Source organism: Lonchura striata, chromosome 3 (genome assembly GCF_050655825.1).
Source record: "Lonchura striata isolate lonStrDom1 chromosome 3, ASM5065582v1, whole genome shotgun sequence".
Classification (NCBI taxonomy): Eukaryota; Metazoa; Chordata; class Aves; order Passeriformes; family Estrildidae; genus Lonchura; species Lonchura striata.
In genome coordinates, this window is record NC_140705.1 from 5,286,793 (window position 1) to 5,337,619 (window position 50,827).

Genomic DNA, 50,827 nt, shown 5'->3' on the forward strand with positions numbered 1-50,827 from the left:
TGTGTTATATTCCCCTTGTTCCATTACTGCCAAAACTGAAATTCCTCAGCGCATGCAGTGGTCAGGAAGCCTGCTTGCTATTTAAAACAAAACAAAGTATTTTAGCTGTCCAACTTTAATATTATTTTCCCAAAGGTTTTTAATTACTAGTTCCTTCCTGTAGAAACATGACCAGGACAATGATGTTATTAATTTTTGTATGATCTGGATTTGAATGTGAAAGTCACATCACACTGACCTGACCAACACACTGAACATGAGTTTGCCCCTCTTTTGATGGAGAATATTGTAGGTACCTGTAAAGCTTTTCTGTGTTCTCTGAAGCACTCTGTGGACTCTAAAAGAATAATTTTTCCCAGATGCTGAAAAGGATGTCTGGGGCAGTGGGGTGAGTAAAAGTATAAGTATTGCAAAAGCACCCACAATGCCACAAAAATAAGACAAATACTTAAACTCTTCTGTTTTATGTCCAAATCTTCACTTGCCCAAAAGCTATAATATCTTTTCAAGTTACTTAATTATTAATTAATGAAGTTTCAATCTTCAGTTATACAACTCAATAATGAATTTTCTCTTAATAGTTTTCCTTCAAATAAACAACATCTCTGTCTGCCTGGCAGAAAGGAAGAACATCCAGTTTTTACCCCAAATTTTTCTGTATACCTTGAATTCTTATCAAAGGTACTTTCAGCCCCTCTTTATCAGAGGTAATTTGGTTAATCCACCAGACATGCTACTGAGATGCAGCTTCACAGTGGTCAAAGGCTGAAAGGACAGAGATCACATGTCAGGGAATGGGGATTAGATGGGGAGGCTGTTCTTTGTAAACCACAGACCACTGACAGCCTTGGAGGAGATGGACAAAGGGATTAAATATGGATTTCGATGATGATGAAGACTATGGACTAGATAAACCAAAGCAGAGGAGACTCAGGTACCAAGGGAAGGAATATTCTGTTAGGAGTAGCACATGCAGAGCCTTCATGACCAAGTGAACTGCTGTATTAGTCTGTGGCTAGCTTTGGTCTGCCAGCTCTGCTGTGAGAGTGCTGACCTTTGGCAAAACATTGATAATAAACCCCAGGAGGAATGATGTTATCTTAAATTGTGGCACCCAGCTGCTAAATTAATGAATGCTAAAACTGGGGTTTGCAGAGCCCATTGAAGCCAGTGCAAAGATTCCTGTTAACTCAGTGAATCATTCTCAAATGGAGATGGAGCTCCAGTTCCAGTGGCTGGTATCATCTCCATGCAGACTTGTCCTGGGAGAGATTCCATATCAGTCATGGCATTTGCTGGGTGATAAAGCTATTGCTGATAAGGCCAAATGTTTACCCTGAAGTAAGGATGGGATGAGTTCCTCCAATCCCATCAGTCACCTGCATCTAAACTAATCCCCCTCTGGCCCTCTAGTACTCAACGGGGAGAAATCAGCATTTCATCTGCAACTCATCACTCCAAAATGGACATCTAAAATAGGTCAGATGACTCACACTCTAAATTACTGCTTCTTCCCATCAATAAAGGGAATAATGCCTGAAGTAATTTTCCCAGATTCAAACATGTGGTTGAAGAATATCACTCTAAGTATCTTCATTAGACTGGCTTTGAAAATGTTGTCCTTTATAGCTGATTGCTAAATCTAACAGAAAAGCCAACACAAGATCCTAATGGAGACAGGTTCAGATGAACCCACTTGGCTTTGAGTTGTCTTGCATGAACTACAGAACTTTGCTTCAATAGAATTTTACATTATCAACTAAAAAATATTCCAGTGACAAGAGAGACTTTGATGTACCCTGCTCTGATTACATATTTTGGATCACAAGCCCCAAATTATAAAGACAAAAACAATAAGTGGACAATTGGCTTCAAGTTATTGCCACTTATTAGTTCTCAGAAAGCTCTCATCCCACTGGTGAACAGAACAGAGGGAAATTCAGCACCAACTTCAAACCTAAGTGGACATGGTTACAACAGTCTAGACTCCCATTATGATTATTGAAGAATGACTCAATATAGGCAATGGAGACAGGAAATCACTTGTTTAAGTAGAGGTATCTAATTTAAGGCTGACTTGGACTGCACATTTTTGGCTGTAGAAAATCCCTCTCCAAATCAGAAATTTGGCCACCAAGCTCCAATGCAGTCATGACACAAAAATAAAGCCACCTAAAATTAGGTAATTGCTGATGAATCTCATCCACTAGAAACTGCCCACGTGGTTGCCCAGTAATAGCATCCCTACCTGGTTCTTATCCTGACAGGATGCAGTGTGATGAGCTGGGCCATGTCCTGTGCCATTAGAACTGTTGTGTCAGGAGAGAATCATTGAATCACAGAATTGTTTAGGGTAGAAAAAACCTCTAAGATCATTGAATGCAATCATTAAGTCACCACTGCCAAGCCTGTCACTAAACTACGTCCCCACGAGCCACAGTTACGTGTTTTTTAAATTCCTCCAGGGACTCTACCACCAGCCTAGGCAGCCTGTTCCAGTAATTGATAACCCATTTTATAAAGAATTTTTTTCTTATAACCAATCTAAACCTCCCCTAGTGCAACTTGAGGCTGTTTCCTTTCCTCTTGTCCTATCACTTGTTCCTTGGGAGCAGAGCCTGACCCCCACCTGGCTGCACCCTCCTGTCAGGGAGTTGTAGAGGGTGAAAAGGTCCCCCTGAGCCTTCTCTTCTCCAGTCTGAGCCCCCCCAGCTCCCTCAGCTGCTCCTCCTCAGACCTGAGCTCCAGACCCTTCCCCAGCTCTGTTGTTTTTCAGACACACACCAACACCTCATCCTAAGATTAGGAAAAAAACCAAAATAAGCTTTGAACTAGTAATTTAATTTTAATGTGAAGTTTCTCTATATATATTTAGTGTTTAAAACAACACTTTTCTAAATGGGTAGGAAAGGTTTTTTACTTGGGGTATGTTCACACTGAGAGTAAAAACATACTGGGAAACTTCAACGTTTGCCATGAAATGGAAATGCTGAGTTTCAGACAGCTCAAGAAAATTCAGTAATGCCTTGCAAAGTGTTCAAAATCTTTAGCACAACAAAACCCATAATGTGGCTCCACAAGAGGATGTGTGAGTACCACTGCCAGTCTTTGTTGTGCCAGTCTGATCCCCTTCCACCAGATGTTTCTGGGATGACAGTCCAGACAAATTACCTCAAACATAACAGACCCCTTGAGTATTTGAAAAACTCTATTCAGAAACACAGCTTCTAACTTGTCACTTACCTCAAAATATTTCTGACTATCAGCAGCTATTAAAACCAAGAATAATAATGGCCATTTCCATAATAGCTGGATTTTGAAATCTTAGAGCACTTGGTGAACTTAACAGACATATCTGAGATGTATGGATTCATAGCATCTCTCAGGGAATGCAGACCTGTTTGGGCAAGATCTTGATTTCTGTTTCTTAAATATTCCATAAAGAAATACATATAAGGAATGAATACTGATAAGGAATGAGATTCCTGAAGGTAGGAACACCTTCCACTAGCCCAGGTTGCTCCATGCCCCATCCAACCTGGCCTTGGACACTTCCAGGGATGGCGCAGCCACAGCTTCTCTGGCAACCTGTGCCAGGGCCTCCACCACCCTCACCAGGAAAAATATAAATATAATGCCTTTAGACTGCTCAGTCACCCTAGTAATGATCCTACTTTAATGAGAAATCCATACTGCTTGGTGAATGTCTCAATCACTTCCAATGTGCTGCGTAACTGCCACTTATGCAAGGCAGAATTACAGGAAAAAACCCAATATTTTGCACTTGCTAAAAGTGCAAAAAATACCTAAAATATTTTAAAATGGAATAGCCTAAGCTGGAAGGAAAATACAAAAATAAGCTAGGAGGGACCTGACATGTTTAGTTGAGGAAAAGGTTGCAAACACAAAAAGCTTTGGCTTCTCCTTTCCCATAATTTTTCATCATTTTCAATCTTGTCAGCATGAATAATATTGTTGATTTTTGCTGTGATTTAGAAGGAGTTGCAGAATACAAAACAAAGTTAAAAATCAGTTGAAAGACCATGCATCTATTTTGCTTTTAGATTAAAGACTCCTTCCAGCTGCAGACAAGTAACCACACTGACTATAATTCCATAAACTACATCTGATCACCATATAGTTCAGGTCTGGGGGGACTTTATAAGAAATCTTTTGAAACACACAAACAAAAAATTACTTGCATGTTATAGCAAGCATCTTTCTAGATGGCATCATGAGTACCAGGGGTTCTCACCTGATTTTGTATAGCCATTCATCTTCTCTGCTCATTCCTTCTGTTTATTTCTGTTCTGGGAAATTATCCCAGGCCCACGCTAACTCCTAAACTGAACCTGGACATTTTTGTTTGCCTGGATCCAAGTCAGAGTCACCTGGCAAGTGGAAGGTTTCCCTAATCACCCACTTTAGGAGGCTAACAGGAATTCACAATAGGACATGACCAGATCACACCAAAAGACCTCCAACCTGCAGAAAAGCCCTGCCACACAAAATCATAGAGTCATAAATGGTTTGGGTGGAAGGGACTTGAAAGCTCATCTCATTTCAGCCCCCACCATGGGCAGGGACACCTTCCAGATATCTTCAAGCCCTGTCTAACCTGGCCTTGGACACTACCAGGGATGGGGCAGCCACAGCTTCTTTGGGCAATCTGTGCCAGGGCCTCACCACCCTCATAGAGAAGAATTTAATGCAAAAACCATATGAAAAAACAGCCAATTAACATCCAGTTAAAAGAAAATAGAATGTTCTCTCTTTGAAGTGAGGCACCTTTGCCTTGCTCTGTTAAAAAAAAATGTTTATCATGTTTTCAGGTTGGTCTCAAACCTTGTGCCTAAGAAGCACCTTTTCCACAAACTAACTATGTTATTTTATCTTATCTAGTGTCGATGTGTAATTTTAAGTTAAGTCCATTAGGGATGCAGAAAAACTAGTAAGAGAACTTTTATAGTTATTCATATTCAGACAACTGAACTAAGCTTTCAGCCAGTATTATCAGTGGAGTCTAGAGGCAGATTAGCTGGTCAAATGGAGCAGGTAGCAATGCATTGTCTAAATAAAAATATTACACACTTCACTGAAGAAAACTTCATCCAGATGGTGAATCATTAAATTCCTGCCACTAAGCAAATGCCCTTCCCTTCACCTGTGGGTCACCCAGCAACTGGCAATTGGGCAGCAATACACTTATTTTTATGATCAACCTTGTCAATCCAGAGGCACTTGCTTTCCCAAAGAGCTGACCTTTTCCTACATATTATTTTTCACAAGCAATGGCTCATTACCCTCTGTTCCTGTCAGTATTTTATTGTTCACTTTTCAAATTATTATAGAAGGCAGAGGCACTAACACCTACTATTAATATTTCCTCACACTTTCCACAATGAGTGGAAAGTCAGGAAATGAGGTCTTGCTATGCTGGAAATTCCAAGCTGAAATTTCCTTTGCCACATTTGTGTCTCTCTCAAAAGGCAACAAACTCCATAACTCAGTTTTGGGCTAACTTTGTTCAGATCAATGTGGCCTTCTAAAAAACAATAATTTTTGATTCAGAAGTTCTCTGTCTTTCACATCAGAAAGGCACAAGAGAACTGCCCCAGCCCTGGAAGTGTTCAAGGCCCAGGATGGAAAGCACTTGGAGCAACCTGGTCTAGTGGAAAGTGTCCCTGTCCATGGCAATGGAGTTGGATTCAATGACCTTTAAAAGGTCCTTCCATCTTAAACTATTCCATGATTCTATGAAGAGAAAAAGAGCAAAATCAGTGGAATGGACTATGCTCAGTTTCCTAGAGAAAACCCTGTATTTTCATGTTTGCCTGAGTTCTACCTTAGATATATTTGTCTCCATATTAAGGGAAATTCTGTGTATGGCAATAAATCAAACCCAGCTTCCAACACTGAGAGCTGAAAACGTGTAAGAGCGCTGCTCTGTTCTCTTATAGCAATGTGAAGAGTTTGAAACACTCTGCAAACAATAGGAATTTTCACAAACCTGCATAAAAAATGGAAATTGAAATAAAATTCCTGGCTTCTGTGTCCTAACCATAAGACTGAATTTTTTTTCCTAGTCTTGCAGGTTCCACAAGTTCAAGGTGAATTTAGTGATAAGGAGATCTGCTTCAGTCAGAAGGTATTGGAAAGCAGAGTGTGGTGGGATTTTGTGTGACTCTCAATCCTCAGCTGAAGCTCTCTGTGGGCATTTGGTGTGAGAAGACTCTGTGTCTAAGTGCTGCTCAGCTCTTTGTCCTCACTGATGTGTTTTCTTCTCTTCCCTCTGGAACAGACTACAGTGGAGCTGTTTCCAAACAGAGACAAAAAAATCGTAAGAGTCAATGGCAATGTGAGAAAGAGAAAAACAAACCAGCAGGTTTTACAGTAAAAGAATCCATTTAGTTACTAAGCCTTGATTTGTTACTGCAACATCTGGGCTGTTAAAATCTCCCAGTCCCTGTAGTTCACAGTCCTAATACAGCTGACACTGGGCTGAGCAATCCTTCTGGAGATATTTCCCTCTTTATATTAGCTGATATTGAGCAATAACTTCATTTGCAACTTATCCAGACCATTTTCTATGCTTTTCCAGCTGGATTTGTATTCAGCTACCACTTCTCTTACTGCCAGATCACATGCACTTACAGTATGCAGCTACACAATATAAGTTTCCCAGGAACAATTCTCTGACTCTCCCTGGTCTAAAAGTGACACTACCTTTTATCCCTCAACTTTCAGGCTTTTTGTTCAATATTTCCAGCTTGACTTTTTGTTATGTGCCTTGGCACATAAAGTGAAGGATATTGATTCAAGATCTTACAAAATTAGTGGCACAGGCCCTTCCAACCTATAGGATTAAATGCAAGAGGATAAAAGCCACTTGCAGCCTAACATGACTACAGTCTCAAGTTACACTTTTTAGGTCAATAGCTTATGTTAGTTGAGGTAACTCTCTGACACCATTTTGGCCATAAAGATGCCAAAAATCCACACTTCAAATAATCCAAATTTATTGAAGTTGCTTCAATTTTTCATAGTATCTAATATTTCACATAATCACAGAATATTTTGGGTTGGAAGAAACCTTAAGTATCATCTCATTCCCATGGGCAGCGACTCCTTCTACTAGACCAGGTTGCTCCAAGCCATGTCCAGCCTGGTCTGGAACACTTCCAGAGATGGGGCTTTTCTGAGCAACCTCTGCCAGGGCCTCACCACCATTAGAGGGAATATTTTTTTTCCCTAATACCCATTCTAAATCCACCCTCTTTCATCTTAAAGCCATTTTCCCTCATCCTTTTCCTTACAAGATACTTTCCACAACTTTTTTTCATGTTGGAGTGTGGGCACAAGCACAGTTGCAAGCAGGTTCAGATCACTCCATTGCAAGCTGAATTTGCAAAACATAGTTTTGTGCAAAGGGCTTCTAATGAAGAAGATGAAGGCCAGACTGACAAGATTAATTCCTCAGCCATTTCATGGTCACTTTGTTCACTGCATGATGGCATCATGAAGCACTAGGCTGAGAGTATAGTCTCTTCCCTTAAGAAAAAGAGTAGAAAGAGCCACTTTTGAGAAAAAATACTTGGATTAACATCTTTGTAAAGTTTTCACAGAATTTTGCAGCTTTTCTAGTGAGGGAGATATCTTTCAAAAGAGATTAATTTAAAGTTAATGCTTTAATAAAAGAGAAATAACAGTATTTCCAGGTTCTTCCCTTGCAGAGCCTATGGCTGCAGAGCCATCTTGTGGGGGAGACTCAGACAGCTCCACCAGGAGGAGAATTTCTTAATTTTGTTTTTTCACCTGCTGTGGCTTGCTCAGGCAGTCAAAAGTCCATGCAAGACATGCTGCTCACCCCAGCATCTGTTTCACTCACCTTGGAGTGTCAACAAGTCTTCTCACTCTGTAGAGATTCCCAAACTCCCTCAATGCTGAAACACAGAAGCCAATATTCCTCTCACATATTCCTAATTTAATACTCCCAGTTAGGAGGATTTTGGAAATGCTCCTCCCTCAAGGTTTCATCAGTTCTACTTGAAAATAAAAAGATACCACCTGCATTTCACAAACTGAACAAATGTTCCTACATATGGGTGCAGCTCCATATACAAGAAGTGCAAGGCTCTGAAATTAAGGCAGATAATTGGTTCCATGATTTTTATTGGGGGAAGAAGACAGGGAATAGGGAAAATACCTCTCATTGGAGTGGCTAAACATTCCATCCTCTCCTGGAGACACCACTACAGAATGCTGAGCCTGGAAAATGAAAACTGGGAATCCTCTAGCAGTGCAGAATGTGGGATCACAGCTGGGGGTGGGGATAAAATAATGTCAGGGTGCTGGGAGCTGGGGAGAACCCTGGGATGGCAGGACAAGGAGCTACTGGAAATGTCACCGAGCTTATGAGGTCTCTGGAGCATCTCTCATGAGGAGAGACTGCAGCAACTGGGGCTGGTTAATCTGAAGAAGAGAAGATTGAGAGGGGATCTCAATGATCTGTGCATCTCCAAGACAGGTGCCAGGAGGATGGTGCCAGGCTCTTTACAGTGGTGCCCTGCAACAGGACAAAGAGAAGTGGCCATAAAATTAAACACAAGTTCCACCTAGACATGAGGAAGAGCTTCTTGATGTTGAGGGTGACAGAGCAATGGAGCAGGCTGCCCAAGGATTTTGTGGATTGTCCTTCTCTGGAGACATTCCAGACCCACCTGGACACATTCCTGTGTCAGCTGCTCCAGGTGACTCTGCCTTGCCAGGGGGCTTGGACTTGGACTGGATGATCTCCAGATCTCCCTTCCAGCCCCAACTCACAGAATTACAGAATGGTTTTTATTGGAAGGGACCCCATAGACCATCTCATTCCAACCACCCTGTAACAGGCAGGGACACTCTGCATGTATATAACTTTACATATGTATATAAAGACCTACATCTTTATAATGTATGCACACAGATTCATGTATTTTCCACTTTCAGTCTGAACAGCCAAGGAGAACAGGATGAAACCAAAGGTGCTGTTTTATGTTTCCATGAATTTTGCAACTCCTGCCTGCAATTATTTTGTGGTCCTTTCTGTATCCAGCAAGGGAGCGCCTTGTATGTGTTGTATGTGTTGTTTTTCTTTTTTTTTAAAGAATGAGATACTCACTTCAATATAACAGTCCCAGAACACCTAAATCTTCCAGAGAAGAGGAATTTATGGTTCTCTTATCAGAAGAAGCTAATTTCTTCAGGCCTTGCTCAGACTTGAAGACCCCGTAGGGATTAAAGAAGGAATTGACATACTCCAGTGTCTTATTTTAAATAGAATGTATGCATAACCATGAAGTATGTATGAATATGCAACAGTGTATAGTTTATTAAGGGTTATTCCTTTGTTCACAAAACATGCTTTTCGTGACCTAGTGTCCACGAGCATCTGGACATCCGTAATTCTTTGCTTTTTATTGTCTTGTAATTGTCCTAACTCTAAATTTTATTCCTCTAATCGTATTACTATTTTATAATCATTTAATTATTATTAAACTTTTAAAATTTTAAAAACCAAGTGATTGACGTTTTTCACATCTGAGATATTAGCTGAGATCTAATTTCACAGGAAAAGAAGTAACAACCGATCAAAATTGCTTAAACCGGGAATAGGTTTCGCGGATCATTCGAATAATTCTGCCCAGGGCTGGGGGCTCCCTGGCCCAGGTGGGTGATCAAACGGAGTCTCTAAACCACTTATGAGCACATTAAAACTGAAATTTAAGGCATATTTGAAAGCTCGGATCCCACCCATTCCTCAGGCCGCGCCCCCGCCTCTCCCCCGAACCAGGAGGCGCCGGCGGCCCCGCCCCCGCCGCGCTGCGCAGGCGCGCCAGGCCGCGGGTGGGAGCCCCGGCCGCGGGTGGGAGCCCCGGCCGGAGATGGCGATGGAGCCGGCGGCGGCGCAGGCGGGCGCGGGGGGGATCCCGCAGCCGGGCGCACACAGCGGTGAGTGCCCGCCGGGCCCGGCCGCAGCCAGCGCGGCTCTGGGAGCGGCGGGGCCCGAGAGGCCGCGGCAGGCGGGGACGAGGCGAATCGGCGAGCCCGCCGAGGCGCGCGCATGCGCGCCGGCGTGCGCCTGGGTTATGGCGGGCGCGGTGCCGTCAGGTGTTTGGGGTTTTTTGGGAATTGCGGTAATTGTGTCTCTTTCTCCTCGCAGAGCCCGAGGTGTTTGAGACTGTGCTGCCAATCACTGTCCTGGTGCTGAGCGATGAGGATTTTCTCCAGGACGATGATAAGGATCAGGAAGTGTCGGTTCCCGAGGTGGAGCAGGAGTTTAAATTAAATAACAGCCTTTGCCTAAAAAATGAAGTGGAGCCTTCAAACGACAGCAGCAGTGTAGGCAATTGGGATGCAGACAAGACTGTTTCAAATGAAGATAATTGTATTAAGTACTCTGAGGAGAAGAGGTTTGCTGAGAGTGTGTGTAACACATCAAAATTATCTGTAAGTGATGATTGTGATGCAGACACAGATAAATATGGTCAAAATTGCATGTTACCTACATCGTCTTGCAAAACAGAGCTTCCAGAGATAGTGAAATACAGTGATGGAGAAGATTGTGGTGATAATGATGGCTTTCAGAAGATTCCTCCTCTCCTCTCCTCTGCTGACAGTTGCAGAGCTGACATTTTGGAGACATTGGTGGTGGTACCCAAACATGAAGAAGAACCTGTCAGTATTTCAAGCGTTGTTTTTGATAGCAGTCCACAGGAACAACCAGAAATCTACAAGGAATTTGAGATAATTGTTAAAATGGAAGGTAATATGTTAATAAAATTATTGCAAGAGTTTAAGAAATACAGTAAACCTTAAGCTTTTGAAATAAAAAAATGTATAGAAATGCTATGAAACTAATTTATTTTAGAGTAAACATTTCAAATTTGATTTATAAATTCAACAGAAGGAAAATATTGCCTGGAGTATGTTCAGTTCTTTAACAGACTCCTGAGAAAGGCAGTGAAAGTACAAAATGTTGGTACTTTGTCATTCTCCTCAAATGAGCAAAAGGGTGGCCTTTTGTCAGGGAAATGTTCTCAAAATAAAAATGCGGAAAAAGCGTGATATTTGTGAGAATGGAGCATTAGAAAATCTTGATGTTAGTACTTTGATAGACATTCTGGCATAAAGGTGTTCTGTTAAAAACTGGATGTGGTGTTGTCCTGTGAAATTCAGAGTCCTGAGTGAAAATAGAAAGTAGGAGGGAAGGTGGCTTCTAATTAGGAACAACATTTCAATGTTGGGGGCAGAAGGGAACATGAAGAGAGGCATTAATGAAAAAAATGAAGAGAGGGAAATAATAAGGGAGCAGAAGTAATGAAGAGCAAGCAAGTCATTAGGCAATTTGGGATTATTACTATTAATTAATCATTAATATTTGTGATTGTATGAAATGTGACTTTTTGTATCTCCTTGTAGATCCTGATTCTTCAAAGAATGGAGATAATGAGATTGATTACAGGAAAATAAGCAAATTTGAAGATGAAACTCTGAATTCTCTTTTGGAACATGGCTTGAAAGAAGAAGAGAAATTTACCAATAATTGTTCTGATCCATATCTTAATGGATGTTCTCCTACTTTTAACGAACATATAGAAGATGTAGGGAAACCAGACATGAATGCTTCTACTTCTGCTGAATCAAATACGACTGGAAAGCATATTTACAAGATGTTAACACCATTCTCTAAGAAAAGATACCAGCAACATAAAGCTGTTTCTTCTCATGCAAGCCCAAAAGAGTTCCAGAGCCAGCAAGAAGGTTTAACATTGCTGAATGATAGCGTGACCATCACACCTCTTCCTAAAAGATCTTGTTTTATAAAGGAGAACGAAAGATCGAGTTTCAAGTGCAGATTTTGTAGTTCTGTGTTTAAGTACAGCGCGCAACTAAAGAAACATATTTCTTCAGCTCATAAAGATAAGAAAATACATAAATGCTGCTTTTGTAAAAAAACATTTTTCTTTTCTTTCAATCTTAAAAATCACCTTAAATTTCATAAGAAGATTGCTAGGTTGCAAAAGGCAAGAAAAAATAGAATAAGTGCAAGAAAAGGGAGGCAGAAAGGATCTGAAGGAGAATCTGAGACCAAGAAAAAAGAAAGTAAATACAATAAATTTTTCATTAAAATTAAAAGGGACTTTACACCTCTGGATGTGCCAGTTAGCTTTTCCTGCAGAATTTGTTTCTTTGTTTCATCTAATCCTAGGAGTTTTATTTATCACATGAAGGGACACAAGGAGAGACCACCTTACCAGTGTCCTCAGTGTGATTACTCCTGCAGCAGCTTCTCCTACCTGTTGAATCACATGTACTGGCATGCTGGCTATAAGCTCTACCAGTGCAGGTTCTGCACCTTTTTTTCACTGTATTTTGCAAGCATGGTGAGGCACAGCCACGTCCACACAGAGGATAAACCATATTGCTGTGAGCTCTGCCAGGTGGCATTCACCAGCACTTCAGGGTTGGAGAGACACAGGAGGACACATGCAAGGACAGAAAAGTACCAAGCACAGCAACCTGACTGCCTGAGTAGGAGAAAGAGAACTGAAATTCCTCCAAAGACCTACCCATGTAATGAATGTAACCTGGTGTTCTACACTGAAGGACATCTCAGCTTTCACAAGAAATTTCATGAACGGTGTAAGGCTAATGGTTACACAAATCGGAGCAAGAAATACTGTAAAAACAAAACAGGCAAAGCTGATGGTGGTTCTCAGGGCCATGCTTCTCACTCTCTTTTTGATACAGAAAATGATTGTCTGGGTGGGGGAATCCTGGCTTCAGAAGTGGAGTTTGAGCAAGCAGATAATGTGTGGGACAATAAGAAAATATACCTTGGAAAGAAATTCCTTGAAAACAGCCAAGGAAGCAACAGCCTGGCTGTTACTGGAAGTAAATCAGAAGTTCCTCGGACCTCTTACCGAACGGACACTGTCACTTACAAAGAGGAGCCTTTCTTCAAATCAGAGACCTCTCATTCACAAGTGCAAGATGATGCTTCATTTCATAACTTTGTGGAAAACTTGGAGAATACATATCCTTCTAATTTAAATACATTCCAAACATACAGATGCCAGCACTGCAGTTACACTACTGCTGTTCCTAACAACTTCAGGCTGCACCTGAAGATACATACAAATGAAAGACCATTCGTGTGTAAAGAGTGCAATGAGACATTTAAAACATCAAACCATTTGCAGAAGCACAGCCTTCTTCATGTGAAAAACGGACAGGAGTTTGGAAGTTGCCTCTTTGTAGAGAGGTGTTTAGAGAATCTTGAATTGCATCGTGAAATCCAGAGAGGCACATATGCAGAAAGGGATTTTGATTCCTGCAAAGGCTCAAACAGCTCCTTGCTTGGTTCAAAGATTTGGGGAGTTCAGCAAGGTGTTCAGAGGGGCGCAGCAAATGATGTGCGAACGCGAAGTCAGCCACTATTATATCAGTGTGCAGAGTGCAACTACGCTACTGGTATTTTAAGCAACCTGGAGCTCCACATCAGAACTCACACAGGTGAGAAGCCCTACAGCTGTCCCGTTTGTCAGAAGAAGTTCCGTACCTCCAGTCACCTCAAAAGGCACAGACTCACACATTTGAACTTGGGGCATTTCAAGTGCATGAGCTGTGACTACTCAACCAACAAATGGCTGTCCTTGAAGCAGCACCTGGCTTCGCACACCGGGGAGGGAACCTCCTCTCCTGGCTGCCTCTACGAGCACAAGGAGCTGCCTGTCAAGACATACAGGTGTGAGGAGTGTGGCTATTGCACAGCCCACAATGGGAACCTGAAGCTCCACCTGAGGATCCACACGGGGGAGAAGCCGTTCCAGTGCGGGCAGTGCTCCCTGGCTTTCCGCACCTCCAGCCACCTCAGGCGCCACTTCCTGACCCACCTCAGGCTGCACTGCAGGAGATGCAGGTATTCCACGGTGGATAAACACGCTTTCCAAAAGCACATAAAAACACACAAAAAGAAGTACAGGTGTGCAGAGTGTAATGTGGTGCTGCCCACCAAAAAACTGCTGGAGAAGCATAAGCAGCAGCACAAGGTTGGGATGTCAGGTTGAGAATTGGAAGTTGATGCTTGGTTTTGGCCAGGTTTGCATGGCCTGAATTTCTTCATTGTTTTATGTTCCTTTGCTGTGCCCAGAACAGTGGTTGGTAATGGATGCATCCAGCATTTTGGTCAAGAGAGTGAAACTTGGGGTACTGGTTTGCTGCAGGTGTTTGTGGGAACATCAATTCTAGCACAGGCTGTGCTGGAGATCTTGGAGACACTTTTTCATCCCTGAGTAACTGCTTCAGTAGAGGTCAGTTATTTTGGCCAGTGTTCATTTTTGTTTAAGGAGTTATTCTGCACCACTTATTTTCTTGTAAAAATTTAGTAAGAAAAACTCTTTACTAACTGAAAGAATGTGTAACGGGAGGGAAGGAAAAACATATTTTGTAGTAATAACTTTTCATGTGAAAACTATTGGTGTATCTGGAGGCTAAATGCTACCTCCCATCTGCTGAAAGTTGCCTCCTTTACTCCCAGGTGATTTTGCAATACTTGTAAGAGGAAAAAAATAGTATCTCTCCAAATTACAGAAACAAAATATGCATGTCCTCACTGGGTAATTGTGACATTAAAATGTTTTACATGTATCTGTATGTATAAGATGCTTATTAAGCTGTTGTCTGTAATTTTGATAATTTTTTGAGTAATCTGGCAGAAATGGTAATGTCCAGAAACATCTATTTTATGATACTGGGAATCTTTAAATCTTCAATTTTATTTGAATGTCCAATGTTAATCTAGTATGAAATGCCTTACCTTTTCTCAGGTTGGTAGTTACTGTGTTGGTTGTTATTGTTAAATTATATGCTTTTCAAATAACTTCAGTTAGCAGTTGCTGTTTAGTTTCATTAAAAACCTTAGCAGTATCTGAAACTAAAATTATTTTAAGAACTTTACTCTTAGTCTAAAATACCGTGTATAAGAGCTAGTACACTACACAGCAGGTGGTCCAGTGTATGGTGAACCTAGATGGATGCTGCTTCCAATTTATATTCAAATCTAGACAAATCTTTGTTTGTTTTGGAGTTACCCAGTGCTAGGAACTCTTGAGTGTGGTTAAGTGCTTTTATTAACAGTGTGTTATCCCCACGTGTGAGGAAATAAAACAGCAAAGGCCTGGTGCAAACTGTCCCAATGCTACAGCTCAGTCCATGGAGCAGCAGGACAAACCTGTGGTTTAATTTAGAGAGAATGTAAGTATGGGATTCAGTGCTTTTTTTTTTTTTTTTTTTCTGCTTCTGGATGTGTGTCTTTCTGTAGAAATACAGATAATATCTTGTAGAGGCTTTCTGGTATCATAGGAGACAGGTTGGGAAGGGCTGTCCAGAGATGCAGTGGAGTTCCCTTCTTGTCAGATATTGAAAAGCCATCTGGATGTAATCCTGGACAGCCAGCTCTGGGTGTCCGGGATTACAGAATTCTGTAGTAGAATGTGTGTATATTTCCATGCATGTCTATACATACATTGATAAACTTAGGAATTGGCATAAAAACTCAAGCTTCACAACTTGTAAAGGTTGAAAATCTGGTGGTGTTATTGCATCATGGGGATTGTTCCCCTTCAAAAGACACGTGTGCCCTTGAGAATTCTCAATCCCTTTTTATTCTTCTTTACTAGTATACATATGCATAGTTTCACCATAGGTTTATGTATATTCATTCTACTGATTTTGCATTACTCTTGCAGCTAGTTACCCTTGCAGCTTTTTTTTTAATCAGAAAGTACAGAAAGAACTCTTGGGTGAGTCTGCCTTGTCTGTTTCAAAGTTCGAGGAGCCTCTCTTATCTCTTCAGTTGGAAATTCGCATTCTTTCTCCTCAGCTGGGGCAGTTTTTACTAGTGCTGCAGAGCTACCAGACTAAACAGCATATTTTACTTATGCTAGCAAGCTACTAATAATTTCAAGTGGCACATTTTACCCGAATCCAAATGGATTTCTAGCATGTTAAATTTTTTCTCTATTTCACTTATATATTCTGAATTGCAAATATCTGTCAAGCATACTAAATATTGTAAATGAGAACAGCTACAGCATTCTTTCCAAATACATGAATAACCCTTGTAGCATAATATCTGTGAATCTTGCCTGTGTGTTAGGCTTCCCCTGTAGATTAATTTCCTGAATAGGGCATCTTCTAGGGTCTTGTCTTCCAGAACCCGTCCAGCCATTCTGCAATTTGGAAGGCAATTTTCCAATAATGAAACTCATGGACAGATTTATTTAAGGCCATATCAGCAAAGATGTTCAAGTGATCCAGTTCTTTGCAGCTTCAGTAAAGTCAGACAAGTATCTGTGCTTGAACCATGGTGGTTACAGGTAAGTGATTTAGACCTTGGAGCCACCTAATCCAGTTGTGAGAAAGAAGAATGTTATCCTGTATTAAGAAAGAAAAGCATTTCTAGGAAATCTTAATGATTACTCAAACTTGGAGATGTTTTTACCTGTGTTACATTACAATTCTGATCATTTATTTGAAAAGAGCAGTACAAAGAGAAAACAAAAATACTGAAGGAATTGTAAGCCTCTATATCAGATGAGACTAGAAGGGCTAAATACGATTGAACACTGTTTAAAAGCATAGTGTACAATGATGATCAAAAGAGCCTGGTTTAGGTGGATAACTGCAGTAAATTTTTGAAAGAGTTTGTAAATCTGAGTTACTTCAAGTTTTAAGTAATAACAAGAAGGTATTTTTAGTTAAGAGATTGATCTTATAAAAGTTAATTATTCCTAGTCACTGCCTCTAATAAAAATAAGCACTTCAATGACTCCTGATGTTGCTTTCTGTTCCTTATGCGCTGCATTGGATTTTTGGGGTTTCAAAGGTATTCTCAGTCTGCTAAGTCAATGAAATTTACAGGTTGAGGCATATTCAGTTGCAAAGAAGACATGGGCTGTTGTTGGTAGTTTTTTTTTGGTTTGGGTTTTTTTTTTTTTTTTTGGTAGCTAGAAGTGTAGTATTTTTTATTCCTGCAGTTTAAACAAAAATCAAAGCCTTTCCTAAATCATAAGTTTTCTATTTAAACCAAAAAAGTTTCATAATTTGCTCCATGAATATATCCTGAATTTGGACAAAACAGGGAAATATAACAAGACAAATTGAGTAAAAGGCTGTCATTTTACCTGCTGTGCATCTGCTAATTAAATGAATACAAGTTAAACTGGAGGTGATGTAAATGAACAATAGTGAGTCAGATCTGTATGGTGTGGTGGTGCATCCTCCTGTTTGGGCCACACTGTGGTCTCAGAAATGCTCATTAGGGCTTGACCTTGACAACCTGAGCCGAGCTCCTTTTGAGCTTATCCAAAACACTGTCTGCTCCCAGGAACTTGTGTCAGCTGAAGTGCTCCGTGGGTTTTAAGAGCCTTTGGGAACTTATTTTTCTTATCCAAATAACCACCCAGGTGGAACAACGTTTTTGGTTTTGAACTTTCAGAGAAAGTTACCAATCTGAGTTGCAGCCAGGGTGGAAAATTGCTATGAGCAAAGCCAAGTCTGTTGTGACTCTCTAAGCAGTGGTATTTGAGAGCCTCTGAGCCCTCCAGACTGCAGCAGGCTGGGAGCAGCGCCTCCCTCTGAGTGTGGCTTTCTCTGAGCCACACAGCTCCAGGCTGGAGATGCCTGGAGGGCCACAGCTGAGGGACAGTGACAGATCCTGAGCCGAGATCCCCACTCCTTGAGACTCAACCCGTCACCTGCTGAGAGTGACATGAGTACCTCGCTATGAAAATTCCCCAAATTCAGGTATGTACCTTGTATACATTTCCTTTAGTGTGTATGTGAGTGTTAACATGCAAATGCACCATCAATGTTGCTCTCTTGTAGAATCATAGAATAGTTTTGCATTGCCACCTTAAAGATTATCTCATTCCACCCCTTGCCATGGGCATGGACAACTTCCACGATCCCAGGCTGCTCCAAGCCCTGTCCAACCTGGCCTTGAACACCACCAGGGATGGGGCAGCCACAGCTTCTCTGGGCAGCCTTTGCCAAGGCCTCACCACCCTCACAACCAAGAATTTATTAATTTCAGGAAAAAGCATGGGTCTATTTCCTGAAATTAATAAAATACCTTGGGAACGCTGGGGAAATGTGATTTCCTTCCACTGTCCCTTTCCTCCCTCACCTGCGTCCCTTGACGAGGCAATTTGAAGAGTTTAATGACGGCCGGGCTCCTCCGCCGTGTGCTCCTCCGGCCGGCAGGGGGCGCTAGCGCGAAGGGCCGCCTCGGGCCACGCGGGGGCTGCGCATGCGCGGCGCGGCCGGACCCGCTTCCCTGGAGGAGTAGCGGCCTCGCTTCCCTTGGAAAATCCGCCAGTCCCGCTTCCCTGAGAAAGCCGCCCGACCCGCTCCCCGCTTTTCTGACAGAGCAGCTTTTCTGACAGCTGGCCTCGCTTCCCTCGCCCTCGGCACCCGCCGCCGCTGAGGGCGACCGTGCGCCGTCTCGGCCGGCCCCGCTGACGCCAGTGGCGCTTCCGCTCCCTCTCCATTCTCTCGCTCCAGGGGTCCGTCCCCGCCTCCCTTCGCCGCCAAGATGCCGCGGATTATGATTAAAGGCGGCGTGTGGCGGAACACCGAGGTGAGACTCGGCGGGGTTCGAGCCCTCGTCCCCCTCAGGGCCGGGCAGGTGGGGGGGTGGGGGGGGACCCTCGCTGGTGCGCAGGCGCGGGAGGGGCGGGTGTCGTGGTGCGCCTGCGCGGGGGCTCAGTGTTGGGGGTGCCGCGGCGGGGTCGGGGCTGTGCAGCGCTGTGCCCGGACATCAGCGGGTCTGGGCTCGGCGGGGGCCAGCGCAGGGAAGGGAACGGAGCACAGGGCTCACGAGGAACAGCTGAGGGAGCTGGAGGGACTCAGCTTGCAGAAAAGGAGGCTCAGAGATGGATCTTCTGCCTCTCCACCACTCCCCGACAGGAGGGCGCAGCGGGATGGGGGTCAGGCTCTGCTCCCAGGCAACAGGACAAGAGGACATGGCCTCAAAGTGCACCAGGAGAGGTTTAGGTTGGACGTTAGGAAGAATTCTTCACAGGAAAGGGTGATTAAGTATTGGAATGAGCTGCCCAGGGAGCTGATGGAGTCACTGTCTGTGAAGGTTAAGTTCTTCCAGTTTAAGGAAAGACTGGATGTGGCACTGAGTGCTGTGGTCTCGTTGACATGGTGGTGATAAGATGTTGATTAAGCTCAGTGATCTGAGAGGCCTTTTCCAACCTAACCGATTCTGTGATCCCTTGGCTCTCTGTTGGGCTGCATTCCCCAGTAACCTGTGCCTTCTTCCTGCTGCTTCAGTGGGCAAAGGTCACGAGTTCACATTGGTGCTGTTTTTCCCTCGGGCTGTTCACCAGATTGGGAAGCTCAGCAATGTGTGTGTTGTGTCCTTATGCCCCAGAGAACTGTTCCCACTGCTACTGGAGAGGAAGCAGGGGCTGTGCAGTGCTTGGAGATGTCCCGCTCGCAGGCTAGAGTGTGACTTGTGCTGCATAGGCACGTTCCTTGTGCTCTGTGGGAATGAAGCAGCAGGAATCTCTTGCCCTTAAAGATATTTAAAAATACGAAAATGGCAAAGGCAGAGCCATACAAGTTTTAGGATTGGAAAAAGCTTAAGAACACCAAGTGGCCACCATCAACCCAGCACCACCACCATGTACACCATTTAACCTGTCCTTAAATGCTACATCTACATGGGTTTTTAATCAGTTCCAGGAATGGTGACTCCAGTATTGCCCTGAGCAGCCTGTCACCATTTCCATGGGAAAAAAAAAAAACATCCTAATAACTAATCTAAACCCCTGGTGCAGCTTCAGTCTGTTTCTTGTCAATGTGTGTGGGCTCTTCATCTGCAGCCCCAGGAATCCTGTGCACAGAAATTACTGTTCCAAAAAAGAACAATCCCCTCCAATTTTGCTGTCACAAGCTTTCAGAACCACAAGTGGTCATGAAAAAGAAATCAATAACATGGGAAATCAAGGATGTCAGTTTTATTAGATGCATGTTTAAAGCAAAAGGATGTACCTAGCACTGTAAAATACAGAACTCTCACTGCATAGTGTGAGCACCAGGCATGTACGTGGTTCCAGGAAGCAGTGAGGAAAAAGTAATAGAAGATAAAATGTGCTGTATGTGCTTTTAAACACCTGTGCTATATCAGTGATGTGCCAGGAAGCAGCTAAATTTGGGATCAGTAGAGGACAGGAAAATTCATGTCTTTACCCCATTCTTCCATACTTGATACATTTTGGTGAAGAGTGGTGCATTAAATGGAATCACAGAATATCCTGGGTGGGAAGGGACCCACGAGGACCATCAGGTCTGGCTCCTGCACACAACATCCCCAGTAATCCCACCCTGTGCCTGAGAGCATTGTCCAAATTCTGCTTGAACTCTGCCAGGCTTAAGGCTGTGGCTACTGCCCTGAGGAGCTGTTTCAGTGGCCAAATAGATCCTCAGTTCACCAGGCTTTGTGTACCAGAGATAAAAGAGGTGTTGGATTTTTTTTTTAACATTTTGATTATACATACAGCATTAAAGACAGAGAAAGGGAAATCAGGTGATACCAAATCATTCATAAAATGACCCATTACATGCAAAAAAAGCCTGTTAATGTCACCAGTACAGCTCCTGTGTGCCATAGAGCACCAAGTTAAAAAAAAAAACTCACAGGAGAGGATTTATTATTTATGTCAGAACAGTAGTCACATGAATTGTTGCCTGCAGCAGCTCAAGCCAGATCAAGAGCTGATCATAAACTCACAGTTAAAGCTGTTGTTCTCTGGGTGGTGTCAGTGGAGATAGTGTGAGACTCACTGAACATTCACTGGGTACAGGAGAGGGACATCTGTGGTTGACAGGGCTGTAAGAACAGCTTTCATGTATTTAAAATACCACTTCCTCTGAATAAACCAGAAATAATGAACCCATCTATCAAGGAAGGGAGAGAAAGATTGATGGATGGATGGACCGAGAATTGGCACTTCTGGCTTGTGATCAAACTCAGTGCACATTTTGTTGTATATGAACAACCTGGCTCCCAAGCCGATCTATTCCATTTTTATTCCAATTGCATTAAAATATGAAAAATAGATAATTTTATGGTATTGTTTAAACAAGGCAGCCAGAGATGCCTGCCAATTCTACTTTTTTTTTCCTATTGTGATGTCTTACCAAACACTTCCTTACCTCTGTTGCTGTCCTTCAGTGAAGACATACAGAGCCTTTAAACACCAGTGCATTAGAGAGCATTGAAAATAATAATTTGGGAAATTCTGTTAGGTATATGAAGTTTGGAACAATAATTTATGTGTCTATTTTATTTAATTTTACAGATTTCATTGACCTTTGAAATACAAATCCTTATTTTTCTTGAGAATAAAATGGAACAGAAGTAGCAGTGTTACGCTGTGTTATGCTGCTTCCTCTGGGACAGCCCATGAAATTTACCATGTTCTCCTTTGCTTGAGCTCAGACTTTCTGTTTTGCAGTTCATAAGGGTATTTATTTATGGTTTTTTCAAGGATGAAATTCTGAAAGCAGCTGTTATGAAATATGGCAAAAACCAGTGGTCTCGAATTGCCTCATTATTGCACAGGAAATCAGCAAAGCAGTGCAAAGCCAGATGGTAAGTGAGAGGTGCTGTGCATGGGAATATGACCTTCATAATTAGTGGAAATTTAGGAAAAAATGTAACCACAGACTAGCTTATGTCCACAGACCAACAACAGTTTTAACACTGTTTGATTTTATCATGGAAACTTCAAATTCTTATTGCTTGAAAGTAGTTGAATAAAAGTAGCCAGATGTTCTGTTTGACAGTGACTGCAGTGTTGGCAAATGCAGGATTACTTTAAATTATAAACATTAGTTTTTCCCTTATTTAAACATGTTTTAATCAGTGGATATTGCCAAGGAAGTAAAATTGTAAGAAACTAATCTCTCTTACATATAATTTTTTAATTTCATGTAATGGGAGTTTGGCTTGAGAGTAAATGTTAAGAAATTGCACTGTGAAATTTAATATTTTATAAAAAATAGGAGCTCTAAACTGATGCAAATACTGATGCAGCATAAATGTATTTGAGAATCAGACTTAGTTTCTCAAGTACTGAACTGCTCATATTTAATAGCATATTTCTTGTACAGATAACAGTACTGGCACAGTTGAGGATTAGTAAGATAATTGTTGAAGGCTCCAGACCAAACAATTCTACCATTTCTCTATCTCTGATAGTTGCAATTTTTACTTTTCTTTTCCAGGAGTAATTCTATGACTGCTAGAATAGAGATGGGAAAAGGAAGAAGAGGCAGTATCTGTATGAAAAGTGCTGGATAAATAATGCATTTTAAAGCTCAAATACATATGTAATGAAAACACTCTTGAGGACAAATCAGGGCATATCTTGGATCTGTCATCCTTAACTTTTGCCTCTTACTACAGGTACGAATGGCTGGACCCAAGCATCAAAAAGACAGAGTGGTCTCGGGAGGAGGAGGAGAAACTGTTGCACTTGGCCAAGCTGATGCCAACCCAGTGGAGAACCATTGCCCCCATCATTGGGAGAACTGCTGCACAGTGCTTGGAACACTATGAATTTCTTCTGTGAGTTTCTGCTTGCCTAGAGGAAAATTAGCCAGGAATACCCAAAAAAATCTGTGGAGCTGTAGCAGTGTGTCATTCCCTTCTTCCATGGTAAATTAGGGTGTTTTCAAGCTGACTGAGTCCTTTTGTAAGCAGATTTTAAAGATTGTTTTTAGTCGCTTCACTAGCTTGAAAGAAGCTCCTGGAACCTGGAGAGCAGCTTGGATAGAGATAGGTGTATCTCTTCTGCTCCTGGTTGTTCTGACTAAGGGGTCGTCAAGATTTATGCTTTTATTAGGCTGTATGGGCATTTTTTGACTGACTGATCAGCAGGAATGGGTATGTGAGAAGGAAAAGAGACATAAAACATGTGTTGAAATGGCTGAATGTGCAGATACCATCTGTGCTACAAGGAGTTCATTTTGGCCATGAGAAGAGAAAGAATGTGCTGTTTTCCCTTGTGAGCATTCTTAATTCTGGTGCAACTGGTTGAGTAGAAAAAACATAATAGAAAACTTGATTTTTAAGTTTTGTTACACTGTTTGAATTCTTGTTTTTATTGTTAAAGATTACCTGAGGGGATTTCTTTACTACTAGCTGTATCATAATTGTATTTCATATAATGTTTTATTGTTGTGATGTAATACTGCGTTGGTTTCTTCCTCTTGTCTTGTTTAAGATTATGGAACTGTACCACACTTGTGAATTGTATAACGGATTTACTGTATTGTACAGAGCATAAGGTTACTGTTGATGGTCAGTCTTTGGAGACATTTAAGGGGTGGTTGTTATGACTCTGGAGGAAAGCAAAGAGCTGGAAAACAAACACAATGTGTTTTTAGGGACAAAGCTGCTCAGAGAGACAATGAGGAAGAAACTGCTGATGATCCTCGGAAACTGAAACCTGGAGAAATCGATCCAAATCCAGAAACCAAACCTGCCAGGCCAGATCCCATTGACATGGATGAAGGTGAGTTAGGAGTGTGTTTACCTTTTTTGATAGAAATATGATCTGTTTGATTTTTCTGTTTAAACACCCATTGTACCTTCGTTTCTTCCTTTTTTTCCACCGCTGCCTGGTCATTAATTTACTGGCAAATTTTGTCTTATTTCTGTATCTGGCCAGTCAGTTATACTTTTCCAGTTTTTCTTTCCTTGGTGTGCTTTTTGCCTCCTTTATCTGTCACCTTCATCTGTTACCATGACTGGCTGTTACTTATTTTGACAACTGCTCTGCTCATTTGCATTCTGTATCTTCATCATTTTCTATCAGCTCACACCTCTCATATTAATCCATGCTGAAGCACAGGACTGCCTGACTTCCTTTCTTTTTCCTTGCACAAAGCAATGTTATAAACTGAAAAATGAACATTGTTAAAATTCCATGAATGGACCATTGGTAGTTTTGAACAGTCACAGGTTCACAAAAACAGCACTCTCAGCTCTGGAAATAAATGCAATTAACAGGTTCGCAAGATAATACTTTCATATAAGGATGCAAATGAAGTTTTACTTTCATTAATGTGATCAGTTGACCTCTCTATGTAAATATTTTGATTTGGTGTTGATACTTATTGATACTATTTTCAACAATAGGCTTTTTTTCTAAAAGTCTTCATTTCGCCTGGCCAGTGATTCAGTAAATACTTTGGGACGACTTGGAGATTAGTGATGACACAGAATGCCTGTGATTGATTAATTCATCTTTTAAAGATAGTTTTCTGATCTTAATGTCACCTTTTTTCTGACTCTCATCTTTTAAGTGCAGATTCACTACTGTATTTATCTGTACTATTGTAGATGAGCTTGAAATGCTGTCTGAGGCTCGAGCACGTCTGGCAAATACACAGGGCAAGAAGGCCAAGAGGAAAGCCAGGGAGAAGCAGCTGGAGGAAGCTCGGTAAACTTGCATTTGGTTTCATATCCTGGGACTGCTTTTCTTTACTCTACATTTTAAATCATGTGGTGTTACTTTTCTTTAGACGTCTTGCTGCTCTCCAGAAAAGACGAGAACTTCGCGCTGCAGGAATTGAGATCCAGAAGAAAAGAAAAAAGAAGAGAGGTGTGGATTACAATGCAGAAATTCCATTTGAAAAGAAGCCTGCCCCTGGTTTTTATGATACATCAGAAGAAAATTATCAGTCCCTGGATGCAGATTTTAGGAGACTGCGTCAGCAAGACCTGGATGGAGAACTAAGATCGTAAGTGTGTGTTGTTATAAGGAGGGAACCGTGTATTTGAAAAAAAAGCAACCCATATGTATGTGTGGTAAGTCTTGGAAACATAATGTGAGTGGGAAATGTATTTTCAATGGGACAGATACAAGTGCAGGTGGCCTTTGCCTTTTCAGTTTTTTGTGTTTTATCTTTCCAAAAGGTCTAGTTCACCTATTGTCTATGATCACCTTTTTTCTTTCCTCTAGTTCACCTTTTATCTATCAGAATAATGTTCCTTACGTGAATTCTTGCTCTTTAAGTAGAACTGTTTTATTTTTTTGAGGTTTTTCTTTTGCAGTTTATTTACTTGTGTATTTAGTGTCCTTTAAATAACCTTACAATGATTGCTTATAGGAGTAGATTTGTAATATTACTTTTAATTGAGTTGTTCTTAAGTTGATGTCCTTAAATGCTTAATTTCTCCCCATCCTATCCCAAAAATCCCCAAAAGTGTAGTTGAGAAGTTAAATGCCACTCTTGGGTACATATTTAATTGTACAGTTGCATTTCCCACTACTTCTGCCAAAACTGCTTTTTACTGAGAGACTTCAGTGTCATGTACAATTTGGTTTATTAACTCATGTGGTGTTACTAACTGATTTTTCTGCATGGCTCTTTGTTCAGAGGATCAGGCGGGAGCTTTAGACTGAAGGTTATGATTTCACTGACTACTTTCATTGCTGTTTGAAGGAAATGCCATTTTTATTAAAGACTGAAGAGAAATTGGTTCCCACTTTCCACAAAAGAAAATGTTAACCTTCCTTTAGCAGCTGCTGGAGAAAAAAGGACTTTTCACATTCCCTTATTTTTTACTATCCAAATTCTTGGTCTGACCTTTTTTTATTGATCCAGTGACCCTGTTGATTGTAGTTATTCAGCCTAAAAGCTAAATCTGTTGGCTAGGTCCATAATTTAAAAGCATTACATTGGCCTGTAGTAGGTTCTGCTGCAAGATCTGCAGATCACATCTAATCACCCACAAGGTGCTCCACTCTTCCTGCAGTGTTTTATTTCAGCATATCCAGTGTTTGAAAAGGGTACAGCCTTTTTGCTCTTGGCTTGTTTGTTACTTTGTAGCTGCTCTGTGTGTTCTGAAATGATCGTGTTTTCCATAATAACAGTGAGAGGGAGGGAAGAGAGCGCAAAAAGGACAAGCAACACATGAAACGGAAGAAAGAGTCAGACTTGCCCTCAGCTATTCTGCAGACCAGTGGAGTGTCAGAATTTACCAAGAAAAGGAGTAAACTGGTTCTTCCAGCTCCTCAGGTGAGGTGCTTACTGATTATAAACAACTTAAAAGGCCAATACCAAACAGTGCTTTTTGTTTTATTGAGTGGATCTCATAACTGCATTGTATCTTACTGTGGCTTGGGATTTTCTCTTTCAAAGATATCTGATACAGAACTTGAAGAAGTTGTAAAAGTTGGCCAAGCGAGTGAGATTGCACGGCAGACTGCTGAGGAATCTGGAATCACAAACTCAGCTTCCAGCACTCTTCTCTCTGAATATAATGTAACCAACAATAGCATAGCTCTGAGGACTCCCAAAACTCCAGCAGCCCAGGACAGGATCCTGCAGGTAGAGTATAAATGTACAGGATGGGTTTTAAGTTTTGGAGCAGGAGTCAACTGAATACAAGGTGTAAGTGCTGGAGAAACACTCCTTAGATTATGTGCAATTTTGGGATTTGAAACGATCCAAATCTTCAGTACACACTGAAGGGCATAGAAGCAGATCTCCTTGCATTTGATCAATTGTCACTGTGTTTCAAAACATTCTGATTCTTTTTTCTTTTAGTCATATACTGTGTGAAGCTTTTAACCATGCTCCTGGAATCTTGCATAATTTTCCCTTCTCTTGTGTGTTTCTCAGTGCAGAAGATGTATGAGTTCATCTCCTTAAAGCAGTGTATTTTACATTGTCCAACTTCTCTTTCACATAACAAGTAGTAATTAACTTCAACAATGCAAGAGCATTTTCATAGCACTTTGTTGGCTTAAAATTTAGGTTGGCCAAAACCTGCCTTTGCAACCTCTGATTGCCTGGATTTTTCAAAAACTGGCTATGTTGAGTAACATTTTGTTGAATGTGTGGAAGTGGATAAATTAAATCAGTGTAGCTAGTGTGTAAGACAAAACAAGATCCTAGAAATCCCACTCCAAAACAAAAACCCCAAAAACCATCTGAGTTGACAATGAGCTGTATTTCAGCAATTCCATGATAGGAGAAAAGAGAAAGTTCCTGGCTCTGCAGATCATAATCAAAGTCTGTACAATATTTGCAGGAATGGTCAGTCTCACCTTCAAATGGAGTTTATTATAAATGTCACAGTATTATGCATATCCATAGGTAGATTAGTGGTCTTCTGGGAATATATTTGCTATTTGCAGTAGAAAAACTTAATTCTTCACTGTCATAAGCAAAACTGAAATAAAGAAGGGGGTTATTCATAAAAGCCTCAGTTGAGTCACGGACAAAAATCTGAATAGTGACCATCGCTTTTGGAACATTGTCTTTGAAGTGCAGTTTGGACAAAGTTGATTGAATTCAGGTTTCAGAGTTCAAGTGTGCTCTTCCCTTTTAAAATCAGGATTCTTAGGATTACTTGAGTGTTCAGTCACTAACAAATTATGGAGATTTATGGAGTCTGGCAAACTGAAGGAAGCTGAAACAATAAGTAACACACTAATTTTTGCAGCTTTAGCTTATAACGTATTTTACTGGAAATGAAGTTCAAATGCCTTTCAGTGCAACAGTAGGGTTTATATATACCAGTGTATGGGTGTTAAAGCTAAGAAATTTTAAACATTTTCCACAAACTGATATTCAAATAACTCTTCAGCTGTTCTTGCTACTGAATCTGTTAAATGTGACTGTGAATATCTTGATGAAGCACTGCTTGTGTTGTCTGTTATACAGGAGGCCCAGAATCTGATGGCTCTCACAAATGTGGATACTCCCCTGAAAGGAGGTCTTAATACTCCCTTGCATGAAAGTGACTTTTCAGGGGTAACACCGCAGAAACAGGTTGTTCAGACTCCAAATACTGTGCTTTCCACACCTTTCAGGTAAACAGACTGCTTTTGGGATATGTGCCTGGGGTAGGCATGTGTCTGTTTGGAGGTGGGTGAACAGAGCAGATTTTGATATGCAGAATACTACCATGATTAGAGCTTCAAAAGAAACTTACTTTATTTAAAAGCCCTTGTGTACAAGTTTCTCCTTCTCTGCATCTTTAGAAAGCTCAGCCATGTCCTCCTCATCTGTGTTCATACAGCTAACTGGAGTTCTGATCCAAAATGTGGCCTTCTGTGGTCTGGAGCAGTGTAAACTATTCTGGGGTAGTGCAGGAGTATAAATAGTAAGCTGGAGTGTCATTCTGTATGTGGATCCTGGCCTTTCCAAAGTATTACCTTGGAGTCAAAGTTGTGGGAGGTCCCTTAGCCAAACCCACACTGAATTTTTGAAAAGCTGGAGTAAATATTTTATAAGCCATATATATCCAAAATAAAATATTTCTTATATTGCCAATCTAAATAGTACAGAATTGCTGGTTTAACTCTTACAGTGATCAAATATATATCCCACAAATGTCAAATACCATACAGCTAAAACATGTTACAATTGGTACATTTTGTGTCAGGTTTTTCCACTTAGGTTCTAATTTTACATGTATCATGTTAGTAGGAAAAGTGGAGAAGGAAATAAAAAGGACCTTTATGGCAGCTTTTCCAAAGCAGCTTTATTTTGTTCAGGAGCTGTGTGCAAAGGCCCTGATCTTTTAATTAAAAGAGCAGCTCCAGCAATGAGTGCTTTTTTTGAAGATCTTTTGGTGTCAGTGTGGTGCAAAATGAATGTAGAATTTGACCTGGAGTGATCTGACTGTTGATTTGCGTTATTTTATATTTTAAAACGTAGAGATGCTCTAATTTTGTTGTTTGGGATTTTTTGTGGTGTTTTTTTAGGTTCTGAAGTTAAGATTTGCACATGTAAATATGATACCTGTGGGTCAACTTGGCTTGCTTGTAGAGATGCTCTGTCAGTGGGAAAATCAAATCCTAGAGCAGAGGGAAAAATTAATCAATCCATGAAGTAGCCCCTTATTCATGTAGTAGGTCATTGGGATATAGAACAATATTCCTTCCCAGTCTAGAGGAGAAGCAATTAGGGCCGACAAAATCTAAGACTTCATCCATGTTGCCTAACCATAGATGCTGTAATTATTATAATCTAATTACTTCTTCAATAGTCAGTGAAAGCAAAGAGGTACTTTAGGATGATCCATTCAATTGCAACATGGCACAGGTGTTGGGCCAGATGATTTTGGCACAAATGACTTGCTCAGGTGGTGGGGAAATCAGAGCTTACAATTCAATCCTGATTACTGTATCCCAGAATAATGCCTGGTGACTGGATAAGCTCTTCTCTCAAAAGCAGCAGTGGGAGTTTGTGTTGGTGGAGTTCCTGATGCTTCTCTTAAAATGATGATGTGCCTAAATTTCAGCTTGACAGGACCTTGGTTACCTTGACAGGCTTAAACAATTTATTTTTAGTATTCTTGTAATTGCACTTTTCAGTTTCACTGCCTCCCAAGAAAAAACTCTAGATTGAATGTATAGACTGTGTTTATGTAACTTTTCCCAATATTCAGACTTCTGTAAGTAGAGATCTTTAGTAAAAAACTAATGACCAATTGCACTTCACTAGAACACCCTCTCAGGGGTCAGAGAGCTTAACTCCTCGAGGAGGACTGACTCCCAAACCTGCACTTGGCACAACTCCTGGGAGAACTCCCCTACGGGATAAACTGAACATCAACCCAGAAGAGGGAATGGCAGATTACAGTGACCCATCCTATGCTAAACAAATGGTAAGTAGTACTTAAGAAGTGGAAATCAGTGCTGTATTAATATTCAGGTTTTTAGTTCTCATCTGCTGAAAATAATTTTATTTTATAATAAATAACTGTTACTTCTTCCACCTGTCTATGGGTCTGTCCTCATCCCATAATAAAATAAAGTCTTTATTTAAAAGAACAGAAGTGTTGCCGCTTAGAATGGCTTTCAGTGTGTTCAGTAAACACACTCTAAAACTGTTTGTTGGAGAAGACATAGTTAAGTTTCCACTCTATTTCTGTCTTTGAAACTGAGCAGGAAATGCATCTTGAGCAAAGATTCATTTTCCTTGCAATCCTACACAATCCTCAAATTCCTCATCATTTTGACTTCCTGATTTACCTACAGGACCTTTTCATCAGTCTGTCGTGTTGACAACACTGAGCTAAAGGAGTTTAATTTTTGCCATTAGGACTTTGAGATGTTCAGAAATCTGAGTCCCATCCAGTCTCTTTCATTACCTTGGGCAACAGATGTTTCCATTCTTGGAGGTTCAGCCAGATGGGCCCTGCCAATTAGACATGCTATAAAAGGGCATATGCCTAATAGGTAGCACCTTGGGAACTCCTTTTATGTGGCTGATTCTGCAGCCTGGACTGTGGCTTTGAATATCTCCCACCTGAGCTATCGGCAGTTTTCTTTTTGGCCTAGCTAAGATACCCACTCCGAGTGTTTGGCATGTTCTTACAAAAATAACTCTTCAAGTTTAAAATTCCAGAGTTCCTCTTAGCTTGAGGAAAGTTTATTTGATGTACGTATACTTTGATTCTCTCTTAGCCTTTTTATAGTAAAATGAGTTTTTACTGCTAGAAGGGAAACTGAGGCTTCAAATCCCTGGTGGACTCCCCTAGTTTCCAGATCTGGTATTTTCTGGCTTTGCAGCAGACTGAGGTGGCCAGGGAATAATTGGTGTGTTGTTCCTGTCTGTTAATGCAGATGAATGGAGTCTGATGTTGCACTCAGTGTATTGCCCTGCATTCAGGGTATGAATCCAGAAACATCACGTCTCCTTGCTCTTCCCACAGGAGAGGGAGTCTCGGGAGCACCTGCGCATGGGGCTCATGGCCCTCCCTGCTCCAAAGAATGACTTTGAGATTGTTCTACCTGAAAATGCAGAAAAGGAACTTGAAGAACATGAAGTAGATGAAACCTTTGTAGAAGATGCTGCTGATATAGAAGCCCGCAAGCAGGTCAGTGTGTGAGATGTGGATGATGCTTTTTGTGTAAAATAAAATGTGTTTCTTGTGTGGTTCCCATTGTTTCACTCCTGTTCAGTGGAAGAGGTACAGCTTCTTCTACAGGATAGCAAAGTAAAATTTACTTGTTTCTTTGCTGCTATCAGAGTATACACACACAGAGGCCAAATCAGTTTTCTCTCTGAATAATTTTTTTAATTTCTTAATGTTATGTATCACATAATTTTCTACCATGAAGTCCCTAAGAGTGCTTGTGTCCTACCTGCTTGTGTTTGTCCTGCAGAAGATGAAAATTTAATTAATTTTTTTTTTTCTACAGTGGCACTTGCTTCATTTTAGGCACATAAGAGCTGTGCTTCTTTTTTCAGTTTCAGGTTATTCTCTCAAGGTTAAAAGTTGCTGTTTGTGAAAGGTTAGACAAGTGTATACAAACTCAGGCAGGCTGGTAGCACACAGATAAAAATCTGTCACTCAGGGAATTGGCACCCTTGGCCACTACCAGAGGATTACCCAGACAGCCAAGTTGTGAATGGGTCCTTGTTGTTTTGTTTTGATTTAGAATCAAAGAAGGCTGATTAAAGTAAAAGCCTAAATTCTGCCAGTTAAATGCCTGTACTGGCTAGTAACCAGAGACACTTTAAATCTTTCTAAAAACAGTTCCTTTTCTATTTATTGCTAAGCCTAAATTTTGTGTTGCAAATCTCTTTCTATTATACACCTTATATAAATATATTTTTTTTATAAAAATAAATGGGATTTTTGAGTCCAGAGAACTTTTTAACAATGGCTGTGCCTTGACAAAGGAACAAAATATTTTTAAAAATCCTATGCTTTGATCTTTAAATGGGATAACCATTTCCCAGAATTTGATACTGTGTCCTATTAGGGGAGGAACATGTTTTATGCATGTATTTGTATGTCTTGGGCATACATACCATAATAAAAAGTCTGAATAAATACAAGTAATGTATGTGTTTAGAATAGAGGAAAGAATCTGAGTTGTACCATCAGACAAGAGAAGAGCATCCCGCTTTCAAGTGAAGATGTGACGTGCTGGCATTAGAACGTGGAACATGTTGGTCATTGTTCCTGAAGTTCCTGACAACATTGGCTTTATTATTGCTTGAAGGTGCATTGTAAAGAGAACTCTCATGTTTTTCCACTTTCACAAGTAATGTTTTAGTGAAATGTCTACTTTAAGTCATTGAAGATGACAGAGTCATAGCTGCTAATTTAAAAGTCTTTCTTTTCCTGGTGGATTTCATGTCTGAAGAATTAGAGCAGCTGTCACACAGATAAATGTGTAAAGAACAAAATCTTGCTGGATTTGAGATTGAAGGAGAATTTGATGCCTGGAAATGCCTTCTGATGATCTCTTTTCTCTTAGAGTTAATCTGCTGTACTCTTCCCATTCACTTCAGAGGCAGGTGAATTATGTTATCATCACATTATTTAGCTCTGGCTTAGTAACATGAAGTCTGTATACTGGAAGGAATCTTTGCTGCAATGATCAATTAGTTTTTATATCACATACATTCCTAAGCAGCATCTGATTGAGTTCCAGTGGCTGGAGTAACACTTGGCTTGTTTGTTTAGGCTCTCCGGGAAGCAGAGCGTGCCAAGGAACTGAAGAGAATGCACAAAGCTGTGCAGAAGAATCTACCACGGCCCTCAGAAGTAAGTGGAAACAAAATTCACTGTTAAAGAACAAAAATTAAAAATAAGGATTTTTACCATTATAGGAGGAAATACAGTCTAAGGAAATAATGAGAGAGCGAAATCTTTTGACTGTGCTGATTTTCAGGAAACTAGCCCAGCAGAGTTTCATCCAGTATTTCTTCTGCACAATTGTTGAGATTGCTGCATGTGTTCCGCCACAAGGGATTTTGGCACCTGCTCTGTGGGGTTTAGCTGATACATAAAACTTGTACTTGAGTGGGGATACATTAATTTAATATTTTCTTTGGTGTATATTATATTTACAAACTTTCTTTGCTCCTGGGCAGGTTAATGAAACAATACTTAGGCCCTTAAATGTGGAACCACCTCTAACAGACTTGCAGAAAAGTGAAGAACTCATAAAGAAAGAAATGATTACCATGCTTCATTTTGATCTTTTGCATCATCCATTTGGAGAACAGTTTACTGGTAAGAAAGGCAAAGGCCCAGGATTTGGAACCAACAATGCAGAGCACATGGCTTACTTAGAACAAAATCCTTATGAGAAGTTCTCCAAAGAGGATCTCAAGAAGGTGAGAATTGTGTGGCCTAAGAAGACCTAAAGTCTCCTTGGGACATAACTCTGTAATGGGGAAAAAAAGCCTGCACAGAATTCAGTTGGGAGATCTCCAGAGGGTTGTATGAAGGGCTGTAATCATAGAGTTGTTTGGGTTGGAAAAGACCTCTAAGATAATCAGGTTTGATCATTAACCTAGCACTGTCAAGTATTAAGTAAGAATAAGTTAATAAGTAAGGATGATTAAGTGCACATTCTGCTTTCTGTGAGCTGATGTTAATCTGTGATTTCAGCAGAATGGTGAAGATGCTGTATTTGCTCATAGACATTGTCACTGAGATACAAATTTGAATGTGTTGTGGTTGCTTATAATTTTAAATAAGAGTAAGAGCAATAATACCCTAACAGTTACCAAATTCTACTTTGCTGTTTCTGTAAATTGCTGTTAAATCATTGAGGCGTTAACCAGGTGTGATACCCATCTTCTGCTGCTTCTGAATTTCATTAATGTACAATTACAAAGCATTTTAGTCAAAACAGTGCAGACTGAATAGAGCAATAGTAGTCAGCTTGTACCTTGGAGCAGCAAATCAAGTTGTTTAATTATGTCTGTCAAGCTGAATCCAGGCAAGCTGTGCTGGTGCAGAGCGTGCTGGGCTGTGGCAGCTGATCTGACAGCCATACCTGGTCCAGAAGTGCTGAACAGGCAGATTGGGCTGTGGCTGGCTGCAGTGAGTGGGCGGCCTGGGCACTGTGTCCTGTTTTGCATTGTAATCCCAAGTTAAACAGCAGCTCTGGACCAGGGTTCCAGTTCAGGGTGTTCATTTATTTAAGCAGCTACAGATGTTGCCTTTTGCTGCCAAGTGACAGATAGGCAATTCTGTGGTTTAGCTCTTTCAAAGACCTTCACCCGTGAAGCTGTGCCAATAACCTTTGACCAAATGCCTACAGGAATAAAAATGAGTGAAAAGAACAAAATCACGTGCCACCAAGTTGTCTGTCTCTTTAGACTTGTCCTCTGACAATACCTGTTGTATCTGCACCTAAATCCCCTATTCCTTTAAGGTGACTCTAAAAATACACAAGCAGATTTTAAATCCATGTCCTTGACCATATCTGACCAATGAATGTAGAGCCTAAAAGGAGAAACACTGAACAGTATGTACTTCCAATTTGCTGTGAAATGAAAAATTATACTTCAGGATCTCTTACCAGAAGACGTTAAAGATGGAAAAATACAGTTAGATCATGAATTTCATTGCCCTGCCAATGTCAGATTGTTCCCTTAGGAATGTTTTCAGAGTGCTTTCTCTGGTTGTTTTGAAGTGCAGTGAGAATCAGGTTTGCTATCACTGCCCTTAGAGACTATTTCATGGTTCAGTAGTTTTTGTCTGAAGACTTTTCTTCAAAGTCCCTGAAGTTTTGTCTCCTAACTGATGGGCAGAAGTTTTTTTGCATCCCTGCTCGTGCTTGCACTCTGACATTCAGCACAATATTCTCTCTTGTCTAAAATCCAGTTCAAACCAAAAAATTTTCCTATCTCTGTGATCTCATCTGGGGCTTGTTTATTTTGCTTTACTTAATTTGTTTTTAGAAAATCTTCGTCCTAAAACCCTTTCATAAAATACTCCTTTCTTTTCCTGATGTGCAGTTCTCTTTTGGGAAGGATTGGTAGTGGTGCTGGGCAGGGTGTGTTGAGCTCCTGGAGCTGGGAAACACTTCTGGTGCCACAAGTCAATACCTTCAAGTCGTTCCTCACAGTGTACTAATGTTAGCTAATTGAAATTTATAGCATTTAGCTTTGTCAGGTGTGGTTGTGTTACTACTATTTTATCTGTCTTGACCATCAAGAACAAGTAATTAATTTTCCCCAGTATCTGTGGAATTATCTAATCTGGTGATACCTGAATTTCTACCTGGTCAGTGTGCACTTAAAAAATGTAGCACCTGCTTGCAGTAAGATACCTACTGCTCATAGGGAAATATGGGCTGCACCTGTAAATGCTGTTAAAAGAGAGAACATGGACGTGCTCTTACAACCAATGAAGTCTAGATTGGCAAAGATACTTTATCTTTTAGTTATTAATAAAAACAGAAGGACCTGGGTTCCTGTGTATTTTGCAGGCCAGGCTCTTTGTCAGAAATATTAAGAGTTGTGAGACCAACAAGAATCTTTTCAGTTCATTGCAAACTTTGTAAACTAAACTGGAAGCAGCAGAGTGCTTGTATTGCACCAGTTCTTCAGCCACAGAATGTGTTAGTTACAGCCAGGGTTGTATTTCCTGCAGCAGAGCTTATGCAGCTCACCCGGGAATGTTTTTAGACTTGACTTTCCTGGTTGTGTGGAGAAAGGTAAGCAAAAGGAAATGAAAAGTGATTTTTGTTTCGTAGGACAGCTGCTTCTGTCTGTACAGTTCTCCCTCCCCTCAAGGTCCCTGCTTTTATCTCTGCTCTTGTGCAGCAAGATGAAGTATCTCACTGTGCCACAGCTTTCATTAGCCATGCCAGAATGATGTCAGGTTTGGCCAAATTATATAAAATGAGGGATAGTTGTGCTGTGAGGAGCCTTCTAGCCTGGGTTTCATTTGTAATCCACAGCATCTGTGTTCGATTTCATAGTTAGCTTAACCTGATGGTGAGCTTTGAGTATGAGCCCCCATGAATTACACACTGAAGGTTTGAAAAGAGCAATTTACTTGTATCATGTGTATTGTAACTGCAATTTCTCTCATCATTTCCAACAGGCACAGGATCTACTGGCACAAGAAATGGAGGTGGTAAAGCAAGGAATGGGGCATGGAGAGCTATCAAGCGAAGCCTATAACCAGGTGTGGGAAGAATGTTACAGCCAAGTGTTGTACCTGCCTGGACAGAGCCGCTACACAAGGGCTAACTTGGCCAGCAAAAAAGACAGGATAGAGTCACTTGAAAAGAGACTCGAGGTCAGTGTCACTTTTTTCTGCCTTTTGCACCTCCTCTTTTTTTGAGTTTCCTTGTGGTTTTTTGGTTTTTTTTTCCTTTGTAGGCTTTCAGTCAGGTCTTTTGAAGGGATTCATTTGAAAAGGTTGGTTGTTGAGGAATTTTCCTAGGGAGTTTATAGATGCTCTTGAGGTGCTTAAATCACCTTCTCTCATCTTCCTCCTTACAGTATTTCCACACAAAGTTTCTCTCTGCACTATTAGCTATAACACAGCTCATCCACTCCGTTCTCTACTGGAGAGAAGGTCAGGTTCTGCTGTCTCTTAATTACATGTGGATTTTTTAATGTTTTCTTAATCTCTGCTGTGAGTGGATCAGATCTTTTTCAGTTTGCACCTGACTGTGGTGAGTATGAAGAGAAACCTCAGAGAAGGATGCTTAAAAAAACCATCTCTGTCCCAAAGTTCCTCTCAAGTTCTCTTTCCAACTTAATGTTTGGTTTCTGACTGTTACATACACAAAGGTTAGATAGTCCTGAATTCTTGCCAGGCTGGCATTTTTTTTCCAGAGATTGCTCCAAAAAAGAGAACAATGGATGTTTGTGATCCCATTTCACTTTCTTTTGTCAGACCCTTTGACACTGATTTCCCTTGCCCAGTCCTTTCTAGATTTTCAGCCAAACGCTCCATACAAAAAAACAAAAATAGACAATATTCATGATACCAAGTAAGCTGGTCTGAAACAGTTTCTTCCCACAGAACATGTTTGTTCTGACTTGCAGTAAATTATTAAATGTTTTCTAAAATATCATTTTAGCTTAAAAGTGTCTCTAAATTTTGCAGGCATGAGATTATTTTTTTCCCATGGTAAAAAGAAAGTTTGCAAAAAAAGTTTTTCTGTATTTAACATAGCTACTGTTGCTAGAAGTAAACCTCCCCAAACAGCTCCTACCCCACAAATAACTATAGAGGCCAGAAAGGCTGAATTTTCACTTGATTCATGCATACGAAATACAACATGAGTGTGTTTTGTGAAGTCTGTCAGTCAAGAGTGTTGTCCAGGTGCAGATCCCGCAGTTGCTAGCCCAGCATCGGGCCAGCAGCAGTTCACCTGCACGTAGCCTGGTAGTAGGGGTGGAGTATGAGCTCCAGAGCCGTGTCGTGCTGCTGCTCACCCAGCAGAGAGCACCATTGCCCTGCCCAGCGCTGCCTGACAGACTCGCTGGCTCTGCTTTCCCAAACCCATGCGGGAGCTCGGCAGCAGCCTGGCCGTGCATGGCAGCGGGGCCTGGAGGGCAGCGCGCCAGAAGTCAGAGGGCTGCACCTAATTTGTGTACAAATCCTTTTGAAATTTAAATATCTTAGGTCCAAAACGACATTAGAAGGGCATTATTAAAGTTGCAAAGTTAAACAGTCCTAGTTAGGGAATGCAGGAAGAGCCTTAATTTGCCTATGCATATGCTTTTTGAGACAGTCTTTAATTTCATGATTGCAGCCTCGTTTTTCCACAGGCTCATTTACTGCACAGCGTGGATGGTACTTGCTTAATGAGTAGCTCTTGAATATTTTGTTTTCTCTTAATTGTTTGGTGTGTGGCCCTGTGCCTTTATCCTGTGCACTGTTTCTGCAGTCTAAATTGGTTACTTCTGTGTGGGCTTTCTTGTACTGTTGATTTCTGTCCTTCTCTTCCCAATATTTGAATGAGTAGTTGGTGGTGGAATGCATATTAAGGATATTGAAGCAAAGTAAGGTCACATTTATCATTTATCAAACTTGTGTATGTTTGTTCTAAATGGTCTTTGCTCTGCAGTCACAGAACAGTCACCCAGGAAGCAAAATACAAATCAGAACTCTTGCCAAAAAAAAAAAAAAAGTTTTATTTTCTGCCAACATTGCATGGGACTCTGTGAAAGACACTTTACAAAATCCTGTTAGCTGTGTCCCATCAGACTAAGGAAGGTGATCCCACCCCTCTGCTCTGCCCTGCTGAGGCACATCTGGGGTGCTGTGTCCAGTTCTGGGCTCCTCAGGACAAGAGAGACATGGAGCTCCTGGAGTGGGTCCAGTGGAGGGTGGCAAAGATGATGGAGGCACTGGAGCATCTCCCTGACAAGGAAAGGCTGAGGGAGCTGTGGCTGTTCAGCCTCCAGAGGAGGCACAGCTGAGAGGAGCCCTCAGCCCTGGGTGTCCCTGTGAGCAGGGAGGGTCAGAGCAGGGCCCAGGCTCTGCTCTGGGACCAGCAATGGCACCAGAGGAACGGGCAGGGACTGATCCCAGTGAGCTCCACCTGGACAGGAGGCAGAACTTTTTTCCTGTGCAGTGACTGAGCACTGAGCAGGTTGTCCAGAGAGGCTGTGGAGTCTCCTCACTGGAGTTATTCCAGAACTGTCTGGACACAATCCTGTGCCCTGTGCTCTGGGATGACCCTGCTTGAGCAGGGAGGAGGAACCAGATGAGCCACTGTGGTCCCTTCCAACCTGACCCATTCTGTGTCTGTTATCAGTCACTGCAGTCACAAGACTCTGGCTAATGTAGCTACATCCCCTAGGAGCTCAGAATGCTGCTGGATGAGCCAGATGGCTTGGTGCAATTCCACACACAATCCTGCTCTCCCATTTTGCTGTGTTCCAAAATACCACCCCAGTGGAGCCAGCAGAGCCCTGTGCCTGCAGGTGCAGTGAGCACTGTGCTGCCTCTCACAACTCACTGTTGTTGAGTGCAGGTGGACTGTGTGCAAAGTTAAATTTGACCTGAAAATGTTTCCCAAGTGTGTGCAAAATGCAGTTTAGTGCAGCTCTGTGGCTTGACCCTAAAAGGCCCTGCCTAAAAGGAAGATATACAGGTTTTTAAGCATAGCTCACCTGCTGAATCGTTTTTTAAACAATAAATAAAAAGCGTAGCAGTTTAATGAACAAATGAATATGCAATAAAAAAGCACAGATTTTTTTTCCTACCCCATTCTTAGCAATGACAAAACCTACCTTTATTTTAATGTTTTTCCAATTAAAATTGTCTGAAAGCTATATCAGTTGAAATAGATATTTTAATGGGAAGTATCAGACAAGCTTAAATGAAAAGCAGGGATATTAGCTCAGCTTTCAGTACCCCAAGACACTTGCTTGTACTCTTAGCTGTCTTTGTGAGAAGAGTAGAAACTGTAAAACAGTTTACCAGCAGCAGCAACTGATTTTGGTCAGTTTTGGGGGCTGCTTCTTCCCATTTATAGTGCACTAAGATTTTTAGGGGGAAAAAACCATGAGAGTGTAGTGATATTTGGCACAGCTGCACTTGGGGAAGTCACTGTCTAATACTTGCATATGGGGCTGCTGACACCCTGCAGATCCTGTGCAAAACCCCAATCTGTTTCTGAGTCTGTCTTTGTTGCTCAGAGATTCCTGGCTGGATTGATGGTGTGGACACACACTCATCTTCCTCTAATTGTCCTGTTCTCACTGCCTGAGTGGTTTAGTCGTGGCAGCCTATGTTGACATGACATTTATCTTTCTCAAATGGATGCTGGGATCACAAACAGATTTGTGCTGTTATTGATGAACTTGAGGAGGCAAAGTGGAGCTGTTGTGGAGAGCTTCTGTTTGGCTGGGTATCCTGTCCAGACATCATCAGTAATGCACAGCTCATCAGTACTTCTGATGTTGCAGTGTACTGCTGTGTTTTAGTAATACTTTTCATTGGTTTGTTTTGAGCATTTTGGGCTCCTTGAATGTGTTACTCAGTATGGGTTAAGAGTGTTAGAGGATTAGTATATGAACTTTCTTGTATTACAGATGGGGAGTTTCAGGTCTATGCAAGTGAATCTCTGTGACCTCAGTATGTGTCTCTGGTACACCTTAGATTTGTGGAATTTTCTGATCTTTCCATTAGCTTTAGAAATCCAGAGTATTTTTCCATGGCTAGGCTACACTGCAGAACAAGTGATTTCAGAAATTGAAGTTTTCTGATGCTTGCAGTTGTGTTGAGTAATAGCTTCAGTTCTCTGCAGTACCTTTTGCTCCCTTCTCTTCCAAACAATACATTTATACAGAAAAGCATTCCTACTAACATGTTAAACTGGGAATGTTATACAATGAAATGAGATAGTAAAGGCATCTATTTAACAAGGTAGTTATTCCCTTTGTAGTTCACAACATAGAAACTTCCTGCCATCTTTACTTTTCCTTTGAAGTCAGTTAATAAAGTTGGTTTGCAGAATACAAATACTTTAATTAAAATTGTGGTTGTTGACATTATCATTTCAGTTGATTACTAAATTATAAATACTGTTAGAAGCCTACAGAGGAAAAGTTAGCGATAGACTGTATATGCAAAATCTAGTAAATTAACTATTCTTTGCAGTATCCAAGATACATCAAGGTGATGATTTATCAAAGTGTTGATGTTTGCTTTTAATTGCAGCCCAAGTCCTCTGAATTAATCCGGATTAAAAACAACTTGCTTAGGTGGAGTTTCATAGGATACATGGTACACTCTGCGGCAGGATGTATTACGTTATTTTATTGGAGATTGTCTTTTAATTTCTCTCTAGTTTATGTACTAAAGTTTGCAGTTTCTTTTGCATTTTCAGGTGTGCTGATACTCAGAAAGCAAAGAAAAGAAGATATTTTATAGGACTAGGAACAGAGAAATTACTCACAAAACTAAAATATTGTGAAAATCCTGAGTAGCATTGCTTTTATGGTCACAGGTTTTATTTTGTCCTACTGTCTTGCATTTGTGGAATGCACTTCTTTTGATAAGGTCTGTTGGGAATGTAGTTGGCATATTCCCAACAGCAGAGAGGTATCAGGGGTCTTCACTGTCAGATTATTCAGAATCTGATAACTTAGCATGTTTAGAAATAAAGTTCAGCATTGACAAAGCTCTCATTGCAAAGGCCTTTGCACACCCTCACACTGTCCAGAACTGAGTGCTGCAGTGACTCAACAGTCACACTGGCTCATGGTGTTTAAGACAAATCATTATAATTTCTGGAACATACTTCAGGGGGAGCATGCTCTTGGGTCATTAGATTTGGCTGTGAGTAGAGAGAAAAGTGTTCTGCAGGTATCAGTAAGTCATTGTGGTACATGATCTGCATGACAAAGGGCAATATAGGAGTTTATCTGGGGTTCCCCTATTAAACTGGGAAAAGGCAGTTTTGTATTGCTGTGCAAGCTCTGAACATCTGGTCTAGTTTCAACTGGGGAGCTGTAGTTGCTTACTAGCAATGCCTTAAATTGAGGATTTTTTAAAGTGAATCTTTCCATAAAAAAATTACTGTGATCCAAATCAATTAGAATGATTTTTTTCTTTTTCATATCTTACCAGCCACAAGCCCAGTCCCTCTTTGACTTCTCTGATCCTGATCAGCACCTTTACTTAATGATCCTCATCCTCCCTCCTACATTAAGTAGAGCACCTTACTGGAGCTGAGGTGTTCAAGGCCAGGTTGGCCTTGGACTTGGCCTTGGAGCAGCCTGGTCTAGTGGAAGGTGTTCCTGCCTGTGGCTGGAAGGTTGGAATGAATTGATCTTTGAGGTCCCTTCCAGCCCAACCCATTCTGTGATCTTTAGTGTCACAGCAGAAATGTGAAATTGTTTCAAGGTCATGGTGTGGTTTCTGTCAACCAGCTGAGCTAATGTTGTTTAATAGGTGGAGGCCATATTGTTCTACACTGGATATGCAGTTTTGGTTTGATACTAACTCCAAGCCTCAGTTTCCAACAGAGTTTACTTGTCTTTCACTAACCTGGGCGTAACTCAGGCAGGGCTCTTAAGATAGTTTTGCCTGGTCAAACTCTAGACAGATGTAACAGTGTTTCAAGCTAAAAATGGAAAATTCTGTCCAAGAGCTCGGAACTGAAAAAGCATTTTGAAGTAGAGAAATTAATGACTTTTTTTTTTTTAAACATGCTACTCTTGAGTGCACCATAAGCTTGTAAAGGCAGGTGACTCCAGCATGGCCAGAGGATTCTCTAGTGTGGGGGTCCTTGTTGTCCCTGGAGTGTTGGAAACGCCTGGCCTGGAGCACAAGCTGCTGTCGAGCTGAGCGCTCTCGCCCCAGACACTGCGGCTGAGCCAGCACGAGCCAAGCTCACAAACCTGCCATTCCAGTTAAGTCAATCCATCTCCTGCCAGCAGAACTGAATTTGGGAGAGCCACATGTGGGTCTGAGGTGAGGAAGGAAGTTACAGTAACGTTTAGAGTAGTCCTAGGTATGTTCCAGGAGTGCTCTGCTCAGCTGCCGTGGCTGAAGCTGGCAGAGGATTTCTGTGCACAAGCGAGGCAGCTTTGTGACGATATTGATTCTCCAAGGTCACGGAACAGGTTGGTTTACTTTGACTGTGGCTCTGCTCTGAACATGCAGCAGTTTTTCTTCCATGTTTGTTTAATCCATCCAGCATGATTAGGAAGATCAATTAAAAGACAAGAGAGCTTAATTCTGTTCAGGGATTACCAGAAGCTCCACATTAAAGGGAAGGAAAACAAACCAGTCAGTACAGCAAAAAAACTCTTGGAACTGAGGAGGGCTGTCCTCAGTAGACCTGGTGAGATGAGAATTCTGAAAATGCAGTTTTTAAGGCAATTGAGCTTTTCCTTCCTCAGGGTCAGTTTTTCTTAAATCTTTCCCAGTGGATGTTTGTTCTTATAAGGAGTCCTTCTCTGTCCTTTGTTGTCCTTAGTTAAACCTTACAACTAACATCTAAAATTTCCTTCCCAAATTTAAGTCTCTCTTCCTTTCTCAGTAGCAGTAAGAACAGATTAAATTTTTCACAATTAATTTCACAATTCGGGATATTTAAAGCAAGGTGTTGTGTCTTTCTTTTTTTTCTCTTTTTTTTTTTTTTGGGGTTTTTTTGGATTTTTTTTTTGTTAGGCAGAGGAAAAACAAATCAAACAAACCCTGGTTTTCCAGTCAGTATCCCTTTTCTAGATCATGTTTTATAAACCTTTGGTTATGTCTGTTATTCTTTTGGCTCTTTTGTCTGCTGCTTGTTTTGGTTTCTCTTCCTTGGTTCTCTATTGCAGTACTGAAAACTGAACACCACTTTACGAGTCATGAGGGAAGCTTTTACATCGGAGATTTGGGATGGGATGAGGCTCTCACACTTGCCTTAACATCATATATCATCTTACCCCATGTCTGTACATGCTGTTCTCATTTTGCTGTTGCTGGTATAAAAGTCAGCAGAACCAAAGCTGGCCAAGGAACAGTACAAAATAAATAAGTGGAGAAATCTTTCAAATGTCTTTACTCTTTCTGTTAGGTTCAGGGGGAAATGGTTGTCAGATTTTACTCAAATCTATTTCTTTACTTTAAGCAAATAATGTAGACTACTGTTTAAACACACCTCTTCCACACCTCTTCATAACTGCTTGGAATTTTTAGCTTGGTATCTGAGCCTTAAAATTTTATGAAGCTTGAACTGAAATTATATGCAGTTGTTGGCACTAATGCAGCAGTCAGCAATTTTTAATAAATAGTATTTGTTACAAAAACTGAGACCTCCTTTTGACCTTTTCATAGTAGGTCCTAAAATTTTGTATTTGGGAGGGAAGGGAAAAGGTGGTGAGTGTTCACATTTCTTCCTAAGCAGAGAAGGAAGAAAGGGCTGTTATTTCTGGTTTTAGAAACCTGGGAGGGTTTTTTCTTTTCTTTTTCTTGTTTTTGTCTTTTCACAGCAGTGAGGCCTGTGATAATCTAAGATGGGAAAAGGAACTGAGTAGAAAAGCAATATAGGAACATATAACCTAAGGAGCTCTAGTAATTAAGAGCCCAGTATCCAGACCAACTCAGAAACATTAAGTCCAATTCTCTGAACATTTCAAGAGTGCATAAATAATCAGGGTCTGATACTGTAATAAGTATTAGACTTGAACTGACTATGAACTGGCTTTGATAGAAGCTTTACATTTAAAAATTCTTTATCATATCTAACACCTTAAGATAGTACACACTTGGGGTGGGATTGATCTACCTGGTCTTGGATCACAGTGTCTAAACAAACAGTTTGTGCTCCCATCACCATCAGTGAAGAGCCCTTCACTGAGGTGTTTAATTTTGTCCTGAGGCCCTGGGTCAGGTGAGCCATGCCCTGGAGTTGCCAGTTTCTCTCCTGATGACAGAAAGATCCCCTGTGACAAACTCAGATATTGATGTTCTAAAGCAAAGTGAATCCCAACTGAAGAGTGTGAAAGTGTGAGACCAAGCCAGTGCTGCCACTGCTGCTGATGCTACTTGGAACATGGGGATAATTCAAGGCTTGTGACCACAGTGCCCTGATCCAGTCTCTTTTCTGTATGGTGGGGATAGTGCTGATAACTGTATTTGTGCCCTTAGATACTCAGAGTTTAACATTTTATTAGAAAATGAGGTCGTTGAGAGATCATGGAATCACGGAATAGTTTGGCTTGAAGAGATTTTCAAGGTCAGCTCATTCCAACCCCTCTGCCATGGGCAGGGACACCTTCCACCAGACCAGGTTGCCCAGAGCTCCATCCAGCCTGGCATTGGACACTTCCAGGGATGGGACAGCCACAGCCATATCTCTGGGCAGCCTGTGCCAGGGCCTCACCACCCTCGCAGTAAAGAATGAGATCTTCACTCAGGATGACAGAACAGTGGAACTTCTCTACATGGTGTTTTTTAGCCTGCTCTGAAGAGTGACATTGTGATGGGAGTTTGATTTCACAGCAGCCACGCTCTACATTGTCTGTAATGCTGGGAGCAACATGGACAGTTGATCTTTGTTATATTAGACGTCTGTTACAAACAAAATTCTGTTTGCCTGTGCATCCATCTATTCCATGATTTCTAAATGTCAGTGGTGCTCAGCACACATTTTTTGTCCAAGAAACAGTAATTGGAAAATAGTTCATTGACTGCACAGCTGTATTTGTTGTTGCAGTAATAGCATATTATTTACCAATGAAGACATTTAAAGCTTTCATACTTTTCCATCAGAGAGTATCCTCACAAATCCCTAATCTATTTATTTAATTTTCTCTAGATTTATACAAATATTGAAAAAGAGGCACCTTTCTGTATGCTTAAAGCACCTTGGGCATACCTTAAGTCTGCTTTGCCAGCAGAGTTTGAAAAGCATAGCAGTCTGCATTGCTCTCCCCAGGAGCAAACTAGACAGCTCAGAAAGTCAAATTTCTCTTTCACTCACCCATTAACAGTTTGCTCCCTTGACCATTCACTTTGTTTATCTCTGCACTACCAACTAAAACTGTTCTAAATGAGTGAACAAATTGTTAAGGAGTAGGAGGGCAGGTTACAGAAACCTGCAGCTGTGTAACAGAGGGTACTTCAGTACAGTTGCAGGGCTGGAAGGCTGATGAAATGCACTTTGCAGGAGCTTGGTGTGTAAGACTGTGATGGCTGACTGGTTATCATTGAGAAGGGCAGATCCCTCTTCATTTCTTCCTTCCCAAAGGAGTTCTGTTTCATTGGTAGTAAAGTATATATTGGGTAAATGTAGCAATTAAAAGGTGCTGCATCTTGGTTAATTATTGGCAATTTCTTTGTATGTGAGAACATGCTTTGATTTTTAAAGAAACAAGGCAATGATTGGTGACTCAGACACTGTGGTTCTGAATTAGTCTTTTATATTTTAATACTTGAGAAACTTTCATAGCATATTTCATGTCTTGCACTAATATATCATTAAGTGTGGCAAAAATCAAAATATGAGAAATTTGATTTTTTTTCCTTGAGCTTGGCATTCTTCACACAGTCCTTTCTAAAAAAATGTTTTTGTTTGGCTATTTTTTTAAGGAAGTAGCATTGAGAAAGCCTCAACAAGGAACCTTATGTTCCTGTTCAGAGGTGTGAGCTGTTGTATCTCTCCACAGTTGTGCTCAGTGGTGGATGCCTGTGTTCTTTTTTGATTTCATAGGATCATAGAATGGCCTGGGCTGGAAGGGACTCTACAAATCATCTCATTCCACTGCCTGCCATGGCTGGGACACTTTCCACTATCCAAGCTGCTCCAAGCCCTGTCCAACCTAAACTTGAACACTTTCAGGGATGGGGCAGCCACAGCTTCTCTGGGCAACCAGTGCCAGGGCCTCCCCATTGTCACAGGGAACAATTTCTTCCAAATACTTAATGTAATCTAATCTTCATCTTTAGGCCATTTGCAATTGGGATTCAGTGTTAAAGATTTCTTTGATTTCTTTAAAAATTCTGATGGCTACATCATTCTTTTAGTGCTCATTCAATTTTACCCCAGGTGGAGAAACACACAAAGACTTCTGTTACCTTTGCTATCTATAAATATTTTATACAACATTTATAACATATTAACACAAATATGTTCAGTTATTGGTATTGTGTCCCAGTTGACAGAATTTTGTAATTTGTATCACTTGTTTGTTTATGGATTTTTTCTGGATTACAATTTTAGAGATTTATTATGTCTATTATAACAATTTTAATCCAGAAATCAAGGTTGTTGTAAAATGCACAGTATGGTTATTTTAATAGAAATCAAACTCAACAGAATTCTACAGATATATTTTTACTTTTTTTTTTTCCTCTTGACTTTTGAGTTCTGGGTAACTAAAACAGCTCTTGGGTTCCTTCTGGCAGATCAACAGAGGCCACATGACCACTGAAGCCAAGAGGGCTGCCAAGATGGAGAAGAAGCTGAAGATCCTTCTGGGTGGTTACCAGTCTCGAGCAATGGGGCTCATCAAGCAGCTGAATGATCTGTGGGACCAGATCGAGCAGGCCCACCTGGAGCTGCGGACCTTTGAGGAGCTGAAGAAACACGAGGATGCTGCCATCCCTCGGAGACTGGAGGTGAGATTCCAAAATCCAATACCTGAGGTCAGACACAGGCACCTCATGGAAAAGATGTTTTTACAAGGCACAAGCTCTGACCTTTACAGCCTGAGTTGGTATCAAGGTTTTAATTATCTCTTAAAATCATACTTTTGGCTGTTACCAGATTCATCTGTCTTTTACTTCAGTATCAAAGATTCTGTGATACACATATTAGAGGCTGGGACTAATCTGGAAGTGTGTTCTTTAACTTTGGGGTTTTTTTATTTCATTTTGTGGTTTATTTTAAACGTCTTCTGCAATGTGTATCAGCACAAGTTCCATCTCTCTCTTGATTTGGTTTGTTTCAGTTTTAACTACTGTTAGAGCTTCGGGTAAATGTAAAACTTCTCTAAAACCTCCTTCTTCTTTAAAAGCCAGCAAACTAAATGTTGGTACATACATGAAATCACTACCTTGGAGCCAGTTTTCTTAGTTTAAGGATCTCCAGGATATTCTGCTTTTATTCAACTAATGAGACAACCCTTAATCGAGACTAGGTTTGAACCAGTACCAGCCTTTCTTTCCAAAGAATAAGTGTTCACCTGAGCACAGTTTTGATTGTAATGTGGTTTTCTACCAGAACAGAGGCTTCCATTGATGCTTAGATATTCTCAACCACTTGCTATAAAAAAGATAAAATGCATCAGTTCTTAAAACTGATTTTGTGAAGATGATTTAGAAATGCTGATAGATATGTTTACAAACTCAGAAGTGATTAATTGAAATATTAACAGTTAAAACATATTAAATCACTTGATAGCTGCTAATAGCACCTGTTTTTAGTAAATGGCAAGGTTCCAATTTGAAATATCTCCTTTTGAAGCATTTGATCTTAGCTGCTGTCGAAAACGGTGAGCTACCTGACATTTGAAGTAAGATAACTGTGATTCTTGATATTTCCTATCCACTGCTCTGTTTTACATTTGTATTTAAAATAAGTAATTTCAGCAATCTTCTGTCTTAATTCTGAGCTCTTCCTCTGAAGGAACTAAAATATACAGCCTTTGGTAATGATCTTCATGGGTATGACTGGTGGAAAACTGACTGGTTGTTTAATGATGTTTTCCTTACAGTGTCTCAAGGAAGATGTGCAGCGACAGCAGGAGAGAGAAAAGGAGCTTCAGCAGAGATTTGCTGACTTCATGTTAGATAAAGAGACTTTTCAAGCAAAGTATTAAAGGACAAAATTCCATCTGTCACTGATGTAACATTTCAAAACTGTGCAGATACTTCTCAGCAGCTTTTGCCAGCAGTTGCAGAAATCAAGTGTAGTCTGCTGTTTCCATCTTGTCAAGTTTTGTTCCTTCAGTGGACTATTCCAAATGCTCTAGGTATGAATAGCTCTGGCCAGTGTCAAAAATGAGATTGAAATGTCCAAAATTGTATTGAAAGAAAAGAAAAATCACTCTGGTATTATTTTAGCCATGTCTTCATTTGCTAGGGTTATCACATTATTCCTAGTGTTCTACCAGTCTTAAGACTTGTAAGATATATGCAGAATAATGTCTTTTGAATAAATCTGGAATGTTAAAAAATAATGAAGTAATATTGTCTGTCTTTTAACTGAAATTGAATCTTCACATATCCCAGCCCTCTTCTGTGTTTCTGGTCTTCCCCCTGCTGCTGCCTTTATTTTCCATGACTAATTTGTAATAGGAATTACCTATGCAGGATTGTTGTTGTCCAGATAATAAATACCATGTTCCCAACTCTTCTCTGTGCCTGTGAATAAACACTCCTAACTTTATCTAGGTGCTCTAATGGTCATAGTGGCATAATCTCCCCATCCTGGAACCATGGCAGGGATAAATTTTATAAAGACACCCAGCATGGCCTAATGCCTAATGGAAGCATAGATTTTAGCAGAAAAATGTACTGTTAAATTTTCTAAGTATTAATTTTTATAAATCATCTGCATGGTGTGGGCTAAGAAAGAAGCTCTGTGTTTTCTCCTCCTTTCACCAGATCCCAGCAGGATTTCATTGTCTCATTGCTTTGTCTTGAAGGGTAAGGATAGAATTAGGAAAAAGTGGGAATATGCCTGTACTTTGGGTTTTTTGAGCTGTGGCTTGTGGAAAGGCACAGGGAAAAAGGCAAAACTGTTGTTAACAGTACAAAATTCAGCAATTAACTATATCCAGTAACATACATCGTGCAATTTTGCTTGGATATATTTGAAATTTAAATGGGGGTTTTGCTGTCTGGAATTTTACCAGATTACAGTTTCACTTTGTTTAGGCCTTGGAAATGTTACTGGGGAACACTGTCAGGGTTGTGCCTGTGTAGCTCTGTGAATGCCATCTATGGAGGTTAATGATTATCAGATTTTTTTAAATGTAACCTGAGTGAGTCCTGCTGTCACTGACAGGAGTAGGGACACAACCAGCCTTGGAATATATTTCACTTTACTCACCAGGACATCATTCTTCTGAAGTATTAATGCAATTATAGACTACATTCTTCTAGAAATGTGTTAAATATTTAACTAAGCCAGAACACATCTGGAATGAAGTATTAAGCATCAATCTTGTAGCATATGGCGTATTTTAGCTTGGATGGTTATACCCAAAAGGAAAAATCATGGCATATCATGTCAGTTCTTGTGGTTGTGTGGTAGCTGGAGATATTAACAGAGAAACCCTTGTAGGTTTACCAATACCACAACTACAATTGTTTCTTTTCTTTTTAGGACTGCAGCAGAGCCTCTTTGATGTGTCCTGTATTTTTGGCAGCTTTGGAGCTAGACAGGTATTCAAACACTGCCTTAAATTGTTTAAATGAAAAATCCAGAAGGACTGATCAGTCACAAAAGACTTTTCTTTCTTGAAATGTCTGCAATTAACCAGTCATTAATTGCAGCAGGCATGAGGTGGTTCTATTCGAGAAGTATCTGCAGGAGGTTTGCTCAGTGTTTCTGAAGTACAGTTTGTTCTCACAACACTTAAACAATTACACAGTTTTCCCTGTCTTTAGTAAGAGGTTTTTGTCCTGAAGTTTCTATCTGAGTAATGAAAGAAAACTAATAAAGTCTCTTTCCTTACTTAGAGCTTGGCTGTGCCCTGCTTTAGTGCTTCACCTGCCCTCAGCTGCCTGCTCTAGGGCAGCCAGTCACAGATCTGCTGAAATTACCACAAAACCTTCACACAGGATGCTCTGTGCATTTGTTGGTTCCAGAATGGTGTGAATGGAGCAGCAGAGCCTGGATAAAACATCCTGAGATCATTCAGGTGTGGGATCTTAAACTGGAGTGCTCAGGAAGTCTGTCCAAGCAAATGTGGATGCTGGTAGATGTCAGTGCTTCCAGCTGCAGGTGATGGTGGAGCTCGGGCTTGCCAGATTTATTCCTTGGGCTTTGGCCCAGTTTATGTCCTGAACAGCACACCCTGCATCTCTTCTAAAAAAATGGCTCTGTACCTAAATGCAGATGTTTGGTGGACACAAGAGTGACCAGCACACCTTGACAGCAAATTTTTATTTTAAAATTTTGAAACTGGCCACTGATTTAATCTTCCTTTTCAAGAACAATAATAAGTATAACCATAAACAATGCAAACTTGTGAACATCTCACTACAGTGGGGAAGCTCTAACCTGTGTGACAGAGGTGGGATGGGGGTTGTGCTCTGTGTGTTAACAATTATTTTGAGAATTATTTAACATTCTCCCCGAGAAATTCCTCCATTTCCATTCAGCATGCCAAGATATATCTGCAAACCTTTAAATAATTTTAGCTGATGATTTTCCTCCCTTCCTGGATTCAGTCTTGGCATTTATGTATTGGATCAATCCCATAGCTGGAGCCTGCTTCAAAGTCCGTGGGGTTGATAAGGCTGTCATTTACTTCAATTGAGTTGGATTCCAGTACC

General features: G+C 40.8%; 2 protein-coding genes across 2 annotated transcripts; both read left to right on the forward strand.

Annotated features, from left to right (window-relative positions):
• The first annotated feature begins 9,831 nt into the window (after positions 1-9,831).
• Positions 9,832-16,874, forward strand: LOC110468941 (uncharacterized). The gene is made up of 3 exons (XM_021527230.3): positions 9,832-9,990; positions 10,202-10,804; positions 11,461-16,874. The coding sequence occupies exons 1-3, from the start codon at positions 9,924-9,926 to the stop codon at positions 14,109-14,111; spliced, it is 3,321 nt and encodes a 1,106-aa protein (XP_021382905.3). The 5' UTR covers positions 9,832-9,923; the 3' UTR covers positions 14,112-16,874.
• A 1,466-nt stretch (positions 16,875-18,340) lies between these two features.
• On the forward strand, positions 18,341-48,672 carry CDC5L (cell division cycle 5 like). The gene is made up of 16 exons (XM_021527231.4): positions 18,341-18,685; positions 21,609-21,712; positions 22,529-22,690; positions 23,512-23,639; positions 24,470-24,569; positions 24,652-24,870; positions 26,007-26,151; positions 26,275-26,463; positions 27,805-27,953; positions 29,593-29,755; positions 30,806-30,970; positions 32,573-32,653; positions 32,983-33,228; positions 35,957-36,154; positions 46,727-46,939; positions 48,037-48,672. Exons 1-16 carry the CDS (start codon positions 18,641-18,643, stop codon positions 48,139-48,141), a joined length of 2,412 nt encoding a protein of 803 aa, XP_021382906.1. The 5' UTR covers positions 18,341-18,640; the 3' UTR covers positions 48,142-48,672.
• Positions 48,673-50,827: the final 2,155 nt, after the last annotated feature.

Coding starts and splice junctions, on each gene's coding strand:
- CDC5L (XM_021527231.4), top strand. CDS start 18,641: ATGCCGCGGATTATGATTAAAGGCGGCGTGTGGCGGAACACCGAG. Junction 24,570..24,651: donor AAGCAGCTGGAGGAAGCTCG/GTAAACTTGCAT, acceptor ACTTTTCTTTAG/ACGTCTTGCTGCTCTCCAGA. Junction 30,971..32,572: donor ATATAGAAGCCCGCAAGCAG/GTCAGTGTGTGA, acceptor TTGTTTGTTTAG/GCTCTCCGGGAAGCAGAGCG.
- LOC110468941 (XM_021527230.3), top strand. CDS start 9,924: ATGGCGATGGAGCCGGCGGCGGCGCAGGCGGGCGCGGGGGGGATCCCG. Junction 9,991..10,201: donor GCAGCCGGGCGCACACAGCG/GTGAGTGCCCGC, acceptor TTCTCCTCGCAG/AGCCCGAGGTGTTTGAGACT. Junction 10,805..11,460: donor GATAATTGTTAAAATGGAAG/GTAATATGTTAA, acceptor ATCTCCTTGTAG/ATCCTGATTCTTCAAAGAAT.